General features: G+C 43.6%; 1 long non-coding RNA gene and 1 other non-coding gene across 3 annotated transcripts; one reads left to right on the top strand and one right to left on the bottom strand.

Moving 5' to 3' along the window:
- Positions 1–20,807: 20,807 nt before the first annotated feature.
- Positions 20,808–20,881, top strand: trnai-aau (transfer RNA isoleucine (anticodon AAU)). Its single transcript has one exon. It is a non-coding gene; the product is annotated as a tRNA-Ile (tRNA).
- Positions 20,882–32,644: 11,763 nt separating this feature from the next.
- On the bottom strand, positions 32,645–57,124 carry LOC140472041 (uncharacterized). Of its 2 annotated transcripts, XR_011957351.1 has the most exons (5): positions 57,066–57,124; positions 56,138–56,353; positions 55,920–56,026; positions 35,214–35,775; positions 32,645–33,033 (listed from the first exon to the last, which is right to left on the bottom strand). It is a non-coding gene; the product is annotated as an uncharacterized lncRNA (long non-coding RNA). The 2 variants fall into 2 exon arrangements; XR_011957350.1 differs by lacking the exon at positions 32,645–33,033 and having other exon boundaries at positions 35,010–35,775.
- Positions 57,125–72,089: the final 14,965 nt, after the last annotated feature.

The following is a 72,089-nucleotide window of genomic DNA, read 5'->3' as shown; positions in this document are numbered from 1 at the left end:
TCAATAAGGGAACACCTTTTGCCACCCTCCAATCATCTGGTATGACTCCAGTGGACAGTGAGGATGCAAAGATCATTGCCAAAACACAGTAATATCTTGCCTCCCTTCTCATAACAACCTAAGTTACATCATTTCTGGCCCAGGGGACTTATCTATCCCCATGAATTTTCAATATTTTCAGCACATTCTCTGTCTTAACATCGACCTGTTCGACCATATCAGCCTTTTTCACGTTGTCCTCACAAGGAACAAGGTCTCACTCACTCGTGAACACTGAAGCAAAGTACTCAGTAAAAACCTCCCCAACCGCTCAGACTCCTGGCACAAGTTTGCTTCACTATAAGGGGTATAAATGTGGAATTACGTCTCAGCACTGAATTAATGTAAAGAGATTGCAGTGTACAATCACTCGACTACTTTGAATATTGAACGCTATTTTAACTGAGAAAACACAATTGAATTGATTTGATTATATTTCACTTCATGTTAATGTCTATTTTATTTAGAACCACAATAAGAGTTTCCTTTTTACATATAAGAAACTTACTTAAATTAATCACACGTTTATGTGAAGGAAGTAGAATTAACATCTGCTTGTTCCTTTCTTTATCAATGACTGTTCATTTTGAAATTGTGGAAGTTGGACATTGTTGAAAGGAAGGGAACTTGTCTTCGGCTGAATATTCACATGGAATGAATGATGCATTTTTAAAATTAAAGTACAATGATCACGCAGTTTTGTCAATTTGTCTTTCAAAGAATTATCATGAGATTCCTGTTTATTTAAATCCACCATTCCATCATTCTATTGTTATTGTAAAATATTGTTTAATTTCCAGTCCAATACACACAGAAACGACCTAATTAATTCCCATTTGAATTACTACAATAAACAGCTGATTAGTTTTCATTTGTGTAGCCACTTTAAACATAATATTGCAGTCCTACCGTCCTGATTGGGAACATTATGAAAGGAGCCTGTGGAGCTGTGGCAGTGTCTCTATTACAAGACCAGAGGGAAGGCTTCAAATCACGCCTTCACCAGAAATATATCAAGAGCTGTCTGAATGTTGATTAGAGAGCACCTAAGCACAGACTGAACTGCTTTTCAATCCAACATTAGACCTGCTTTTATCTATTATATCAATAATCACAAAATCTGATACTTACTTGTGTCAGGTTACCAATAAATATGTGTTGGAAAATTCGCTTTAGCCACTTTGCTTTTACAAAAGACTTACATCTGTCCCTTTTTCCTCTAACTGAAAGAAATCTAAAGGGAATTTTCACTTTTACAAAAAAAGGGGAGGTGTTTCCCATATAAATTAATGCTTCTTCGATCTACGCCTTTTCAGTTTATGTAAGATTTCGTAATAACGCTCTACTTTCGGCTAGTGGGGATACCAGTATCTAATTCTGTTGCTTATAAATTCCTGGAGAATATTTGAAAATGTTGCAGAATTAAAGATTACGATGTCTAAGTAATGAGAATGATCTTTTTTTGTTGTAAAGGGGCAAGTCCAAAAAATTGAAACACATTAAACATTAAGCTCTCGTGCTATAACTTTGAAATAAAGTTGATATCTTCTTCAGTAAACTAACAAATGCTACCACCTATTACTTGTCAGTCAGCTGATTGCCGACTTTGTAACTAAATGTTGTGATTCATCTAAATATTACTCTGTCCTTTGGTCAAAGTGAATTTGCAATTGTTGTTTAGTTTATGAATTGTCAGAAACTTGTTTTTATTTTTCCATTCACCTGTTATTTTCAACAGTAAGATTGAAATGCTTTGAAAATATTGGAGTTTGTTCATTTAAAAATAAGGTTTGCACATCTCTCACATATCTCACTTCTTATTGTAAGATTCAAGAATGTTTCCTGGTGGAATTCAAGTAAATTCCAAACATTTGTTCACTTCAAATAAGGTCTTTAACACCCAGTTATCAATCTGTTGTTAATGTTTCAGCTGTTACATTGACATTGATTAGGTACTCATTCAGTGAGATCAACTGGCAATTATAAACTACTTGCAGGATTATTGAATTGAGCAAAAGATACAGACGTGGAAACATTTTTTAGAAGGAATTGCTTTTTCATTTAAATGTGTAGGCTGTTCAAGAATTCTATATCGCCTTCCATTGGTTTTCTTGTCGAGAATGCAAATTTATAATTCACGTGAATTTTAATGTGTTCTGTATTTTGAAATTTGTATCAGATTTAAGAAGAAAATGAGGAGCAAATAACACGAAAACTTCATTGAACAGAAAGCACAGTAAATTAAATAGACAGAGGTAACTTTTAGTATTGTCTCTGAATACTTAGTCAAATATTTCTAATGGCAAGAGCGTTGTGCCGGTAAAGCATAGCAGGTCAGTCAGCATTCAAGGAGAAGCAGAATCGACGTTTTGGGCAAAAGCCCTTCCTCAGGAATCTTTTCGATACTCCTGCTCTTTGAATGTGCCTGCACTTTTGCAACACCACAGCTTTCCTCACTTTCTCCAAATATGCTTAATGAACATGAACTGAAAATGTTAGCATCAGCAGTTGAACAAGACCAAATAAACACATTTTTTGCAATATTTATATTGAAAACTTGTTTGAGAACATGCAACAAATCAAATGGAACAACATCTCTTGCCGTTAGAACCCTAGGCCATTCATAATACAGAATAACCATGCTTTGAACAACCAGTATGGTTATAACGACTGAGCTGAAATACCAGATGACAACGATTGCATTTATTGAAGGGAATGACAACCAGATCCTTACTGTGATAGTGGGGATTGATCTCAGAAACAGTAAACTTTTACTGTGATTATTCCACTGAACAGTAATTAGATGGTCATGAAGATCTTTGTGCGGCTTTATGTGCAGTGTTTTGTTTGAACATTGATTTCAGAAACATTGAGATATTTTACAAGATTGACAATTGACAGTTAAAGATAAGTTTTAAATGCAACATTTAAAAAAATGTCAGTTGTGTTTAGCGAAACACAATTCTAAATTTATGGAATCCCTACTATGTGGAAACAGGTCATTTAGCCCAACAAGTCAACACTGACGTTCCAAAGAATAATCCACTCAGCACCATTCTGCTCTCAGATTACTGGACATTTACTCCTGACTAATGCATACACCCTACACATCCCTGAACAGAACAAGCAGCTAAGCATGTCCAATTTACCTCACCTGCATATCTTTGCATTGTGGGAGAAAACCAGAACATGGAAACTTCACACAAACATGTGACTGAGGATGGACTCAAACCCAAGTGCATAACACTGTAAGACACGAGTGCTAACCACTGATCCTCTGTTCTCAATACCCAGCCCCCATCTTCAAGAGGTCTATGTAGCTGTTCATTGGTTCTTTTGTCCAGATACTAATTTATAATTCATATCGCATTTATTGTGCCCGGAATTTTGAGACTTGAGAGAATAGAAAGTACAGTAAATTCAAATTACAGACTGTGAGAATCAAAGCTCACTCACTTCAATAATTTCAGCCCAAGACAAGATCTGAAGCAATCAGTTTGTTTATTAGACGCTTGCAAGCGTGGTGCCTGGAATAAGGCACACAGAGTTTAGCAAATACATATCTTATATTGGACTCACTACTCCAAACCCGGTGCCCATTAGTATTGTTTCTCGCTTGCCTTATCCGGCCTTGTGCTTAACAAATGACAAGCTTTACTTGGCCATTTCACCACATCCTGCTGTGGTCCATTGTTAGGTATATCCTCCATCACTTCTATCTAAATCCCCGACTTGTGACATTTCCTCCCTTGCCCCAACCATATTGATCCTTATGACTTTTTAATAGTGGTTTGTTTTTGTGTTTTTGCAAAAGTAGGAAACAGATGCTTATAACTACTGTTTGTACAAGCAAATCTCGCTTAACCTACATCCTCACAGCACCTTCTCTTGTTGTCTGTAACATCTACCATTGTTTGCAGGCACGTTTCGTTCTTGTATGCACATTTTAGTTAATACAAAAACAATTATATATTTCCTTCGCATAGTTTTCATTCTCGTTGACTCAGCTCTTGGTTGAAACAATTATGCACTGGTGTGAGTGCATTAACCTTACATAAATAATGACGATTGCAGAAGTGACACTACTATACCTATATCCCAAATTTCCCCCTTTTTCTTTAATTACCATTTGTTATCTTCTGCATTTTTCTTTTAAGTATTGCTCCCAAGATTCGCAAGCATCATTCTGGATATTTCATCCATCTGGGTCTCACTCATCCCCTCATTATTTAATCGACAAAGTTCCTCTGCCTGATTCCATTTTAGGGGTATCTGTTTTATTAAGGCTGATTGAATCAGCCTTTGGTTGAGTCCTCGTATACAGGGCATGATACAACAGCCAATGGCTACCAATACCCCGGCTACTACTATCAGGGAAGTAAGGATCAAAACCACCACCCCCTTCCATTTTCCAAACCATGATTCACGCCATCCCGTGAGAGATGTGTCTACTCTTGAATTCTCAGCTAGTTCCTCTGCTAAGGTCGTCAATCCGCTTAATGCCCGAGTAATAGAACCATCAGGTGCAGTGTTATTAGGAATAAAGGTGCAACAGCTTCCTCCTAACATCACACACACACACACACACACACACACACACTTTTTCCGTTAAAACCATATCAAGGGCCATTCTGTTTTCCCATGCCATCCTACTTGTCACATCAAGCTGTTCTGATATTCTTTTAACCGCATCTCTTGTGTAATTTATAAATCGCTGTTGATTATAGAAAATGTAATTTATCCAATCTATATTTTTATTAATTGTTACCCATCAATAGAAAGCTGACTCAAAGCCTTCTGTAATCTGATTACGAGGCTTGAACTCATCATGTACCCTCCGAGGGACTCATTCAGAATCAAGATAAATCCTGCCATTGAAAGAAGTATCTAACAGTGATCTCTTACTCCTTCCCTCTTCCCCCACTATCTTTCCCTTCTCAAATGCCAGGGTAAATGGAATTACCAATTGTACAATTGCACATATCCCTCTCCAATCCGATGGTAGTGTGGGTCTCAATATTTTGCCTCCACAGTTCCACCACAGATCCGCTCAGGGAGGCTTTGGTGCTGAGTAGTTCCCTGCCTTGTCCATTTCGGTGATATTCTTAATCTCTGTGCATACTTTCAGCTCCCCCAAATCTCTAGAGCGATTTGCACCTTATCTACGCACACACGTCGTGTGATTTCCGACTGCAGCTGAAAACGTGTGCGGTGTGGGGGCTTTTGAATCTTTCTTCTCCAAGGGAGCGAACGTCAGAGATAGGGAGGTACAATTCCTATCATTCCATGCAGTCTTATCCTGTGACAGGGCTATTATACATTTCATGCCCTTCCTGTCTCGCTTACACCCGAGTGGAAAGGGAACCTTGGTCACTGGTCTCCTGGAGACACATGCATAGCAATTGCTCTTGTTCAGACTTTTTACAGTACACTTTACCCATTCAACCCAGGCATTTGCATCCCAATATCCAGTTTCTATTTTGATGATCTGTTTCAAGTCCTTTATCACTATAATTTTTACTACTGTAGGATCATCGGGAGGGGTGAAAGGATGTACCTTATTATCCAATAGTTCTGCCCGTTTTCCCTGTCCTACACTAATTTGAAAACAACAGCCCGAGAAATCCTTCCTGTTTGCTTACATTTCTATCCCAAATGTTTCATCTAATTGTATCTCATAGGTGCCCCCCCCCCACCCCGAGAATTGCTTTGTGCCATGTGGTTTTCTTTATCATTAGGTATATTGGGTTACGCTCTTTATCAGGACAATTGAGAGGTGATCGGAAGGTGGCCCAGTGTATTGTGACAAGACCATTATACCAAGTACCATCCCCAAAGGACTTAAGATGTATCTCTGAGCTGTGGTACTGTCTCTGATTATCTATATCACCACAATTTACTAAACTGCATGCATCAGGTCTATTACGTATGGATTATCAGACTCAGGGATTGTTAATAATACATATGAAATTATATTTGACAAAATCCCAATACTTACAGAGCTAGCATCATAACTCTAAGCATCCCCAGCATTCTAAAAATTCTGCTGAAGCACAAAAAAACTTAATACACAATCCTACAGAAATAATCCCGCACTCGAGTCCCCACTGTATAATCAGTTACTCTAAGTCTCTTCAGCCTGAGTTTCAGCGGGTCTTCCGTTGATTCGGCTGTCCAGACTTCTTCCTCAACTGGAGATTTCACTGGCCCTTTGATCCGAGTGTAGTGAGTCCAGCCTTTCTCCGCTGTCCTTATTGTCGTTTCGGTAATCAAAGGATCCTGATACGGCCTTCCCAGTCCGGCTGCAATTTAGTTTCTGTCCATGATTTTACTAAGGCCCAATCTCCTGGCTGGATGGGATGAACGGTGAATTCAAGGGGTGGAGTCTGTGCCAATAAACCCTGTTTCCTGAGGAGAGACAAAGAGGCGGACAAGCCCAGTATATATTTCTTTAGAACAAGTCTTTAGTTTCGGGAATTGCCAATTCTCCGTTCGTTCCCAGATAAGGTAATCCAAGTATAATTTCATAGGGGATAGTCCCAAATCTTTCCTTGGGGCTGTTCGTACTCGTAAGAGAGCGATAGGTAATCATTTGGTCCAAGGGAGTCTGGTTTCTATTATCAATTTAGAGACCTGTCGTTTGAGTGTTTGGTTCATTCTCTCAACCTTTGCTGATGTTGGCGGGTGCCATGGAGCATGGAACTCCCAGGAAATTTCCAACCCTTTCATTATCTCCTGTCACACTTCAGAGGTAAAATGAGTTTTTGGTCGGAATCTATACGGTTCACTGGCCCATATCGGGGAATTATGTGCTCGAATATTGTTTTAGACACCGCAATCGCAGTGGCGGTGGCTCGGGGGTATGCCTCAACCCAACCAGATAGATGATCTACTATGACCAGCATATACTTTAGTCTTCCTACTCTGGGTAGTTCAGTATAATCTACTTGTATACTCTGGAAGGGTCTCAATCCCGGGTCTCTTCCTCCCGGGGTCTGTTTTCTCAAGACTTTATTATTTACCTTTGTGCATATTATACATCCCTCACATATGTGTTTAGCAATTGTATATATTCCTTTACATCCATATTCCCTAAGAACTAAATCACACATTGCTTGTACTCCCCAATGGTTGCTTTGGTGTAGGACAGCCATAATCTCTCACATCATCATTTTGTTTAACATTTCTCTTCCATCGGGTAACATCCAATCTGCTGTGTTTGAACCCCCTAAATCTTTAAATTCTTTTTTTTCTCTTTCAGTAAATATAGGAGCTTCTGGGGATCAGGGACAGTAGGTATTAGGGAATGAATCAGCACGCCCTGTGGGTCCAGGCCTGCTTCCTTAGCCACTTCATTGTCTAATCTATTCCCCCTAACTTCTGGTTCATTTCCTTTCTGATGACCATTTACATGCAGCACCACTATTTCTCAGGGGAGTAATAGGGACTCCAAGACACGTTTAACCAACTCCTCATGTCCTAATTCCTAATTCCTTCCCCCGGCTATTGATCAGTGCTCTTTCCAACAGTGTGCACAACACCAAATACATATTTAGAGTCACTGTATGCTGCTCCCTCTTTATTTTCTAACGCCCTAAGAGCTCTTTCCAATGCGTAGAGTTCGCAGGTCTGAGGTGACCACCCATTTGGCAACCTTCCTGCCTCTACCACACTACCTTTCGTCCTGTCTACAACTGCATACTCATTATGTCTTTTCCCTTCAGTCACCCGGGATGATCCGTCTATAAAAAGTTAGGCTCCTGCATGAAGTGGAACATCTCTCAGGTCCATGCAGACCTTAGTTTGGTATTCTATAATGTCAAGGCAGTTGTGCTCTGGATTCTGAGGAGATTCTCCTTCCTCTTTCCAAAGAAAGTCAGCTGGATTTAAACAATTGTCCGTGACCAACACTCGATCATCATTTTCTATTAATATTTCCTCAAAGTTCAGAACCCGTGAGTCTGTCAACCATCGCCCAGCTTTTTGGTTTATGATCGTTCTCACTTGGTGTGGGGTGCTTACTATTAGGGCTCCCCCAAGTGTAAGCTTCCTGCTTTCCCCCACCAACAGTGCAGTGGCAGCCACGGCCTGCACACACTCAGGCCACCCCCGGGATACTGGATCCAATAGCTTCGAAAGATATGCTACTGGCTGTCTCATTCCTCCCCATCTCTGGGTTAATACTCCTAAAGCCGCTCCCTTATCTCCAGTAGCAAAGAGGTGGTAAGGTTTATCTAGAGAAGGTAAAGCTAACATGGGGGCATGGATCAAATCTCTTTTGAATTCTTAAATAGTTATTTTTCCTCTTCTTCCCAACTCAGACACTTTGGTTCCTCCTCCAATAGTTTGAGATATAAGTTATTCATCTTTTCAGCATAAGAATCAATCCACAATCTGCAATATCCCGTTAAACCCAAAAAAATACCTAATTCCCGTTTAGTCCTGGGCAGCGGAATACCCACTATACCCTCTTACCATTCCGGTCTGATCTTTCAATTTCCCTCACTAACTAAATGTCCCAAGTATTTCGATTCTCGCTCCACATATTGTATTTTGCTTTTAGATACTCACAGTCCTTACTGACCCAGGAAATTCAATTTTTTTTTAGTGGCTCCTACTGCTCTTTCCCTTTTCTTTCCTGTTACTAAGATGTCGTCGACATACTGCAAAAGTGTAGTTCCCTTGGGGCTGCTAAATTGCTCCAATATTTGTTCGAACACTTGTCCAAATAAATTCGGGGATTCTGTAAACCCCTGGGGGAGCGCGGCACACTGGTATTGCTGTTTCCGTCCTGTCTTGGGATCGTCCCAATTAAAGGCGAAAAAAATCCTACTTTCCTCCGCCAAGGGACAAGCCCAAAAGGCATCCTTTAAATCTATCACACACAACCATTTGTGGTCATGAGGGATCTTACTTAATAACGTATAGGGGTTTGGCACCACTGGGTGCCTCATTTGTACTATTCGATTCAATATTCTCAAATCCTGCACCAATCGATAAGTTCCATCGGATTTTCGCACTGGTAGAATTAGGATATTATAAGGAGACATACATGGCTCCAACAGTCCATCTCTAGCCCCTCAATTACTGGCTGTAGTCTTCGTTTACCTTCTATGGAAATGGGATATTGTCGCTCATAAACAACGTCCCCTTTCCTTTTTAAACTTATTTCGAGGGGACAGATCTGTTTTTTTTCCACGATTCCCTTCTCTAGCCCATTTAATAGGGTCTATCTCTCTCTCTCTCCACATCTTCTGTCAACATTGCCATTTGTACAACTAATTCTTTTTCCTGAGTTCAAATCTTCAGTCCTAAAAGGATAATTAAATCTCTCCCTAGTTAGTTACTTCCTATATCAGGGATATGCAACAGTTCCCCTGTGACTGTATACTTAGGACCTTCTGTCATCATAGGTTCAAATACTGGAACAGTAAATCCTTCCCCTTTTACCCTGGAAACAGTAATTGACCGTGTTGACATTCCTACTTCTTTGGTATAAAATTCAGTGATGACCGTGCTGCCCCCGTATTTACGAGGAAGACTACCTCTTCCCCACAGGGTCCCACCTTCAAGTTTATCAAGAGTTCCTAGTGGCTCCCCGGGGGCAGGAACCACTGACATCCCTATTCTTCATCAAAATTCATAAGCGGAATTGTCCTTTCTTCCCTTTGTAGATGAGGACACTCCCGCTTAAAATGCCCGAGTTTGTGCAATAACAATATCCTGCCTGTGGAGACTTCCATCTCTGCTCCTGTCGCCCGAACCTTCTATCAAATGCTCCCCCTTTTCCTCTCCCTCTCCCTCTTCCTCTATGTCCTAAATGCTGCCACCCACCGCTCCAGTTGCTCACTATTGGTTCCATTCTTTTCTTAACTACATCATCAATCGTAGCTACCATCATTTTTGCCTTCTGTTTGTATCTTATCCTCTCTCTTTGCAAACACTTTCTGTGCCTCTCTTAACAATTCATCTAATGGTGTTTCACTCCTCCCTTCTATCTTCAGTATCTTTCTCTGTGTCTAGCCTTGCCTTTGTCACAAAATATACTTTCAAAAGACCCTGTGCCACTGGGTCCTCAGGGTTCATTCCAGAGTATTTCCGCATTGAGTCTCTTAATCATTGCAAGAAAGCTGAGGGTATCTCATCTTTCTCCTCTGTAATTTCAAAGGCTTTAGTCAAATTCTGCGACTTCGGAACTGCCTGTCTTATTCATTTTACTATCAGGTCTTTCAATTCCATCATCTCTTCCCTATTTATCCGGGTTTTGATTTTCCCACTGGGTGTCTCTGAGGGGAAACTCCGTCTCTCCCTGTCCAGTATCCCCATCGCCAATGGGAAGTTCCCTGTCCCATATTTTAATGGCTGCTCCTGGTATAAGTCCCCTTTCTTCCCCAGTAAATAGTATATTCAAAATAGACATTAACTCAGTCCACGTATACAGACTGGGCCCCAAAAATTCATCAATTTGTTCAGACAGTCCTACCGGATCCTCTACCAGGACGTTCATCTCATTTTTAAATGTTCTGCCCTCCCCACTGGTGAGGGGGGCACTTACAAACCCAATCTCTTTGTCCCCTATTGGTACTTCCCGAAGGGGATAAGTCTTTATATTCTTCCCCTTTTTTTGTTTTTGTTTTCACCCCTTTGGCTTTCGTTCAGATACTCCAGAGGCCTCCTCTACATCTACTTTATCTTTCCTTTCTTTAGGTGCGGATTGATGGTGGGGAACAACACCATCCCCGTCCACCGCCCCTTCGTCCTCCTCTTGTGGGTCATCCGTTCTCTGTCCCTGTCTGTCTGTCTCTCCTCCTACCCCATTTTCACCTAATCTGATTTTATGGTACGGGGGTGGGAGTGCAAACAGGCAAAAGGATCCCAGGGACTGGGTGGGGTAGAGGGGGAATCCTTTGTCTTTACTACCATCATTCCCAAACTGCCTTTCCAACAGGACGCATACTCCGCCTATTCTTGACTAAAAGGTTGTTTTTTATTCACATACAAATTTCAGTACTGACAGACCCAATCCTCGGCCGAAGCATACTTTGGCCAGAAGACAGCTGGACGAAGGATTGGTTCTTTGGTCCATAATAAACAACAATATTTAATCATTTTCTTTTTATCTTTTTCCCTTGTACAAGTGTTACTTGTCCATTCCCTCAACATCCTCCCCAAAGGACTTTTAGAAGGAATGTTACCAGGGACTTTTTCTTCCTTTACTCCATGACAGTTCGACTTACTCTGCCTACCCGCCATTTCTTGGGGCCCTCACCAGTCCCTCAGCGATTAAATACCCCTTTACCCGGCCACCAAGTTAATACTTAAAAGTGAATTTTCTGACGTTCGTCTGTGCACAGAGTTGCCTGGCCGCTTTTTTTCCCTTTTTTTTATTGACCTCCTTTCACTGTCTGACTCAGATGTCTCTCTTGTGGGATTCATACCAGTCTCCCAAGGGAGTGGGCAAAACAGGGTCAAGAAACCGCTCCTCAATTGAGAATGGGAGGCATCTTCCCAGTGTCCAGGGCAGGCCACTCCCCCCGGCGATGGAAGAATATTACGGATGATCCCCCAATTGTGAGACACTAAGGCCACTCACATCAATAATTTCAGTGCAAGACAAGATCTGAAGCAATCAGTATCTTTATTATACGCTTGCAAGCGTGGTGCCTGAAATAGACTCGGAGAGTTTAGCAAGTACATAGGATTCGCTACTCCAAACCCAGTGCCCATTACTATTGTTTCTCTCTTGCCTTATCCAGCCTTGTGCATAACAAAGTGCAGGTTTTGCTTGGAATTTTCACCACATCCTGGCTGTGGTCAACTGTTAGGTATATCCTCCTTCACTGCGATTTATTTCCCCCACTTGTGACATTTCCTCCCTTTCCCCAACCATATTGAACCTTACTCCCTATTAATTGGGGTTTGTTTTTTTTTGTTTTTGCAGAAATGGTAAACAAATGTTTGTAACCACTGCTTGTACAAGCATATCTGACTTAACCTACATCCTCACAGCACCTTATCTATTTGTCTGTACCATATACCTTTGTTTGCAGACACCTTTCATTCTTGTATGCACATTTTAGCTAATATGAAAGCAATTTATATATTTCCTTCATGTAGGTTTCATTCTTGTTGACTCAGCTCTTAGTTGAAAGAATTGTACACTGGTGTGAGTTTATTTACCTTGCATAAGTAATTATGATTGCAGAAGTAGCACTACTTCACCTGTAACGCACAGTTGGTAGTGTAGTGAACAAAGAAGAACAAAGAATACAGAAAATGTGCAGCCCAGGAACAGGCCCTTTGGACGGCCAAGCCTGAGCCTGTCCAAATCAACTATCTAAACATGTCACCCAATTTCTAAGCATCCGTATCCCTCTGCTTCTCACTTGCACATGCATCTGTCCAGGCGCACCTGAAATGAAACTACCATGCCTGCCTCTACTACCTCTGCTGGCAACGCATTCCAGCACCTACCAGCCTCCGTGTAAAATACTTTCCATGTCTGTCTCCCTTAAACGTTTCACCTCTCTCATTGAATGCGTGACCTCTCATTATTGAATCCCTCATCTTGGGGAAAAGCTTATCTCTATCCACCTTGTCTGCACCGTTCATGATATTGTAGACCTCAATCAGGTCCTCTCTATCTCGTTTTTTCTAATGAAAGCAGAAGTAACCTATTCAACCTCTCTTCAGAGCTTGCATCTTCCATACCAGGCAACATCTGCGTAAACCTTCTCCGCATTCTCTCCTAAACGTCCACATAATTTTGGTAATTTGGCGACCAGAATTGTACAGAGTATTCTAAACGCGGCCGAAACAAACTCTTGTACAATTTTAGCAGGACTTGCCTGCTCTTATACTCAATGCTCTATCCTGTGAAGGCAAGCATGCCATATGCCTTCTTGACCACTCTATCCACCTGTGCAGTCACCTTCAGGGTACAAAGGACCTGAACACCTAGATCTCTCTTCTCATCAAGTTTACCAAAGGCTCTTCCGTTTACTGTATACTTGGCTCTGGAATTCGACTTTCCCGAATCATCACCTCACATTTGCTTGGATGGAACACCATTTGCCACTTCTCTACTCAACTCTTCTGTCTATCTATATTCCCCTTCATTCTTTGACAGTCCCCTCTGTTTTCTGGCTACTCTGCCAATCTTTGTGTCATCTGCAAATGTAGTGGCGAGTTACTGGGCTAGCAACCCTTGGAGATTGGAACATGGCAGTTATTCATCCCATGCAGCAAGGAACCATGTTTGGACGCTTGTTCCCAGTGAGGTACCACTGTCTCCTGATGTAGATCAATAATTCACACTTTTTTATTCGGAGTCAAGATGTAGAAATTTACTGACGATACATAGTCGTGTCGTTGACTATGATGAATAATGTCAGGGACCACAGGGATGTATCCAGCAGGTGGAAAGGAAAAATGGCGAATGGATGTGAATCCAGACCAATGAGTGGTAGTGAATTTGGGAAGTTGTAACAATAAAAGTGAGGATTCTGAGTGGTGCACAGGAACAAAGAGATCTTGGAGTGGACATTCACAGATCCCTGAAGATTGTTAGGCAGGGAGATCAGTCGTTCCAGAGGATTTTGGATATTTTCTATTGTTGACAACAGAAAGTGGATGATATTCGATCTTTAGCAACCGCCGGTTTAGGAAACAACGAAAGGAACGAGCACAAGTCTGGTCCATGCAATAATCTACATTTTTAAAAATTGAAAGATGAAAGATAGACGGCTGAAGTGTAACTCTTTGCCCATCAAACTACTTCACCGCTCAATGAATTTACCACTGATTCCTCTCCAGGTCATGCTGGTATGTGCCTTAGAGGGTAATTTGCAAATGGTGAAGATTCAGTGCATCTTCAAACTTGTCCTTATAGTCGTTACAATTTTTGAGCTTTGAAGATTCTGCAAACAAAGCCTGGATGACTTACTCCAGTGAATCTTCTCTGTGGTGCACTCTGCTGCAATTGCGCCTTAGCAGTTAAGGGAATAAATATTCAGGTGTTGAACAATATACAGTTTAGTGACTGCATTGTAGTGGAGGGTGCCCAGTTCCTACAGTGGCATTGAAGCTGCACCCACCGAGGCAAATGGAGAGAGTTCTGTTTAACATCTAATTTGTGCGTTGCGGATGATGTAGGCTTCAAGGAGACAAGAGTTGAGTTAATAATCAAACAAAGTCCACCCAAGGACAGGTTTTTGTCGTCAACTTCTTTATATGGGCGGTCAGGTTCCATTTTTCCTAAATACTAGCTCCCAGGACGATTACACGGAGGAATTCAGTTACATTGAAGCCATTGAATGTCAATCGAATATGAGTAGATTCTCATTTGTCAGAGTTATCTTCGCTGTAATTGGTCCTTCTGTGGGTCAATCCGATTCTAATTGCTTTCTGATTTCAAGTTTCAATTCCCATCTGCGCCTGATATTTCAACCCGTTTCCTTGCCGAAATTTCTCCACCTGTCTTAATAATATGTAAGGACGCTGTAAGGGACAGCACAGACTTACAAACATGTTGCTAACTCTGTATACAGTAGAACTTCGTGAAATGATTGGTTAGACTGGGATTATTCTCCTTAAACAAAGGAGGAGGAGGGGAAATCTATATTCACATAATAACAATTATAAACTTCCAATATTCGTGGGATCTTGACAGGGTAGATACGGGCAGGTGGCTTGGCCTATGCTCTGAGAAGAGCACTAGAGGACATAATCTCAGAATTAGATATTGCTCATTTAATTCATAAATGAGGAGTAATTTCTTTGCTCAGGAGTCAAAGAATCTGTGGCATTTTCCAGTAACCGCTGTTGAGACAGTGTGGTTGGGTATTTTCAAACTGTGCCAGATAGTTAATAAGAAAGATGATGAAGCTTTGTTGATCTAAGTGAGCAGAAAGAAATTAAAGATTATCAGATCAACTATGTTAAAAATCACACAACACCAGGTTATAGTCCAACAGGTTTAATTGGAAGCACACTAGCTTTCGGAGTGACTATCACCTGATGAAGGAGCATCGCTCCGAAATCTAGTGTGCTTCCAATTAAACCTGTTGGACTATAAACTGGTGTTGTGTGATTTTTAACTGTGTACACCCCAGTCCAACACCGGCATCTCCAAATCAGATCAACCATGAGTTTGTTGATTGGTTGAGCAGACTCCTTGGGCTGAATAGCATACTTCCACTTGGTTTAACATTTCGTCTGACGCCTTATTTTATTCATAAGTTCAGAAATGTGAGGGGATGGGAAGAAGTTACAGAAAAGGTTCATTAAACAGATAAGACAGATCAGGAACAAGCCTCGAATACTCAGGAAGAAGAAATGTGCTATGACCTGGGGGCGACAAATGACACTGGGCCCCAGCACAGGTGGCTGTCCAGAAGCTGTGATTGCTGAAGGAAGTTGTCAGATCTTATACAGTTGGCAAGTCAGTGATCACTCTGGATAATGGATCCTTGTATGATTCGCACACAGCAGAAATTTGTGAAAGAATGAAATGTTTGTTTCATTGGAGAAGTTTTCTGCCTTTCCAATTCCGAGTGACTGTTTGAAATGCTGATCAGATCTTTGTGTGAAGTGTTAGGTTAAAATACTCATGAACAACCCCACTGGATAAACTTGTGCTCCCGATCTCTTGTTAATTTTTTCTCTTTCTTTCGATGTAAATTCATAGAAAGACAAGATGGAATTTAGGGCAGAAAGAAACATGCGTTCCTTCTCATTACACCAATTTCATCTACAATTGAATAGAATGGCTGCTGTCACTCTTCATTTCGACTTTAATGTGGTGAAGATTATTTGTGAATCTTCCGTGCAGTGAAGGGCAAGATTCTCGATCCAGTGTATACCAGAGTGTGAGGTGCAAAGGAAAACTACTAGAGCGGTGTGTAAAGTTAGCAACCAGAGTGTGACTCGAACCCGTGAATGTGGAGCACAGCGGTATAATAACCCAGCACCGTAATCTCACAATCTCCTCTGCACATTTTGTAGTGGGGTGACATGTGACCTCATCAGGTTATATGCAGTGAAAGTCATGGATGAGAAAGTTCCAGAGCGGAATCGAATCCACACCATTGTGTTTCTGCTTTCACTAGAATTATAATAACAGCAAATTCCAATAAATAGCCATGCTGATCAGAATGAATAGCTGTCAGTAATACATTCTGAGTCAGAACTGAGTCAGAATGAAACAGGACAAGAATTTTCCGTCATATTTACATCTACATTTGACTCATAATTTCTTCAGTCACTTTTTCTCTCACGTGAAGAAGCAGCCATGGTGAGTGAAATAAAGGTGATGTTGTCGCTCAAAGGGCCTTTCTCATGTGGCTGAACCTGAATTGGATTTAATCGCAAGAAATGCTGATTTGTTCCTTTCATTTTAATTTGGCTGAAAACTCACAATTTTCATTGTAATGATCAGAAGTGAATTAGATATATCTCATTGGAACGATTAATGTTGTATTCAAATTTACTCTGACTTTATTTCAGCTTAAGGAAAATACTGCTTAGAAAAGCAGAGGGTTAAAGTGCTAAAGAAAACCCACCAGTTTTGTTGCTTGTTGCTTTATTAAATGTTGAGTATTAAATGGACCAAACATCATGGTGTTTGTTCTCACATCCTTAACGCATGTGATGAAAGCAGGAAGTCGATCTCCAAGCAACTGGTCACTTCCTATTCATTATGTAATATCTTCTGTTCACAATAAATAAAAATCCACTCAGTTCCATTTACAATGCTTCAGGTGGAATATTATGCCAAATCTTTCAAAATGCAGAGTTTTGGAAGCGAATTTATTCAGTTGCACACATTAAAGAAATTTCTTTACATTCAAAGTTAAGCAACTAAGACATTGTTTCCCGCAACTTCCGACCGACTACACCCCACCTCTGCACCTTTACCGAGCCACACGCTGTCTCTCTCCTTGTGAAATGTATTCCTTGTATGTCACCAAATGTGCCTTTCCAAATATTTTGAAAAACAGATTCTTGGAGTGACAGCGATTCTGTTCTCATCATTTCTTTGCCCTTCCAAGGTTTTATCAAAGCTATTGAATGCCTGGCATCTCGATGTTTACTTACTTGAAAGAGGGAATTTTCCACCGATTTAGTCTGTTCAAACATTTCATAACCTGAAAAAAACCATTAAGATTTCCTTGGTACAGCGATAACTCTTCTCAATTTTCCCAGAAGAGAAGTGAATAAAATCTCATCCTCAGTACACCCCCATCAGCATCTTCTCTAATGGCTTTACACCCCAGTAAACACCGTCATTATCAATTCATAGAATCACGGAATCCTACAGTGCAGAAAGAGCATTTCAGTCAATCGAACCGGTGTCGACTCTCTGAAGAGCATCTCACCCAGACCTCGCTCCCCTCCCTATTTCATTCCTGAAGAAGGGGAATCCCTCCCCCATATGATTTCAAATAAACCTGTTGGAGTATAACCTGACGTCCTGTGACTTCTGACCTTATCCCCACGTTACCCATGGCTAATTCACCTAATTTACTTAATTCACTCCCTGGACACAAGAGGGCAATTTAACTTTGCCAATCAACGTAACCCTCCCTCTGAACAGCAATGCGAATTACTGAGACAATGTTCCATCATACTGAGCATATGCTGTATCATTTCGTAATGGTTTTCTACCCTGGTAACAGCCTCATCAAAACAAATGAACCAAATTCAATGTATCGAAACGCTACTCTGTCCTTTACAATTTCATTCGTGCTGCGGGAAATGTTTCTGCACTCATATTTGAATGCGTTTATGTTGTTTCTTCCTTAGCTTCCTGCTTCTAGTAAACACTTCAATCCAGAACAAGTCTGTCAAATGCTTTTCATTCCAACACAGGCACAAGGTGTAGTTTGCAGAAGTCACGTGTTTGGCCGTTCACTGACACTCTGCGTCCCTGAGAGTTGCAGTCCTTCCCCAACTTTAAGGAGAAATTGAGGACTGCAGATGCTGGAGATCAGAGCTGAAAATGTGTTGCTGGAAAAGCGCAGCAGGTCAGGCAGCATCCAAGGAACAGGAGAATCGACGTTTCGGGCATATGCCCGTCTTCAGGAATCAGGATTCCTGAAGAAGGGCTTATACCCAAAACGGCGATTCTCCTGTTCCTTGGATGCTGCCTGACCTGCTGCGCTTTTCCAGCAACACATTTTCACCTTCCCCACATTTATTCAGGCAGCACTGTCCTTCCTGTGACATGCCCCATCGAGAATGGATGGACAGGTATCAATACCCACATGTGGGAATGGAGCGACAGTTTTTAAATATTTACATTGTCCCAGGGGAAAATTGAGCCCTGTGACAGGCGGGGACATTAATCATTATACTACCGAGGACAAGAATGTCAAAGAAGGCCCTTCAACTAAATGTGGCCACACTTGTCAATAACAACTGCCTAATGAACTGAATCCCATTTTACAATGCTAACCCCACAGCCTTATATGTCTTGGTATCAAAAGTTCGCATCTGAATATTTATTCAGGTTTATAAAGGTTTCTGCCGCTCTGAACAATGCAGACAGTGTATTCCAAATTCCAACAACCCCATGTCTGATAAAGCTTTTTCGCACATCTTCTCAAACCTTTCTGTCTTTCTCCTTAAGTCTCTGGCCCCTGCTGATCGATCCCTCCATCAATGGGAAACTCGTTCAGTCAACCCTATCCATACCCTAACTCAATCATGTCTTGTCTACATCTCCTTTACACTGCGACAAACACTCCACTCTGTCCTGTCTTTCTTCACAACTGAAACTCTTCAGCCCAAACAATATCCCGGTAAATATCTCCTGCAATTTTCTCAGTGTGATAACATCCCTGCTATAATGTGACTTGCAAAACTGCACAACGACACTCTTGTGTGAGTCTTATGAGCATTTGTTTTAAAATTTCTGGATTAGTATGAGGGCGATTCTGGCTAAGCAGAATTTATTACCCATTCCGAATTGCCCAGAGGTCAGTTGAGACTTAACCATATTGCTATGAGTCTGAAGTCACATGCAGCCCAGACCAAGTAAGGATAGCAGATTCCATTCTGAAATGACATCAGTGAAACAGATTTTCTTTCAACAACTGTCAATGGATCTATAGTAGTCATTAGATTCTTCCTTGCAGATATTTTTGGATCCAAATTTGACAATCATGGCATGGTGGGATTCAAGCCCGAGTACCCAGACTATTACCTCGGTCTCTAGATTATCAGTCCTATGAAATTACCGCTAGACCAACGCAGAAAGCCATAAAAGCGGATCTTCAACAATAAAATGTCTTTTCACCAGAACTGCCCTGGGTATTTTCCATGAGCCTGACACTACAATTGTCTCTGGTCAGTAAAAGCTGTGACAAAGTGATTGATTTCACAACCGCGGTATCCAAATGGATCGACTTGTTTGAAGGTCCCGATGGTGGGATTGGGGCACGTTCACCCAACAACAGTGACCGCAGCAGCAGCACAGACAGAACAGTATGAATGTGAAAGAGAGTGATAGATTGGGCATTGCCTCAGAGAAATGGGAGGAGGGACAGAAAGGAGGTTTAATGATCGTGGGAAAGACCGGAATCTCTGACAACGGGTGTGTTTGAACCCTGATATATGAAACGCAGAGATGTAAGAGAGCGGAATTTGAAGGTAAAACAATTAATTTCTTAGCATGTGTCACAAAAAGGACAACGGAGAGAAAACTTAGGGCTGTGATTTGGTTTCAAATCGAGATTGCTGTGGTCACTATGCAAAATACCGACAACCACGATCACAGTAACCACAGAACAGGATGCTTGCAAGCAGCAATAAGTATACTAGCAGAGGAAATGTTCGGAAGAATAGCACATGTACAATATCAGTACTCAGTGAACAGTGACAGACATGTGGGAACTGAGAATGAGCTGAATCTTTCAGATCCATGTCTTCAGAGGCTGTGGAGATGACTGGAATGAGAATGTTGAAAAATTAGATTGATCGATTCCGACAAAACATCAAAGACTCGGGGGACAGTACAGGATATTGTGGAAAGGTATGCTTCAATAGCATTTCAGCTTAACATCGGCACAGCCGCTCATCTCCAACCGGAAATGGAGATGGGAAAAACTGCGCAGTTACTCTCTGGCTCCAGTGATGCAATCGGTGAGCGTGCTGTCCTTCTATGATGGAATAGAGGCACAGAAAATTACGAGGTTGAGTGTGCTCCTGCTCAGGGGAATGATTGTCCCCTTTTATACGATCATAGCGATTTACACTGCATCTCTCTTTGACAGCTGAGTGGCACAAGTGGAGCGTGTTGAGCCCTTAACTTGCAGACACCGAAGAAACTGAGTCGTTCGGGAGCAGAAAGAACCCCACTGATAGATTACAATTCAAATGCATTTGGCATAAAGTTCGTAGCAGTTAATCAGCAGCACGTAACCCTGATTCCAAAGGTCTGTGAGTGTCCAGAAGAACAGTGAGCGATCGTTGAAGGTACGGTTCTCCCGACGAAATTTGTCAACGTGACAAGCTGCAGCTGAGCTGGTGGCGTTGCGATTGAAATTACATGCGTCCGGACATTGTGCTTAATTTTAGATATCAGAGCAAATGGTTAACTCGAGTATGCGCGCTCGGAAAAGTAAATGTTTTTTTGTTGAAAAGCTTTGCAACGAAAGGAAATACTTCAGACTATCGTGCGATCGATGAGAAGCAGAAAATGCAGAGCAGCCGTGATTGTGAGCACCGGCAATATAGGCATTTGCTTTGGCTGGGCCGCCAGTGTTGGTCGGTTAGCTCAGCTGGTTAGAGCGTGGTGCTAATAACGCCAAAGTCGTGGGTTCGATCCCCACACTGACCACATGCAGCGCTTGTGTGGTTGCTGTGTTTCCAAACAACGTGCTCCACCAAGCTGGAAGCGCCATTTGCGCAATAAAACATTTGACAGGGTTAGACGCACGACTTGATCGCCGTACCCTTGATGACTGGTGGCCGTTGTCTGCAGCAAGTCAACCTGTTTCAGTTGTTTTCACCAACAAATGCAAAACATGAAATAAGTGCAGTATTAGGCAGACCTGGCACCGTCTCGGAGGAGAACCAGAGTTCACGCTTCAATTCAATCAAAGATTCGTTCGTGTTATTTTCCTGGATCTCTGTTCATACTCGTCACACGACTTCCAGAGGCAATTCGTTCGCTTGCTCACCTCTCATGCATCGACGCTGGAGTTATCATATCACCAGCAATATCATAGAGCCATTAATAAAAGCAAATTACTGCGGATGCTGGAATCTGAAACCAAAAGAGAAAATTTTGGAAAATCTCAGCAGGTCTGGCACCATCTGCAAGGTGAGAAAAGAGCTGACGTTTCCAGTCTAACTGATTAAAGATAAAGATAAAAACAAAGGGGGAGTATTATGGAGCTATTTATAACACGCTGAGAGAAGGTGAGTCAAGGCTCCACATGCAAAGGTGATAATGACAGTGCATGGAGAGATTAAAGGGAGATTAAGAGGCGTGAATGACCCAGGCTGAAGCCAGCGCTACGTGACAAAATATGTGAGGGATGGGTGAAGCAGAGACAAAATGGAAAACAGGGGAGAAGGGTAGCAAAGCGGGAGGAGGAGAGCAAAAAGGTATTGAGAGAGTGGGGAGCGAGAGAAAGAGAGACAGTCAAGAAATAAGAGGTACAGAACAGTGAAAAAAAAACACAACTAAAAAAGTTAAATAAAATAATTGAAATAAAATTACCTGAAGTTGTTTGAATTCAACAACTTCAGACAATTTTACTTCTTTTTTTAAAATTTATCTTTTTTATCATTTCACCTGCACTACCATAGAGCAATAAGATATGGACAGCACTGAAAACACAGTCTTCGGTCACACTCGTCCATTCCGAACAGATATCCTCAACTGATCCAGCCGCGATTGCATGCACTTGACCCATTTCTCTCTAAACCTTTCCTATTCAAGTACACGCCCAGATTCTTTAACAGTATTGGAATTATACCATCCATCACCAGCTCGTCTGGTAACTTATTCCAGAAACACACCACCCTCTGCGTGCAGCCGTTCCCCTCACTGCCTTTCGAATTCTCACCCTCCCACACCAGATTTATACCGTCTAGTTCTGAACTGCCCCACCTGAGCGAAAGGAACTTGTCTATTTACCCGATTCATTCCCCTCATTATTGAAAAACCTCCGTCAGATCAGCTCCCAGCCTCTGACGCGCCAGGCGAAATAGTGAGCGAGTGTTCAGCCTGTAAACGTTTGCACCTTTTCCATTTACAAATGTAGGATGATGTAGCATGCTGTCTGAAGCAATCATTTTCGCAGCTGACCTGTCGCTGACAAACTCTGCAGGAAGGCCAGATAACTTGCTAAATATGCTGTCAAACGAAGATTTCATAAGCAACATGAGTCATTGAGCATTACGTGCAATTGACGAGCTGTTGCTGACACCAAAGCAACTGCGTCGTTCGGGAGCAGAAAGAGCCCCACTGATAGATTACAATTCAAATGCATTTGGCATAAGGTTCGTAGCAGTTAATCAGCAGCACATAACCCTGACTCCAAAGGTCTGTGAGTATCCAGAAGAACAGTGATCGATCGTTGAAAGGAACGTTTCGAGTCTAACTGATTAAAGATATAGATAAAAACAGAGGGGGAGTATTATGGCGCTATTCATAACACGCTGAGTCTGAGTTGGGAAGAAGAGGAAGAAGAACTATTTAAGAATTTAAAAGAGATCTGATCCATGCCCCTGGGTCAGCCTTACCTTCTCTAGATAAACCTTTCCATCTCTTTGCTACCATATATGAAGAGCGCGGTTTGGGAGTATTAACCCAGAGGTGGGGAGTAATGAAACAGCCAGTAGCATATCTTTCAATGCTGTTGGATCCAGTATCCCGGGGGTGGCCTGAGTGTGTGCAGGCCGTGGCTGCCACTGCACAGTTGGTGGAGGAAAGCAGGAAGCTTACACTTGGGTGCTTACACTAGTAAGCACTCCACACCAAGTGAGAACGATCCTAAACCAAAAAGCTGGGTGATGGTTGACAGATTCGCGGGTTCTGAAATATGAGGCAATATTAGTAGGAAAGGATGATCTAGTGTTGGTCACGCATTATTCTTTAAATCCAGCTGCCTTTCTTTGGAAAGGGGAAGGAGAATATCCTTAGAATCCAGGGCACGACTGCCTTGATGTTATAGAATACCAAACTAAGGTCTTCCTGTTCCTGAGAAATGTTCCGCTTCATGCAGGAGCCTGACTGTTTATAGATGGATCATCCCGGGTGACTGAAGGGAAAAGACATACTGGGTATGTACTTGTAGACGGGATGGAAGGTGGTGTGGTAGAGGCAGGAAGGTTGCCAAATGGGTGGTCAGCTCAGATCTGCGAACTCTATGCATTGGAAAGTGTCCTTAGGGCGTTAGAAAATAAAGAGGGAGCAGCATACAGAGACTCTAAATTGGAATTTGGTGTTGGCACTTTCGGAAAGATATGGCAGGAAAGAGGACTGATCAATAGCCAGGGGAAGGAATTTGCACACGAGGAGTTGATTAAACGGGTCTTGGAATCCCTATTACTTCCCTGAGAAATAGCGGTAGTGCATGTAAATGGTCATCGGAAAGGAAATGAACCAGAAGTTAGGGGGAAAAGATTAGGCGATAAAGTGGCTAAGGAAGCAGGCCTGGACACACAAGGAGTGGTAATTCATTCCCGAATATCTCCTGTTCCTGATCCCCGGAAGCTCTTATATTTACTGAAAGAATTGAAAAAGAATTGACAGATTTTGGGGCTGAAAAAAACAGCAGATGGGCATTGGATGTTACCTGATGGAAGGGAAATGTTAAACAAAATGATGATGGGAGAAATTATGGCTGTCCTACATCAAGTCAGCCATTGGGGAGTACAAGCAACGTATCTTTTAGTTCTTAGGGAATATGGATGTAAAGGAATATATATAATTGCTAAACACATATGTGAGGGATGTATCATAAGCAGAAAGATAAATAAGAAAGTCTTGAGAAAACAGACCTCGGGAGGAAGAGACCCGGGATTGAGACTCTTCCAGAGTATACAAGAAGATTATACTGAACTACCCAGAGCAGGAAGACTAAAATATATACTGGTCATAGTAGATCATCTATCTGGTTGGGTTGAGGCTACTGCCACTGCGAGTGTGGTGTGTAAAACAATATTGGAGCACATAATTCCCCGATATGGGCTAGTGAACCATATAGATTTCGACCAAGGAACTCATTTTACCTCTCAAGTGTTACAGGAGATAATGAAAGGGTTGGGAATTTCCTCAGGAAACAGAGTTTATTGGCACAGACTCCACCCCTTGAATTCACCGTTCATCCCATCCGGCCGGGAGATTGGGTCTTAGTAAAATCATGGACAGAGACTAAATTGCAGCCGGACTGGGAAGGGCCATATCAGGATCCTTTGATGACCGAAACGACAATAAGGACAGCAAGAAAGGCTGGACTCACTACACTCGGATCAAAGGGCCAGTGAAATCTCCAGTTGAGGAAGAAGTCTGGACAGCCGAATCAACGGAAGACCCGCTGAAACTCAGGCTGAAGAGACTTAGAGTAACTGATTATACAGTGGCGACGCGAGCGCAGGATTATTTCTGTAGGATTGTGTATTAAGTTTTATTGTACTTCAGCAGAATTTTTAGAATGCTGGGGATCTTAGAGTTATGATGCTAGCTCTCTTCGTATTGGGATTTTGTCAAATATAATTTCATATGTATTATTAACGGTCCCTGCATCTGATAATCCGCAAGAAATAGACGCTGATGCATGCAGTTTAGTAAATTGTGGGATGTCGATAATCAGAGACAGTACCGCAGCTCAGAGATACATCTTAAGTCCTTTGGGGATGGTACTTGGTATAATGGTCTTGGAACAATACACAGGGCCACCTGCTGGTTTTCTCCCACAATCCAAAGATATGCAGGTTAGGTAAATTGACCATGCTGAGCTGCACGTTCTGTTCAGGGATGTGTAGGTTATATGCATTAGTCAGGGGTAAGTGTCCAGTAATCTGAGAGCAGAATGGTGCTGAGTGGATTATTCTTTGGAACGTCAGTGTCGACTTGTTGGGCCAAATGGCCTGTTTCCACACAGTAGGGATTGTATAAACTTAGAATTGTGTTTCGTGAAACAAAACTGACCTTTTTTTTAACTGTTGCATTAAAAACTTACCTTTAGCTGTCAATTGTCAATATGTAAAATATCTCAATGTTACTGAAATCAATGTTCAAACAAAACACTGTACATAAAGCTGCACAAAGATCTTCATGACCATCTAATTACTGTTCAGTGGAATAATCACAGTAAAATTTTACTGTTTCTGAGATCAATCCCAACTATCACAGTAAGGATCAGGTTATTATTCCCTTCAATAAATGCAATCGTTGTCCTCTGGTATTTCAGTTCAGTCGTTATACACCATACTGGTTGTTCAAAGCATGGTTATTCTTTATTATGAAGGGCCAAGTGTTCTTACGGCAAGAGATGTTGTTCGATCTGATTTGATGCATGTTCTCAAACAGGTTTTCACTATAAATATTGCAAAAAATGTGTTTATTTGGTATTGTTCAGCTGCTGATTCTAACATTTTCAGTTCATGTTCATTAAGCATATTTGGAGAAAGTGAGGAAAGCTGTGGTGTTGCAAAAGTGCAGGCACATTCAAAGAGCAGGAGTATCGAAAAGATTCCTGATGAAGGGCTTATGCCCAAAACAGCGATTCTGCTTCTCCTTGAATGCTGCCTGACCTGCTGTGCTTTACCGGTACAACGCTCTTGCCATTAGAAATATTTGACTAAATATTCAGAGACAATACTAAAAGTTACCTCTGTCAATTTAATTGACTGTGCTTTCTATTCACGGAACGTTTGATGTTAATTGGTCCTCTTTTTCTTCTTAAATCTGATACAAATTTCAAAATACAGAACACATTAAAATTCACATGAATTATAAATTTACGTTCTCGACAAGAAAACCAATGGAAGGCGATATAGAATTCTTGAACAGCCTACACATTTGAATGAAAAAGCAATTCCTTCTAAAAAATGTTTCCACGTCTGTATCTTTTTCTCAATTCAATAATCCTGCAAGTTTATAATTGTCAGTTGATCTCTCTGAATGAGTACCTAATCAATGTCAATGTAACAGCTGAAACATTAACAACAGATTGGTAACTGGGTGTTAAAGACCTTATTTGAAGCCAACAAATGTTTGATATTTCCTAGAATTCCACCAGAAAACATACTTGAATCATAATACAAGAAGTGAGATGTGCAAACCTTATTTTTAAATGAACAAACTCCAATATTTCCAAAGCATTTCAATCTTACGGTCAAAATGAACAGGTGAATGGAAAAATAAAAACAAATTTCTGACAATTCATAAACTGAACAACAATTACAAATTCACTTTGATCAAAGGACAGAGTAATATATAGATGAATCACAACATTTAGTAACAAAGTAGGTAATCAGCTGACTGACAAGTAATACGTGGTAGCATTTGTTAGTTTACTGAAGAAGATATCAACTTTATTTTCAACTTATACAACGACAGAATAATGTTTAATGTGTTTCAATTTTTTTGGACTTGCCCCTTTGCAGCAATAAAAGATCAATCTCATTACTTAGACATGGTAATCTTTAATTCTGCAACATTTTCAAATATTCTCCAGGAATTTATAAGCGACAGAATTAGATACAGATCTCCCCACTGTCCAAAAGTAAAGCGTTATTATGAAACCTTACATAAACTGAAAAGGCGTTCGTCGAAGAAGCATTAATTTATATGGGAAACACCTCCCCTTTTCTTCGTAAAAGTGAAAATCCTCTTCAGATTTCTTCCAGTCAGAGAAAACAGGGACAGATGTAAGTCTTTTGTAAAAGCAAAGTGGCTAGAGCGAATTTTCCAACACATATTTCTTGGTAACCTGACACAAATAAGTATCAGATTTTGTGATTATTGATATAATAGATAAAAGCAGATCTAATGTTGGATTGAAAAGCAGTTCAATCTGTGCTTAGGTACTCTCCAATCAACATTCAGAGCAGCTCTTGATATATTTGTGGTGAAGGTTTGATTTGAAACCTTCCCTCGGGTTTAGTAATAGAGACACTGCCACAGCTCCACAGTCTCCTTTCGTAATGTTCCCACTCAGGACGGCAGGACTACAATATTATGTTTAATATGGTTACGCAAAATGAAAACTAATCAGCTGTTTATTGTAGTAATTTGAATGGGAATTAATTAGGTAGTTTCTGTGTGCAATGGACTGGAAATTAAACAATATTTTACACTAACAATAGAATAAATGAATGATAGTCTTAAATAAAGAGAATCTCGTGACAATTCTTTGAAAGACAAATTGACAAAACTGCATGATCATTGTACTTTAATTTTAAAAATGCATCAGTCATTCAAAATGAAAATTCAGCCGAAGACAAGTTCCCTTCCTGTCAACAACGTACAACTTCCACAATTTCAAAATGAACAGTCATTGATAAAGGAAGGAACAAACAGATGCTAATTCTATTTTCTTCACATAAACGTGCGATGAATTTTAAGTAAGTTTCATATATGTAAAAAGGAAACTCTTATTGTGGTTCTAAATACAATAAATGTTAGCATGAAGTGAAACATAATCAAATCAATTTAACTGTGTTTTCTCAGTTAAAATACCGTTCAATATTCAAAGTAGTCGAGTGATTGTACACTGCAATATCTTTACATTAATTCAGTGCTGAGACATAATTCCACATTTATACCCCTTATAGTGAAGCACACTTGTGCCAGGAGTCTGAGCAGGTAGGGGAGGTCTTTACTGAGTACTTTGCTTCAGTATTCACAAGTGAGTGGGACCTTGTTCCTTGTTAGGACAACGTGAAACAGGTTGATATGGTGGAACAGGTCGATGTTCAGACAGAGAATGTGCTGAAAATATTTAAAAATCATGGGGATAGATAAGTGCCCTGGGCCAGAAAGGATATAACCTATGTTGTTATGGGAAGGGAGGCAATTGATTACTGTGTTTTGTCAATGATCTTTGCATCCTCACTGTCCACTCGAGTCATAAAAGATGATTGAAGGTTGGCAAAAGTTATTCCCTTATTGAAGAAAGGCAATTGAGATGATCCTGGGAATCATCGATGAGTCAGTCTTACATCAGTTGTGGGCAAATTCTTGGAGAGAATTCTGAGAGACAGGATTTATGATTATTTGGAAAAGCATAGATTAATTAGAGATGGTCAACATGGCTTTGTGAGCGGCAGATTATGCCTCACAAGCCTCATTGAATTATTTGAGGTTGTGGCAAACACATTGGTGAGGACAGAATAGTGGATGTGGTGTATAAGGATGTTAGCAAGATGTTTGATAAGGTTCTCCACTGTAGGCTCATTCAGAAAGTAATGAGACATGGGATATAGGGAAACCTGCCTGGTTAGATAATAAATTGGTTGACCCATAGAGGACAGGGTGAGATTAAATGGATAGTTTTCAGCTTGGAGCACGGTGACCAATGGTGTTCTGAAGGGATCAGTTGTGGGACCTCTGCTCTTTGTGATTTTTACAAATGACTTGGATGAGGAAGTGGAAGGGTGGGTTAGGAAGTTTGCCAATGACACGAGGGTTGGTGGAGTTGTGGATAGTGTGGAGGGCTTTTGTAGGTTGCTCGAGGACATTGACAGGATGCAGAGGTGGGCTGAGAAGTGGCAGGTGGAGTTCAACCTCGGAAAATGTGAAATTATTCATTTTGGAATTTCAAATTTGAATGCACATTTTTCAGATTAAATACAGGATTCTTGACAATGTGAAGAAACAGAGGGATCGTGGGGTGCATGTCCATACATCCCTCATAGCTGACATCTAAGGTGATAGGGCTATTAAGACAGTGCATAGCGTGTTGGCTTTCATTAATGGGGAGGTTGAGTTTAAGAGCCACGAGGTTATGCTGCAGCTCTATGGATCCCTGATGAGACTATACTTGGAATATTGTGTTCTGTTCTGATCACCTCATAAGACATAGGATGTGGAAGCTTTAGAAAAAGTGCAGATGAGATTTATCAAAATGTTGTCTGGACTGGAAGGCATGTCTTATGACTAAAGGTTGACAGAGCTGGGGCTTTGGTCATTGCAATGAATGAGGATGATAGTTTACTTGATAGCTTTGGGTAAGTTGATGAGAGGCATAGATAGAGTGGATAATGAAAGACTTTTCCCTACAAAGTGGCATAATTTTAAGATGAATGGGGGAAGTTGTGCGGAGATGTCAGAGATAGTTTCTTTATAGATAGTAGTGAGTGTGTGGAATGCACTGCCAGTGGTGGGAGAAGATTCAGTTTCATCAGGGACATCTACGCGACTCTTGGATAGGCACATGGATGATAGTAAATGAAGGGCATGTTGGTTAGTTTGATCTTAGAGTTGGATAAAAGGTCGGAACAACATCGTGACCAAAGGGCCTGTACTGTGCTGTACAGTTCTATATTCTATGGATTGAAATTAACAATTATTTTATATTAACAACACATAGATTTTCAAAATTCTATTACCATACTTAAGAATAATGATAAATTTCATCTTGTTATTTGACTGTGCTATCTGCAGAAATGAACGGAATTATTGCAGGGAAAAGTAATCAGGATTTTCTAAATTTATAAAGCTGGAATTACACAGATCATTCAAATGAGCAAAAGTCATATTTTTGACAGTGCGCATTGCATCAGAAATAATGGATTCTTTTGTAGGTGTGTTGATTGGAAATAAAATGGATTTTTATATTACTGTATAGGTACTAGGGAAGATTGGATTAAGTTCAAATATAAACTTCAATGTAGTTGTTAGCAAGACTAAACTAAAGCATACTATAATTATTGTCATTCAAATGCATTAACAGTTACTGTTAAAATCCTGAAAAAAGGATATATTGCACCATTTTTCAAAAAGTCAATAAATTAAGTCGTGAACCTCCGTACACTTGTTACCCAGGCCAATTATTATGCAATTATTGTAATGGTAATGACTTGATAACTAATGCTAAAACCTAAACAGATAAATTGGTTCAATACTTTATCAGCATGTTCCTCTGAAATTGATTGGATATTTATGAAGATCGGTAAACTGAGGGACAAAATATTGATTGATTGAATTGAAGGAAAAAAATGAGACAGTGTCTATTGAGCAGGATTGTTTTTGTTTAAAAATGCAGTTGATGCAAGAATAGTATATTTTCCTCCATTGGTTTTCTTGTAGATACATTTTTTAAAAAATTGTCATGATTCAAGGTTGAGACACTGGTGTCAGAGTCTGCAAAGGGGAGAGTGAGAGAGTAAGAAATTCTGAAAAAGCAGAAAGGAAAGGAACTGGCGAGCAGAGGAGCTCCAACTGTAGAATCTCAACCTGCTAACATCTTATTGGGTGATTTGGAATGCAGTCTAGTCAAGTAACAAGCTGACACAGTCATACGCACAGAATCATAGCTTACAATGCCCTAGACACCATCGTCACCATCCCTGTGTGTCCTGTCCCACCGGCAGGACATGGATGTAACTGAAATGCTGGAACATGCAGGGTAATAGACTAAGATCTGCAGAATATGATCAATGTGATTTATTTGACATTTCTCCAGAATATTAAACTCCAGTACAAATTGAAAAGTTACTAGCGCCATCAGACTTGAACTACAAATGTCAGAAAAAAGAAATATCAGATATTTACAGCACACTTGGCCAATCCTGGGTATGTGTTAGCTGTAATAGAACTCCCCAGGCTTTACAGCTTTTTGTACTCACCATTGAGAGCAACAATTTCAGACTGAACTGTGCCCTCTATGCTTTTATAATCTGTTTTTAACATGTTACTCTGGCAGCTGGACACCTTGTTTCCTTGTTTCTTTCCCAGCTCGAACTCCATTCCCCGTGGCCTTGAGGGACGACCATTTCTGCCATTTAATCTCTCCTGCCTTCCCCCATGTGACAGACTGTCTTTATATCCTTGTCTCACCCCCACCTTGCTCACAACCTGTTTCATTTCTGATGGTTCCCAGACCTCTGTAACTTTCACTGCACCCCCTGGGTGAATGGCGTGAGTTTTGAATTCTCTTCCTCCTGAGATAATCAGAATTTTTTCCGGTTGCAGTGTCCCCCAGATTTTATTTTGAAAAACAGAGCATTTGTGTCAGAGTCAAGTATTTGTGAGCCTTCATCCACAATTCCTAGCATTTGGATGTAATTTGTGACCCTCCCACATATGTGTAACGTTACTGGATTAGGCATGCTAACATGGTCGCAGTGTGCAATTTAGGTGGGTTGGGCTAGCCATGGTTAATGTGTGGTTATTGTGGTAGCGTGGGTAAGCAGGTCACTGGAGACTCGATGGGACGAATAGAGTCTTTCTGCACCCACGGGATTCTGTGATTCTAACTAGTTGTGATTGTTGTCATGTTTTCCTCATGCCAGGTCATTTAACTCAGATACATATGCTTCCTTTATGATTCTGTGGGTGCTCATTCAATCATTTCCTTCAGTTTTACATCAATTTCACACTGTATGATAGGGTGGGAATGGATTTGTAAATGTAAATACTCCAACCAAAACCCCTCACAGGTCAGGAACTGTTTCTGCTACTTTCATCACTCACAAGGAAGAGGAAAATAAAGGTTCTGTCACGGATCTTACAGGACCATAGCGGTTATACTCACCAGGAAAGGCTGACCAGCTCAAAGCGCTTTTCTCAAGGAAAGCGGAGGCTCAGAGACAAGCTGTTACAAGTAGAAAGCTTTGTGTCTGTGTTTTCAGAGATTTGTGGTTGAAATCATTGGTTTGGAAGCGTGTCTCATTGCCCCAGATCATCAAAGGTGCTGTCTAAATGTGCATATTTCTTTCTATCTGTCTGAGTTAACAATCAGATGGACAGGTCAATGTCTGAGTGTCTTACCAAATCCCTGATTGAATCTGTCTCCGCCCACAAACTCAGGTGCCTCACCACTCACTGGGTCATGGAGAACCTCTGCCGTTACAATGAGAACTGTCTTTGCTGTCAACGCTCCTCGTACTTCCGCCTAATCCCCACTTCCCTTCATTATATCCCAGCTGCCTCTCGTCCACCCACATGGACACGTTGAAGAGCATGACAGGAGATTCGATTGAAACCGAGAGTTCAATAACCCGAATGAAATAGGAAGAAGGAAATAAACGGTGATTGTGGATCCCAGGGGATACAGACTCCAGGATTAGTCCTTGTGGGCATTCCTGCAGTAATACGAGACAGCATTCCATGATGAGAGTTGAACCCGGGTGGCAGGAGAGGGAGCCACTGAACATTAGCAGGTTAATTTCAAACACAGGAGGTTTGTTGAGTCAGTAACAGTGTGTTCGACATGGAGGTGAAGTGAGCAGTGAGGGGAAATGTTGCCACAAGCTGACGATATAACTTTCATTGGAACAGGAGGAGGCCATTCAGCACCTTGTCTTTGCTCTGCCATTCATGATGATCATAGCTGATGTGTGAGCTAACGGACAATTTTCAAAACCCTCCAATTTCATCAATAAACTCCTCTGTAACAGACAAGAAGAGTATTGGAAAACTAAACATCTGCAAATGCTGGGAAATCAGAAAAAAAAACACAGAAATCGCTGGAAAAATTCAGCAGATCAGGCAGCATCTGTGGAGAGTGAATCTTTCAGGACCAGTGACTGGTCAGGTGACCAGCTGCAGCTGACCATTCTGCATCTTCTGGAACACACTCTGGAACAGGTTCTGGTGTGAGATTGTCAATAATAACAGAGAAACAGGAGGACGGGCTCAATCAGAATAAGGAATTCACGAAACCCTTCCAGTGGAACACTCACCAACACAGTCACACTGCGGAGGCCGTTCACCTGCTCCACGTATGGGAAGGGATTTACTCGATCTTACAATCTGCTGAGGCACCAGAGATGGCACAGTTGGTTTAGATCCTTCACCTGCTCCATCTGTGATAAAGATTAGATTAGATTAGATTAGATTAGATTAGATTACTTACAGTGTGGAAACAGGCCCTTCGGCCCAACAAGTCCACACCGCCCCGCCGAAGCGTAACCCACCCATACCCCTACATCTACATCTACCCCTTACCTAACACCAAGGGCAATTTAGCATGGCCAATTCACCTGGCCTGCACATCTTTGGAGTGTGGGAGGAAACCGGAGCACCCGGAGGAAACCCACGCAGACACGGGGAGAACGTGCAAACTCCACACAGTCAGTCGCCTGAGGCGGGAATTGAACCCGGGTTTCTGGCGCTGTGAGGCAACAGTGCTAACAATTAAAACCTCTCACCTGAGGAGACATTGGTGCATTCCCACCGGGGAGAGGCCATTCACCTGCTCAGTGTGTGGGAAAGCATTCACTCAGTCCTCTGATCTGCTTAAACACCAGCGAGCTCACTCTGGGGAAAGGTCATTCACTTGTTCCCAATGTGGGGGGAGATACACTCAAATGCAGCACCTGTGGAGTCCCCAGTGAGCCCAAACAGGGGGAGAGGCCATTCCGATGGTCAGTGTGGGAGAAGGGATTCAGTGATTCATCCCATCCCCCGAGACCCCAGTGGGTTCACTCTGGGTAGGAGCTGTTCACCCCTCTGTGTGACAAGGGATTTGCTGCGTCTTCAACACTATTGAGAGCCCAGTGAGTGCTCACAGGGAAGTGGTCATCCCCCCTGCTCCATGTGGACTGCAGGACTCTGATTCTGATGTTACTGTCCATCAGAGTCAGGAGTGGACCTTGTACTTGATGACACTGCTGGAGTATTGATGTTGTTGTTAACCACATTAACTGGGCTGGACGTGACTGAACTTACGTTGCCACTTTCTAAACCTCAGGATGTCTCTCTGGGCAGTAAGTCTCCACAAACAGCACTGTGACAATGAGCAGGGATCATCAGTTTTGATTTAAATTGTGACTGTAGCACGGCTGCTTCACAGCATCAGGTACAAGGTTGGAGTCCAGCCTTGTCCAACGGCCTGTGTGGAGTTCCCACATTCTCTCCATGATAGTGTGAGTCTCCTCCAGGTGCTCTGGTTTCCTCCCATAGTCCAAAGATGTGCAGGTCAGGTGGATGAGTCATGCTAAAATGTCCACAGGATCCAGGATTGTGCAGACTAGGTGGATCAGCCATGGGAAATGCAGTGTTACAGTGATAGAGTGCTCTGGGCGTGATGTTCTTCGGATGGTTGGTGGCGTTTGATGGGCCAATGCTCTCCTCCCACACTGTAGGGATTTTATTCACTGACTGAGGATAAATGCAACAGAGCAGAGTGCCTGAGAGAAGGAGCATGTGGTGTGCATCAATGCTGTCTATGCCTTTAGATAGAGGTGGGCACCGCAGGCGATATAGTGCTTTATCTCCACCGCTGCCCTCTCCGCACAACTCTACTTAGATTTGGTCCCTTCTCACTCTGTCACTTGTAATGGTTTGCTTGGCCCGTAACGGGCTTTGTTTGGAAATATTCTATTAGTCACACGAATGGTTTACTGCTGGTGATGATATGAGTAGATTAGAGTGGTGCTGGAAAAGCACAGCAGGTGAAGCAGGATCCGAAGAGCTGGAAAATGAATGTTTTGGCAAAAGCCCTTTTCCAGCACCCCTCTAATCTAGGCTCTGGTTTCCACCATCTGCAGTCCTCACTTTTGCACTGCTGGAGATTATAGGTTAACCAAAAGCAAAATGGCATAATGGTGATTTTGATGGTGGGAAGTTTGCTGTGATAATATTTCTGGGTCGGAGAAAAGGGGAAAAAGAACACTTCACAGCTCACAGAACGAAAACTGAAAAGCAGTTAAATCAAACCAACGGTTCAGACAAGGAGGGAATATTTCCCTGGAGTTTGAGTAGCTTGAAAGTGATGGTGTCTGGGACAGGAATTTGCTTTACAGAGGTTGAAAGCTTTAAAACTGTTATATTCAAACAGTTCAATTTATTTTCTTTAATTTTACTTGCGGTGCAAAAAGCTCTTACAACATTTTAAAACCAACATTTACAAACCTTGTGTTAAAGATAAATGTTAAATAAAATCCATCAAACCATCGCTCACTGAAAACTGTTGTGGAAGTGCAATCTCCTGGAGAATCCCTGCCCCCTTCTTCTTACCCGGGCTCCATGACTATATACATACCTGGGAGATAGCAGCAGGAGGCCATTCAGCGTTTCAATCCTGCTCCACCATTCAATGGGAAACTGCTGATCATCCAGCTCAGTCTCCTGTTCCTGCTCTGTTCCAATCCCTTTTCATGACTTTACCTTGAAGAACTAGTCTAAGTCCTCATTTGGCTTCACTTCCTTTTGTTCCAGTGGCGTTGCTGTGTGGATGTAGGCAGGGGTAATGTGATGGTGCTGCCTCCTGGAGGATACACTCAGCATCCCTCATCATCCTGCAGTAACATCAACTGGGTTTCAGGAACTAGTGATAGAAACGGTTTCCAGGATATGGGCATCACTGGCTCAGCCAGCATTTATTCCCCATCTCTAATTACCCTTCAGAAGATGGTAGTGAGCTGCTGTCTTGTACCATTCACAGTCCATTTGGCGCAGAGAGACCGACAACGCTGGGAGAGAGAGTGTTGCAGGATTTTGGCCCAGTGATTCTCCATCTTTGGTTCATCAAATGTTGTGTAACTTAATCACGATCTGCACGTGATTTTGAGATTTCAGTCTGCAAATCTTCACCATCTAGCACCCTGGATAAAAGGAATATGTACAGATTAGAAATTCAGAAAAGACAATTCTAGTTTCTCTGGAATATCTTTCTCCCCTTTCTTCTCCCAAAGCTGTAACCCTCCAGCCCTCTTACTCTCTCCCATCATTCTGACTCTGCTACCCCCTAATGTACACCCTCTACATTCTCATGGTGTTACTGATAAACAGATCCATGCCACCACTTTTCGTCCCTGGTTAGACTCTGCACCCTTTCTGGGTTCACTTCTTTTCCCTTCAGTTGCTGCAAGTCAATATTGAAACAGCAGACTGAAACAAAAGGAAACAGAAAGGGAGGTGGCAGATCCTGGACAGAAGAGGAACCTTCAGACTGGGAGAATGGGTCAGATTCTTCCTTGTTTCCCATTGGTCAATTCCCAGTGTTATGACAAGTTGCGAATGGAACTTGGTCCCATCTAGGCGTAGTGACACTTTGATCCCCCCAAAACTGATCAATACTATAGGTAGATGCATCCCTTCTCCTGCCAATGACAGTGTGAAATGCTTCCGCGAGTTACCCAAAAGAACTTGCTCCAAAACCCGCCCACATTCTGTACATGTACAGTGGTGGGTTTCCTCACACACGTGTGGTCCCTGCCTCAGGGCTTGTGGGATTTGTAGTCCCCATGAAGCCTCTGGAGACCTGTCCCTGGAAAGTGAGAGAAAGTGTGGGCTGGAGGGTGTTGTCTATAGGATATCCATTCAGACACACAGGACATGTGGGCTGCCACTGGGATTTACCGAGACATCCGCTTAGACACCCGGACTTCTGACGTAAGGAATATACATTCAGCCAATTGCGGGGTGGGGAGGTTAATAATGGGCAGCAGATTTTAAGCAGAGGTGGCTCAGTGGCTAACACTGCTGCCTCATAGCGTCAGCGACCCGGGTTTGATTCCAGCGTTAGGCAACTGTGTGGAGTTTACACATTCTCCCCACGTCTGTATGGTTTTGTTCGGTGCTCCAGTTTCCTCCCACAGTCCAAAGACGTGCAGGTTAGGTGGACTGGTCATGCCAAACTGCTCACAGGGTCCATGCATGTACTGGTTAGGCAATTAGCCACGGGAAATGCAGGATTACAGGGAATGGGTGGGTCTGAGTGGGATGCTCATCATAGGGTTGGTGTGGAATCGATGGATGAATACCCTGTTTCTGCACTATAGGGATTCTATTCTATTCTCCTGAAGAAGAATGTACCTATCTCAATGTGTTGTGAATCTGTGGAATTCCCTATTCAAAATGCGGTGGATGCCAAGACAATGAGCCAATTTAATGAAGAGATACAGATGTTGAATTTGCAATGAGTTGAAGCGTGAGAGAGAGCAGGCAGGAAAATTCAGCTGTGACCGAGGTGAGCTCAATCATCACCGTATTAAATGGTAGAGATGATTCAAAGGGCTTCATTGCCTTCCCTGTGCCCAGTGCTTATCTTCTTACAGTAATAACTGGAAAGGTGAATCCAAAACTCACCACCTTCACCAAAGGAGATTTTCAGAAACAGCAGGATAGTCAGGTGGGTTAGCGCTCCAAACTTAGGTAGTGAGGAAGTGCGTAGGAGATAATGACTTTGCAATTTTAAATTGAGGGGAGACAGTGATTTATGGTTTTAGACTGTGTAGTACATTCACACCGTCCAGAGTACTCTGTGTGAATATCTATCCTGTACTTTATTACAAAGCCAAGGTCACTGACAATGAAACCAAAACACCCAGGAAACATCGCCTCCCCTCGTAATCTGATAAAAGACTTGTGATAAGACTGGTTGAATTTAGAACACAGATGGAAAGCGGGAAGATTAAATCCAATCCCAAGATCCTGTGCTTAAACAAAAGAGACTACAATAGGAGGAGGTAGGAGTTGGCGAATGTAGAATGGAAACAAAGACTTTACTGTGGGACAGTTCTCAGACAGTGGAGGAATATCAAAGTAATTTTTCAAATTTCTCAGCAAAAGTATATATCAGTGAAAAGGAAGGACTGTTGGAAAAGGAGTAATCTGCCATGTCTAAGGCAATAATGGAGTCTATGAAATTGAAGTAGAAGGCATACAAATTGGCAAAGACCAAGGATAAATTCGGAGATTGGAAAAACTTCAAAGATCAACAGAAAGCATGATGGAATTGGGGATAAAAAAAGTGATGAGTAGCTCTCCCCAGGGACAGAATAGCAGTTTACCCTGCTCGAGGGGAACCTATTGTGTGGGGAACATATGGCCTCTATAATTGTTGAAGCACGTAACTGTTACCAGAGAGATAATCCTGATCAAGTTAAAAATCACAGCACACCCCAAAAGCTTGTACTTCCAAATAAACCTGTCGGACTATAACCTGGTGATGTATGGTTTTTAACTCTGTCCACCCCCAGCTCCTCCACATCAGAATCCTGATAGAGACCCCACTGAAACTGAAGCGCCTGTCAGATACTTGAGGGAGCCACGGGGGTTTGCGGGGGAGGGGGGGGGGGGGGGGGGAAGAAAGGGGGTGTGTGTGGTTTAACCACAAAGTGATGAACTGAACTAGACTTTTGAACTGCCGTTGCCATGGAGATAATATTGAGAGACAGTCTGTATTCAAAGTCACAAACCACAAAAGGTATAAGAAGGGGAGCCATACATCGGACAGGCGGGGAGTTACCTGATGCTGCCTGAAGGCATTTTGTATGTACACTATCCAGAGAGCTGCCGTGTCTCATCAATAAAGACTCAAAGAAGATCTCTCAGAGTTCTGTGCCCAGTTATTCCTATCCAGCAGGGTTCAGGAATATGAGCACACAGCAGTCAGACTTCACAGTGGAGGATACGAAGAACATGCCAGTAATTGATAAGGAGACTGAGGAAGGTGAGGACCAAGAAACAACCATTATCACGAAAGAGTTAGAGCTGGGCAAGCTAATGGAGCTAAAGGTAGACAAGTCTCATTGCCCTGATGGAATACATCCCAGGATACCAACAGAGTTAGGGGGAGAAAGAGCAAATGCACTTAGAGTCATAGAATCCTACAGCAGAGACAGGCCCTTTGGCCCAAACTGGCCCATACCAATCAGAATGTCCATCCACACTAACCCCATTTCCCTGCACTTAGCCCATCTGCTTCTGAAACTTAGTAAAAACAATGATTGCAGATGCTGGAAAGCAAATACTGGATTAGTGGTCCTGGAAGAGCACAGCAGTTCAGGCAGCATTCAACGAGCAGCAAAATCGACGTTTCGGGCAAAAGCATTCTGAAACTTTCCTATCCATGTATTTGTCCAAATGTCTTTTACACGTTGTTAATATACCCACCTCAACCACTTCCACTGGCAGCTCATTCCATATACATACCACCTTTGTGTAGAACACTTGCCCCTCAGTTTCCCATGTATCCTTTCCCCTCTAACTTTAACCTGATGCCCTCCAATCCTCGAGACCCTGCGAAAAAGACCGAGTGCATTCACCTTACCCACGCCTCTCATGGTCTTAGACACTTCTATAAAATATTCCCCCGCAGTTTCCTCTGCTCTAAATAAAAAAGTCCTCACTTGTCCAACCTCTCCCTGTAACTCAGACCCCTGAGACCTGGCATCATCCTTGCAAATATCTTCTTCATCTTTCCAGTTGAATAACTGAAACCTACACTGCACTCATCACATTTCCTGTGTTTCCCTACGGCACTGGAACCGATGTGACAACGCCAATGGATTACAATCAATGATTGATAATTCACTCCATTACAACAATCCCATTTTCATAGCTTTTTCCATGATGCAGGAATCCTTTTGTCTTTCTGGTTTCATGGTTAATTGTCCTCATACAAAACCAATCTGTGGCTTACCTGTTCCAGGGAAATGTGCCATGATTGTTTAGACTTTCAAAAACCAATGAAATCTCTCTTCACAGTCCCCACACGAACATGGACTTCGCTGTCTCAGTACTTTTTCCAGTCACACTGACATTTGAAATATTCACCCACGGGCAGAATACACACCTTTCCATCCAGATGAAAAGGTCAATGATATTCAGATCGGCACGGATCAAGTAACTATCAAAACTGAACATGAAGTTCAATTTGAATTTCTCAACTGCAAATCCCCCCTTTCAATACTCTATAACAGAGAAAACAGAAAGTGCTGGAGATCCTCAGCAGGTCTGGCAGCATCTGAAATGGTGAGAGATGCAGGAAACATTGCAGCCTTGAAGAAGTGTTGAGATGATCACACCAGGCATGTGTGCTTGATGACCATTATGGATAAGATGGGGGCAGGGATCCCTTTCTGGAAGGGCCTTGGTGAGACCACACCTGGAGTACTGTGTATACCTTTGTTCCCCTTTTCCAAGGACGGCTCTCCTGGTTATTGAGAGAGTGTAAAGGAGGATCACCAGATGAGTCCTGGGATGGGAAGATAGTTAAGGACTGCAGATGCTGGAAGTCAGAGTCTGTACAATGTGGACCTGGGGAGGTGCAGCAGGTCAGGCAGCATCAGAGGAGCAGGAAGGTTGATGTTTTGGGTCGGGACCCTTTGTCAGTCTCGATAAATAGCCCTAACCCGAAACGTCAACTTTCCAGCCCCATCGTATTCATGCTGGTCATCAAGCACCTATTTATTCTAGTCCAACGCTCTGGCACTCAGCGTGTAATCGATATTGTCGTGCTTGGTGTGATCATCTAAACACTTCTTCAAGGCTGCAATGTTTCCTGCATCTGTCACCATTTCAGATGCGGACAGACTTGCTGAGGATCTCCAGCACTGTTTTTTTTTTGCCGATTTCCACCATTTTGCTGAAGCACAGAGTCATAGACATGTACACAGCTCCAGATTTTGTTGACTCACCTTCCTGGGATGTCAGGACTGATTGCTGAACAGGGACTCAATCTTCGTTTAATCCTCCTTCCCTTTGGCTTTCTGAGCCGCTAACTACATCACTAATGTTCTACCTCCCATTCCCTGTCCTGAATCTGACCCATATAAGCCTACACTTTAGTTCCCATCCCCCTGCCAGACTAGTTACAAACTCACCAATAGAACTGGCAAAAGCCCCCACCAGATTTGTCTCATCTCTGCCCAGGGGTAACCGGTCAGGCTGGTACAGGTCCCACCCAGAAACAGTCCCAGTGCCTGAAGAATCAAAACCCTTCTGTGGTACACCATTTCCCCAGCCACACATCCAGCTGATCTACCTTCTCATTCCTGCTCTCATTAGCGCATGGCACTGGGAGTAAGTCTGACATTATTACATTTCAGGAGCTACATTTTAATGTATCTCTGCTCTCCTATGTCGAGCTTTCAGGCCCTCATCCCTCTGTTTAGCGATGTCGTTGGTATCTGTGTATTGCACGACCATGGCCTGTTTACCATCCAGCTCCAGAATGTCCTGCAGCCACTCCATGATATCATGGATCTTGGCACCAGGGAGATTACATCCCATCCTGGATTCATGTCTGGGGGCACAGAAGTGCCTGGCTGTACCCCTGATTATTGAATCCCCTGTCACTATAGCCCTGCCACTCTCAGGCCTCTTGTTCTGATCAGCAGAGCTCTCTGTGGTGTCATTAACCTGGCTGATGCTGATTTCCCGAGAAGCCACCCCACCCATTCCTGCCCTGACAGAATCCCAAGTGATATACAGTATCTGTATGAGAAGGGGATAACAACAGGGGACTCCTCCATCCCTTCCTGAGCCTTTTACTAGATCTGATGTTCACCCATTCCCTTTCTGCCTGTGTAACCCTCACCTGCAGGGTGACTAACTCACTAAACGTGCTGTCCATAACATTCTCAGTATTGCAGATGCTCCACAGTGAGTCCACTCTCAGCTCCAGCTCTGAAAGGCAGTTTCCCAGTAGCTGCAAATGGGAACCCTTCCTGCACAAATAGCCGTCAGGGACACTGGAAGTGGCCCTTATTTCCCACATTGTGCAAGAGGAGCACACCACGGGTCTGAGGGCTCCTGTCACAACGTCTCTCTACATTCATCTAGTTACTCCCATTAAGAGAATTTAAATAAGTGAGTAACCTTCCTTCACTTCATACATGTCCATTATAATAACAAAAAAAATCTTTACTTAAGCTGATATAGACAATAGACAATAGATGCAGGAGTAGGCCATTCTGCCCTTCGAGCCTGCACCGCCATTCAATATGATCATGGCTGATCATTCCTAATTAGTATCCTGTTCCAGCCTTATCTCCATACCCCTTGACTCCACTATCTTTAAGAGCTCTATCCAATTCTTTCTTAAAAGAATCCAGAGACTGGGCCTCCACTGCCCTCTGGGGCAGAGCATTCCACACAGCCACCACTCTCTGTGTGAAGTAGTTTCTCCTCATCTCTGTCCTAAATGGTCTACCCCGTATTTTTAAGTTGTGTCCTCTGGTTCGGCACTCCCCCATCAACGGAAATATGTTCCCTCCTGCCAGAGTGTCCAATCCTTTCATAAGCCTATACGTTTCAATCAGATCCCCTCTCAGTCTTCTAAACTCAAGGGTATACAAGCCCAGTCGCTTCAGTCTTTCCGTGTAAGGCAATCCTGCCATTCCAGGAATTGACCTCGTGAACCTACGCTGCACTCCCTCAATAGCCAGAATGTCTTTCCTCAAATTTGGAGACCAGAACTGTACACAGTACTCCAGGTGTGGTCTCACCAGGGCCCTGTACAGCTGCAGAAGCACCTCTTTGCTTCTATACTCAATCCCTCTTGTTATGAAGGCCAGCATGCTATTAGCCTTCTTCACGACCTGCTGTACCTGCATGCTTGCCTTCATTGACTGGTGTACAAGAACACCCAGATCTCTCTGAACAGCCCCTTTACCTAATTTGATACCATTGAGGTAGTAATCTGCCTTCCTGTTCTTGCCACCAAAGTGGATAACCAGACATTTATCCACATTAAACTGCATCTGCCATGCATCTGCCCACTCACCTAACTTGTCCAGGTCACCCTGTAATCCCCTAACATCCTCATCACATTTCACCCTACCACCTAGCTTTGTGTCATCAGCAAATTTGCTAATGTTATTGCTGATACCATCTTCTATATCATTTACATATATTGTAAAAAGCTGCGGTCCCAGCACGGATCCCTGCGGTACCCCACTGGTCACTGCCTGCCATTTCGAAATGGAGCCGTTAATCACTACCCTTTGTTTCCTATTAGCCAACCAATTCTCTATCCAATCTAGTACTTTGCCCCCAATCCCGTGCGCCCTAATTTTACTCACTAACCTCTTGTGTGGGACTTTATCAAAAGCTTTCTGAAAGTCCAGGTACACTACATCCACTGGATCTCCCTCGTCCATCTTCCGAGTTACATCCTCAAAAAATTCAAGAAGATTAGTCAAGCATGATTTCCCCTTCATAAATCCATGCTGACTCTGTCCTATCCTGTTACTATTATCCAGATGTGCCGTAATTTCATCCTTTATAATAGACTTTATAATAGATATGTCATACTTTAAAAACTTAAATACTCCACAGGTATCACTGACAAACTGGCTGTTCCGATTGGGACTGTGAATTTCTGAAAGGCCTGAAGTAAAACGGAGTTTCAGCTTCACCTTCTCCCTGTCTCACCTCACTATTTACACCCAACTCCAAAACACTCTCATTGAGCCAAGCAGCCCTCACAGTGCAGCCCTGTCATTTTCATTGTCTGCTCATACCTACACTCCCCTCAGCCTCCTGTACTGTTCCAATGTATCTCAATGGGAGGTCAGACCAGCACTGCATCTTTCAATTCAGCGTCAAAATGGACTTTAGCAGTTTCTGAATGAACAGACAGTTGTCAGAATCTGGAACGTTCCACCTGAAATGGTGCTGGAATTTGACTCCACGAGAAATTTGCGGAGAATTGGAATTAGGGAGTTTACAGATTAACATTTTAAAGTGTATGATTGAGACTAAATCTGACAGTTCCTGCAAAAAGGCGAGGTGGAATTTGGATAAATCTGTGCTCTCTCTCAGGCCAATACCTCCTTCCACAGCTGCAGGGCCAAGAATTGAACACATACCCAAAGGGTGATCCAACCATGAACTTGAACATCTTTCTGCTTTTGGCTTGACAAAAATATTGAAGATATTTTCCCACAGACAGAACAGACAAACCTTTCTCATTCCACAGTTAAATACCAATGATATTCAGATCCTGAGATTGAGATCCCTGTCTCAATTATTCTCAATTAATATTCTATAAAATGACTTCACAAAACAAAGCTCACAGTCAGTGCAAGATGAATAGTGAAGACAAACACTTCTCTTGGTATGTGTTTGATGTGTAAATGCTCCTCTTCAAATCACCCCCCCCCCCCCCCACCCAGGAAGAGGACACGTGCATGTTCCTTGCTGTACCTTGGACCAAGATAAAGAGGACGACCATAACCCAGGACCTCTCACTGCCTGAGGCCCAAGCCATCTTCCCCTTTGCTCCAAACATGGGACCAAGAGTTTCTAATTCAGACTAACGACCTGCACAGAGTGTACCTAAACCCTCCCAGTCTACACTGATACATTTCATCCGGTTTCTGCTGCCACTCTCCCCTTTCCCCCTCCTGCACACACCATGGGTTATCGCGGGTCCAGTGACCCTACCTCAGAACTGATGACAGCTGGGAAAATTAGAATCCCTTCAGGAAACAGGCCCTTTGGCCCAACAATTCCACACCCACACTCCGAAGTTTATCCCACCCAGACCCATTCTCCTATTCTATTACTCTCTATTTCCCCCGAACTAATGCACATCCCTGAACCCTACAGGAACCTTAGCTGGGCCAATTCACCGAACCTACAGATCTTTGGACTACAGGAGATAGGGATTAAAGAGTAACTAATAGGTGGGGACAGAGCCCAAAGAGACACAGGAACATTTGGGAAGATAAAGGAGTGGGAAGTTGGAAAGCTGTTAATGGAGGAGACAGGAACCTTCTAGCATCTCAGTGGCGGTGGTGGAAATGGTGGCTGATGATCTACATTATGCCTGCAAAAAAGACCCTGAGCTTCCAGTTGCCTGCTCTTTAACACACAAGACTGTTCCCTGTCCAACATCTCTGTCTCATGCTTACTGCAGTGCTCCAGTGAAGTTTGATGCAAGCTGGAAGAACACTTCAGAACATACCAAATGACTTCCTATTTCAAGGACTGCAATTTCCCCTCACATGAGGTCAACAATGCCCTCCAGTTATCTCCTCCACTTCCCACACCACTGCCCTTGAACCCCACCCCGTCAAATGCAACAAAGATGGAATCCCACCATCCTCACCTTCCACCCATATACAACCCATCATCCTCTGCTCTTTCCACCATCAGATCCAACCCCCTGAGATATATTTCCCTCCCCACCCCTTTCAGCATTCCACAGAGACCATACCTTCTGTGACTTCCACTTTAGATCCACACTCTCCACCAACCCACCCTCCACCTCTAAGCACCTTCACTTGCCACTGCAAGAGGTGGAAAATCTTTGCCCAAACCTTCCCTTTAATTCCACCACTGGATCCTCCCACATCCAGCAGAGATCTCCCTGCCCACCCAAACACCTCACCTAGTGTGTCCCTTGCTCTCGGGATGCCAAATTGTGGAATATTTCATGGAACATTTCTGGGACACATCCACCAACCAACCCCACCGCCCTGTGGCCGACCACTTCGGCTACCCCCCAGCCCCTCCGCCACCACGCTGCCAAGGACATGCAAGCCCTCCATCCCAAATCCGAGCCACCTGACACCTGGAGGAAGAACACCTCATCTTCCACACGGCATCAAGGTTTCCTCATCTCCCACTCCCCAACTTATCTCAGATTCAACCCTCCAATTCGGCATTGGCCTCTTGAACATTCCCACCTGTCCATCTTCCTTCCCAATTGTCCATTCCACCCTCTCACCACGACCCTCCATCTACATCCACCTATTGCCTCCCTAGCTCCCTTCCCCCCAACCCCAAACACCCCTCCCTATTTATCTCTCAGCCATATTCCAGCACCCACATTTCTGATGAAGTGCTGACATTCCCAATACGTCAATTCTCCTGCTCCTTGGATGCTGCCTGACCTGCTGTGCTTTTCCAGCATCACACTTTAACACAAGCTGGAAGAACAACACCTCATCTTCCACTCGGGGACTCTGCAACCCTCTGGCTTCAACATCAAATTCAATAATTTTAGGTCCTGAACCCTCCCACGTCCTAGTGTCTTTGTCCCCTACCCCACATACCAGGCCTTGTTGTTACATAGCCTGCCATTACACACTACCTATGGTTAGCCACTAACAGTCCCCATTAACAGCTATTCACCCTCCCCCCATCCGATCGTTATTCACTCCTTTGTCCAACTGCTCTTATCTCTCTCTTTGGACTCTATCCCCACCTATCATTTACTCCTCAACCCCTGCCTTCTGCATAAAAACAGACTTTTTTTTCTCAGTAACATCAGTTCCTGAGGAAGCATCACTGGATCGAAAATGCGAACTGATTTCTTTTCACAGATGCTGCCAGATCTGCTGAGCTTTTCCAGTACCTTCTGGTTGTTGTGTGTGATTTACAGCATCCACAGTTCTTTTGGTTCTCATTTACCCGGAGTATCTAGTTCAGGTCCAGCAGACTGAAACAGTGTTTATCAACCTTCCCAGTCCACACTAACTCCATCTCTCTCCCAGGATCTGCTGTCTCTCCCACTCCTTCACATTCAGTCCCCCCTCACAGTGACACTGCGCCTGCAAAGCTGATGGTCATGTGTTGGCCTGCTGGACCCACCCCTCATTCACTCCCATTGGCTGGAGGATCACGCCAACTCTCCTATTGGTCTGAAGCTGTGTCAATCAGCCAGGCCCCATTGTGACCTGAGTGGTGGGATCCTCCCAGGTGCATCAGAGGCTGAGGGGTGACCTCATACAGGTTTATAAAACCATGAGGGGCAATGGGTAGGATAAATAGACAAGGTCATTTCCCTGGGGTCGGGGAGTCGAGAATGAGAGGGTGTAGGTTTAAGGTGAGAGGGGAAGGATTTAAAATGGATCTGAGGGGCATTTTTTCCCCCCACTGAGGTTGGTGCATGTATGGAGTCTTCTGTCAGGAAGTGGAGGATGTTGGTACAATTATACCATTTGGCATCTGGATGGGTATATGTATAGGAAGGGTGTAGAGTGATATGTGCCAAGTGTTTGCAAAAGGGACAAGATTAGATTGGGATATCTGGTCAGAATGGCCCAGTTTAACCAAAGGGTTTTGTTTTCATGCTGTACATCTCTACGGCTCTGCCCTGTGATGAGCTTCATCATTCACAGTGAATGGGTCAGTGTCACAGAGGACAGGGGCTGAGGGCTATTCAGCCCATTGGGGCTGTACACTCTCCCTCTGGAGATGGTACCAGTCAGTCCCAACTCACCTCCCATTTGGACAGAGCCCTCCAAATCCTTCCTTAAAAATGTTAAATTTCAAATTTGTTTAGACAATAATTACTGAATCTGCATCCAGCTGTTGGTCAAACTGTTCCAGATGCTCAGAACTTAGTGAGTAAAATAATCTTCACATTTTTCTTTGCATTATTTGCCAGTTACCTGAAAATAGTTACTAAAAATTGTGACGTTAAAAATTTCTCACTCTGTCTCTCTGTAAATGAAATACCCTGGAAACAAATCAACTCCTGGTCGAAATCACTGCTTAACCTTCTCAGCTCCAAGGAGAATTGTCAGACCTTCTGCTAACTCTCCATAAAAGAGAAACCTATCTTAATTTTAATTTATTAGTGCCATAGAGATGTACAGCACAGAAACAGACCCTTCAGTCCAACTTGTCCATGCTGACCAGATATCCTAAATTAATCTCGGCCCATATGCCAACAGTTGGCCCATATCCTTCGAAACCTTTCCCAATCACATATCCAATGAGATGCCTTTTAAATATTGTAACTGTACCAGCCTCCACACTTTCTCTGGCAGCTCATTCCATACACGTACCATGTTCAGCTTGAAACTTTGCCCCTAATATCCCTTTTCAATCTTTTCCCTCATGCCTGTGCTTTCTAGTTTTGGACTCACCTAAACAGGAATAAGACCCTGGCTGTTTACCCTATCCATGTCCCTCACGATTTTATCAAACTCTACGGTCACCTCTCAGCATCCGATTCTCCAGTGAAAACAGCCTCAGTCTATTCAGCCTCTCCCTGTAGCTCAATCCCTCAACCCTGGCAATATCTTTGCATTATTTCTGAATCCTTTCAAGTTTAACAATATCATTTCGATAGCAGGGAGAGAAGGACTGAAAGCAGAATTCCAGAAGTGGCTGAATGAATGTCCTGTACAGCCGCAAAATGACATCACAACTCCTGTACTCAATGCACTGACCAATAAAGGCAAGTACACCAAACACTTTCTTCACTACCCTGCCTATCTATGGTTCCACTTTCAAGGAACTATGAACCTGCACTCCAAGATCTCTTTGTTCAGCAACAATCACCAGGACCTTCCCATTAAGTGTAGAAATCCTGCCCTGATTTGCTTTTCCAAAATGCAGAACCTCATATTTATCTAAATTAAACTTCATCTGCCACTCCTCAGCCCATTTGATCGGAGTCTCATTGTACTTTCAGGTAACTTTGCTGTCCACTGCACCTCCAATTTTGGTGTCTATTGTAAACCTACTAACCATAGCTCCTATATTCACATAGAAATCATTTATATAAATGGCAAAAAGCAGTGGACCCAGTACACAGCCTGACAGCATATTGCTCATCACAGGCTTCCAGTCCAAAAAGTACCCTCCACTCTGACACTGACTTCTCAGCAAGGTTAGTGCTCATGGCATACAGGGAGATCTAACCATTTGGATTCAGAACTGGCTCTTCAGACTGGAGGCCTGTGACTAGTGGACTGTTACAAGGATCACTCCTAGATCCACTACCTTTCATCATTTATATCAATGACTTGGATGTGAACATCGGAGGTATAGTTAGTGAGATGACACCAAATCTGGAGGTGTAGTGGACAGTGATAAACAGTACCTCAGAGTACAATGGGATCTTGATCAGATGGGTGAATGGGCTGAGGATTGGCATTTTGGAAACTCAAATCTTAGCAGGTCTTATACACTTAATGGTAAGGTCCTGGTGAGTGTTACTGAACAAAGAGTCCTTGGAGTGCAGGTAGATAGGATAGTGAAGGCGGCATTTGGTATGCTTTCCTTTATCGGACAAAGTATTGAGTACAGGAGTTGTGAGGTCATGTTGTGGCTGTACAGGACATTGGTTAGGCCACTTTTGGAACGTTGTGTACAAATCTGGTCTCCCTCCTATTGGAAGGATGTTGTGAAACTTGAAAGGGTTCAGAAAAGATTTACAAGACCTTTGCCAGGGTTGGAGGATTTGAGTTAGGCTGGGGGGTTGAATAGAGGTTGAATAGATTGGGGCTGTTTTCCCTGCAGCGTCGGAGGCTGAGAGGTGATCTTATCTATGTATATAAAAACCTGAGATGGATTGATATGATAAATAGACAAAGTCTTTTCCCTGGCGTGGAGGATCCCAGCACTAGAGGGCATAGGTTTATGGTATGAGGGGAAAGACTTTAAAGAGACTTGAGAGGCAACGTTTTCACACAGAGGGTGGTACGTGTATGGAATGAGCTGCCAGAGGAAGTGATGGAGGCCATTACGATTGCAACATTTAAAAGGCATCTTCATGTGTATATGAATAGGAAGGATATGGGCCGGGTGCTGACAGGGGGGAATAGATTGCATTGGGATATCTGATCAGCATGTACTGGTTGGACCGACGGGTCTCTGTTTCTGTGCTGTCCATCTATGACTGTTTGACCTTCCAGCCAATTCCGTATCCAAACAGCTAGTTCTGACAGAATTCTATGGTATTGAACCTGCTAACCAGTGTGTTATGTGAAACCTTGTGTCTTTCTCAAGTCCAAGGTACTGATTTCAATGCACAAAGCTATGCTGACTCTCCCTAATATTTTCTTGCTTTTCCAATGACATGTAAATCCTGTCCCTAAGAATCCCTTCCAACAACTTCTTTGCCACTGACTTCAGGCTCACCGGTCTATAGTTCCCTGGCTTTTCCTTACCACCTTTCTCAAATAATGGGACAAATCTTCCAGCACCTCACATGTGGCGATCAATGATACAAATATCACAGTGAGGGGCCCAGCAAAAGCTTCTCTAATTACCTACAAAGTTCTGGGATATACCTGATTAAATTCCAGGGATTTATCCACTTTTATGCATTTTAAGACATCCAGTACCTCCTCCTCTGTAATATGTACACTTGCCAAGTTATTATTATTTATTTCTCCAACATCTCTAACTTCCATATCCCCTTTCAGTAAAAACTGACATGAAATACTTACAGAATCTCTCCCACCTCCTGCTGTTCCATAGACAGTCTTGTTGATCATTGAGGGTCACTATTCTCTGCCTAGTTATTCTTTTGTCTTTAGTGTATTTGTAGAATCTCTTTGGATTCTCCTTAAACCTTTTTCCCAAAGCTATCTCATGTCCCCTTTTTCGCCTCCTGGTTTCCCGCGAGTATACTCCTACTGTCCTTATAGTCCTCTAGGGATTCACACAAACACAGTGGGGTCTGTACCTGTCATATCCTTCCTTCATTTTCTTGACCAGAGCCTCAATTTCTCAGGTCATGCAGCATTCTCGATGCCTCCCAGCCTTGGCCTTAACAGGAACATACTGTCTGCGTACTCTCATTGTCACAGGCCTATGGAGGATGTGGCAGATGAGGACAGAGAAACAATCATTATCAGTAAAGAGGTAGTGTTGGGAAAGCTAACAACTTATCCTTATTTCTATCATTCCTCTCTAGCCTCAGAACTATCACTATCTCTGCATCAAAGACATCTCAATCTCTGCAACATCCTTCAATCTCTAATCTCTAATCTCCTCCAGTCTCAACACACTCTCTATCTTTAATCTTGTCCACCCTCTCAAATCTCTGTGATTTCTTTAATTCCAGCCTTCAAGATAACCCATTTTTATTTCAGATTCATGCACCCAGAGATCCACAATGTCCCGCTTAACCTCTGTCACATTTTTCCTCCAAAAAACATTATTTAATCACGTATCATCTATTCTAATATCACCTTCTCTGACCTGGTTTCTATTGTGGCATGTCATATTCCTATATTACGCGTTTGTGGTCTACATGACAGAAAACGGTTTTGTGGTCCATTGGATTTATGCTGTAAAGAAATCTCCCAGCTAACTATTTTAATCCCATTTTCCAGCACAGAGCCCATAGACCTGTCAGCCTTGGCCTTGCAAGTGTGTTCCGAAATAGATTTTAAATGCCTTCAGGATTTCTGTCTCTCACTCTCTTCCAGACAGTGAGGTTTAATGCAACTGTTGCTCTATGCTATCACCCACAGGAACACAGAGCAGCTGGGTCTGTGTGAACCACAGATCGCCCACACATTGTGAAGGATGGCAGGGTCCCTGACAGGGGGCACAGGAGATTTACCATGATGGTTCAAGGAATGGGGGATTTTAGTTGCAGAATTTGTGGGCCTTTTTTAACATTAATTGTTCACGTGACATGTGTGTTGCTAATACACATCAAGAGTAACCATCCGCAATTAATGGACTCTCCTTTTCAACCTCTCCCCTTGCCTGCGCTGTGGTAATATTCAGGTTAACCACTACCAGACATCTCTCTCTAATGAGAGAGCAGTCCTATGGTCGGGTAGGACAATGCTGACTTGATCTTTTACACAGTGATGCCACTGTGCCTCGAGGGTGGGGAAAGGGAATGCTGAAGGTGGTGGATGGGAAATCACTCGGGTACAGTACTTTACCCTGGAGGATGTTCACTTTCTTTAGTATTGTTGGGGGGGAGGGTGCACTGATGCAGGCAAGTGGAGAATGTTCCAACACAACCCTGATATGTACCTTATAGAGAGCAAACAGACATTGGGGAATCAGGAGTTTGGGGAAACTGAGGTGTTCTCCTTGTAGCAAAAGAAATTTGGGGAGCTGTGACAAAGTGGTTTACAAAAGTTACGCATTATTATAATAAACCTTAGACCCTTCAGCTCATTATACAAGAATTCCAGGACACATGTTGAAGATTTGGGAAGATCTATTGAAAGGATGGTTTGTTTCAAAGGAGAACTTTTATTCAGCAAATGGTATTGATCTGGAACACAATACGAATATCCAGGCCCTGATGTATTGAGTAATTCTGTCAGTTTGGCGTTACAGTGACTGAGATTACCATCTGAATATCTGCCTATAATACAAGTTTATAAAATCCGTCACTGTCAGTTCAAGTTTGAAACTCATACAATCCCTTCCTCCTGGCCCAGGATGACTGTACACATTACCCCTGGTGGAGGTCAGCAGGCACTTCAAGGGCAAATCTATGTGGGTTTCTATGAGTTTCCACCTTGGGACTTCATGTGACTGAACATGGGACAGAATATCCCAAGATTCAGTGAGATATGGAGAGCAGGATTTCCTTCCTTTTCTTTCCTTCCATTCTGCCGCTGTGCCTCCTCAATAAGACATGGGGTGTGAAAGGCTCATGCACCTTGATGGGCAAGATGTCTCCATTCTCACCAAGGGGCAACACGATCCTCCCAGTCATGAAACAGAGTATCCCTGAAAGATAGCAACTGCGCATGCTTCCCACTGCCCAGTGCTCACAGTACATGTTTCGAATAATGAGGGGGAAATCTCCTAGAAAAGGCATAACAGGAAAGTTCCAAAAGGATTATAAACAGTTTACAGAGAGATATTCACAGGAAACTTGGGCAACAAGTTGGCAAATAGAGTATAACTTGGGATAAACTGTAGAAAGCTGCATCACAAAGGGACTGGGGGAAAATGAGCAGGAAACAGAAAGCGAGCACACAGTTACAACAGGGAATCAGGAAAGGGAATGGAATACTGTCCCTTATTTCAAAGAGTTTACAATATAAGAGTTTGGAGTATATACCTTCGGGCAACTAAACAAATGGCGAGTGAGACCACATCTGGAGTAACGTGAACAGATTTGGTCACTTTAGTTAACGAAATAGAGCAGTTTATTGGAGGCATTTCAGAGAAGATCCATTGGGATGATCCCTGTTTTGAAGGGATTATCCTGTAAGCAAAGGGTGAATAAGTTGGGAATCTACTCACTGGACTTTGGAAGAATGAGAGGAGATCGCTTTGAAACATACAGGATTCTGTCAAGGTTTGACAGGGTAAATATGGAGAGGATGTGTCCCATTACGGGTTGGTCTTGAACCAGATTCTGGGTCAGTCGCGGAATCAAGGGCTCTGTTTCAGATTTCTCAAGTTAAAGGCAACACCGACACAGGTTAGGGTTTCAGCAGCAATGGAGCTGGGGTGAGAAGGAGATAAGCAACGTTTTAGAGATTGGAATTCCTGGTGTTTGTGATTGTGTGGATGTCTAATCAGAAGGTCACCTTGGGGTCAGATATGACAGCAATATTGTGAAGAGTGTAGTTCTGCCTCAGACACTTCCCAGTGAGAGGGAGGGACACAGCAGTAAGAGAAATGAATTTGGAATAGCAACTGAAGGCAATGGGTTTAACAATGACAGTGTATCATTGGAGTGAATTGCAGCTAATCGAAGCGTGGTAAGCAGTTTGATAACTGAGTAATGGTGGAGTAATGGAGAGGGATGATGGGGAGGGAGAGCTGGACATTGTCAGTGTACATGTGAAACCTAACACTGTGCTTCTGGGCGATGTTACCTCCTGGCAGTATGTAGGTGAGAAACAGGACGGACCAAGGATAGATCTTGGAGGGACACCAAATACAAGGAATTCAGAAAGGAAAGGGAGAGTGGAGACGGAGCAGGATTTTCCAATAATGGTGAGGTCAAATATTAGGTTTTAGCCGAATGGGAGAGAAGGACATAACCAGAAAAGACAGACAGACAGATCATGGAACAATATCTGTGAATTGCAAGGTGGAGGGAGGGGGGGCGGTGACAAGCAGGAGGATGAGACAGATTTGGAATGTCCATGATTTAGCTACACTAGGGTAAATGGTCAAGATGACCTCTAATAAGGCTTGACAAGGGACTCGAGGAAATGCAAGTTTAGGACTAAAATGAGGAGCACCCTTGTGAGGCGGTTTGGCTCGGTGGGCTAGTGGAGAGGGAGGAAAGAAGCAGGGGCAGCTGATCGGATTGTCTCAATGTTATTGACAGAGAAACTCCATGTGCTCCTCACTCTTGTTGTTGGAGGGGAGCATGGAGGAGACAGGATAATGGACAGTGTTTTTATTTCTAAAACAATAAACAAAACCTGTGATAGTGATTCTAAAAATAAGTGAACAAACCTGTCGTATTTATCATTTATCAAGAATATTAAAATATACAACTGAAGTTCATGTTTGAATCCCAAATCGGTAGAGGGTGGCTCTGAAGTCAAGAAAAAAAATAACTGGAATGAAGAATCTACTGTTTGCCATGGAACCATTGGGGATGTTTTTCTGCCATTGACAATGTCCTTGAGGGAAAGAAACCCGACAGTGGCCCATCAAGTCACTCATTGTATTAATCACTGCACAGTTTCAACAAAGGAATGAAACTGGATGGACCACATTACATCTACCAATGCACTGGAAAATACAACCACACAATCAGCCCTCTTGACCCTGCAACTTCTGCCTCACTGTGGGCCAACAACAGCAGCAGAACTGTACTCCAGCCCGATCTGAAATCTCATGGCCTGATATCCCCCACTTAACCATTAACATCAAGCCAGGGGAATCAACCCTGGTTCAATGGTGAATGCAGGAGGGCATGTCAGGAACAGTACCAGTCATACCTAAAAATAAAGGGCCAACCTGGTGAGGCTACCAAACCTGCATGCCAAACACCACAAGCAACACTAAATAGAACTAAGTGATCCCATAACCAACAGATTAGATCTGAGCTCTGCAGTTCTGCCACACCTAGTCAAGAATAGTGATGGACAATTAAACAACTCACTGGTGGAAGCATCACAGATATCCCCACCCTTACTGATGGAGGGGTCTCACACATTCATGCAACAGATAAGAGGACAGCATTAGCAGCGATTTTCAGCCAGCAGTGCCAAGTGGATGAGCCTTCTCCATTGGTCCCTGACATCACAGATATGAATCGACTTGGTTGAAAACTCATTTCAAATCAGATCAAGAAATGGATAAGCAGTGTAAAGGTATGGGCCCTGCCAATATTCTGGCAATAATAATGTTGTCTGTGCTCCAGAACTTGCTGCCCACCAAGGCAAGTACTGCTCCAACACTGGCACCTACCGACTTTGTGGAACATTGCTCAGGGATGTTCCAACACAAAAAAACAGGGCAGATCCAACTCAGCCAATTCCCCTCCATCAGTCCACACTCGCTCAGCAGTGACGTGATGGAAGGTGTCATCAACAGTGCTGTCACGCAGCTGCTCAGTGATGCCCATTTTGGGTTCTGCCAGGGCCACTCAGTTCCTGAGCTTGTTACACACTTGATTCACAAACTGACAAACAGCTGAATGAGGTGAGGATGACAGGCCAGACCCCCTCCAAGACCACTATTTCGACTTCAGTGATATCACCTGACCTCACCACAGTCTCAGCTCATTTGCTGAAACTCTCATTCATTCCTTTTGTTAACACTCGATTTCATTGTCTAAACCCACTCCTGGCCAGCATCCCACAGTCACCCTCCCGATAATCTCAAGAATATTGAAAACTCGACTGCCGAAGTGCTCACTTGTACCAAAACTTGCTGATCAATCAAAAGACTCCCATTTATAAGTGACAACAATTTACTTTCGCACCTTTGAATTAATTGCTGGCTGTAATTATTCCTATCTCCCTGCACCACACACCTTTTCATATCTCAATAACTCATTTTAGTTCAGACTCTCAATGATGTGTTTAGTTTTGAGTTCACCTGTGTGACTGTTTCTATAGACTCCAAGGGAACATGGTCTGGAATCCCCACTCTAACTCTCTAAGATCTACTTTCTTCCTTTAAGGCATTCTTGAAAAACTGCTTATTTGGCAATGGTTTTGGTCACTGGACACAATATTCTCCATCTGTAGCCTTATGTCAAAAGTTCTCAATAATATTTTTGTGAAATTAAAACCATGATGATTTGTACAGATATCTTCTACTCTTCAATATCGCTGAGTGAATAATCTGTAATGTCTCTTACCCAACCACGTTGTGGGAGCACCTTCACCACACAAACTGCAGCAGTACAAGGAAGTCAAACATCACCCTCTCCACAGGCAACAAGGCTTTGGCATTGATCACTGGTTTCTGTGGAAGGAGAAATACACAGTTGATGTTTCAGGGAGTGCAATATGAATTACAGGGAATGAAAATGGTGCAGTATTTGACTGTCAGAAAATTGAAGGAAAATGCACTCACTTATTGGAAAAAAGAATTCTTGACCGTCAAAGATATTGTGGAAAAGATAAACTGATAATGGAACATCATACGGTCAGGAGCCGGGCAGCAGTGGACAATTCATTTGCATTCCTGAAGAAGGGCTTATGCCGAATCGTTGATACTCCTGCTCCTCGGATGCTGCCTGCGCTGCTGTGTTTTTCCAGCTCTACATTTTTCAATTCATTTACAAAGCAGCTGTGAAAGTAATAGTAAAATACTATACAGAGCAAAAATATACCTACGAGAGACTGAAGAAGCTAGATAATCAGAGAACCCAGAGGTGAACCAGAGCAGAGTTCACTTTTATGATCCCACAGTCAAAGATGTCTAACACAGAAACAGACTTCTTCGGTCCAACCTATGCCAACCAGATAGCCTAACCTAATCTACCTAAATGAAACCCTTTTTGGCACTCCTCAGCCCATTGGCCCATCTGATCAATATCCCACTGTACTCTGAGATAACCTTCTTCATTGTCCACAATACCTCCAATTTTGGTGTCACCTGCAAACTTACTAACTATACGGCCTCTATTCACATCCAAATCATTTAAATGAATGACGAAACAAATCCAGAAAAAAGTCCATTTCTCTGGGTTTGAATGTGCTCTGTGTAAATCCTGCCCTCTGACTCTTTTTACCAGGGAAGGCTGTACATACATCCCTCTGAACTTTGCCCCCTACAAAGCTGGCGGCCGCGCACGTGTCCAGTGAATCATTGCCCCGAATAAAGATGGCGGCGCTCACTCGGGCCGATTACTCAACGAGACATATTCCCGTTTGCTGCAAAAACGGAACTGTAAGTTTCAAATTTATATTTTCCGATGTGCAGCAAATGATTGTAAAACCTCTCAGCCCATACCAACACCATTTCCCTCCCGCTTCCTGCTGTTTATTTCTTTCCTTACCGACTGCTCTCCGCACACACACATTCCGAATATCCGCGCCGACCGCGAGGATGATCACGTGGTATAGTCTAGTCCCGTCCTTATTCCCTGATTGGCCGGAGGACCAACTGCCCCGCCAGGTCCTCCAGCTCCGCCCCTGCCTTTCCATTGGTCCGCCGCTGACATCAATCACACCTGTCGATGCCAACCAGATATCCTAACCTAATCTATCTATATTAATTCCTATCTGCCTGTCCTCAGCCCATTGGCCCATCTGATCAATATCCCATTGTACTCTGAGATAACCTTCTTCATTGTCCACAATACCAACTGTTGGCTGAAGCTTGTGCACTGCTTCGTGGCTTTTGTTGCTGTTTCTCAATTACAAGAGTGAGGGACAAAGTTAAAATCCCACAACCATCTGATGAAGGACCGGCAAAGTAGTGTTTCCAAATAAACCGGTTGGACTATAACCTGGTGTTCTGTGAATTTTAATTTTGTCCATCCTAATCCAACACCAGCACCTCCAAGTCACGAGTGATGGAGGCATGCATAATATAAGAACAAAAGATCAAGGAAAAAGAGAAGGCCGTCCTGCCCTTCGAGCCTGCTCTTCCATTCAATAAGATCATGGCTGATCATTTTGTGGATGCAGAACCATTTACCCACGTTCGCACCATATTCCTTAATTAATTATTTCTTTTTAAAAAAATTAACTTAGCTTTAAAACCGTTCATTGAACTAGCATCAACTACTTCCCTGGGTAATGCACTCCTATCGAGGTCAAGACGTTCCTTCTCAATTCACTCCTAAATTTGCTGCCTCTAACCTTGTGGTGATGCCCTCTTGTCCGAGCTTCGTCTGCCAGTGGATACATCCTCTCTACTTCTATTTTATTTCTTCCATTCATTATTTTATATCTATCCATTCTTCTGAATTCCAATGAATATAATCCCAATCTACTCAGTCTCTGTTAAGTCAAACCCTTCACCTCCGGAATCAACATAGTTAACCTCCTCTGCACCCCCTCCAGGGCCAGTGCATCCTTGAGCACGCACGGAGGTAAAAACTGCATGCAGTACTCCAGGTATGGCCTCACCAGCACCCACTGTAGCGAGAACATAACCTCTGCTTTTAAACACAATCCCTTCAGCAATGAAGGATAAAATTCCATTTGCCTTCTGAATTGATTGTTATACCTGGTGACTAACCCTCCTGCAGAAGGATGTTCAGGTGCCTCTGCATAGCAAATTATGTAACTTTTTAAAAATTCAAGTAATAATCTTTTTATTAATGTTACTCCAACCAAAGAGTATGACTTTACATTTATGAACATAATATTCCACTTGCCAAACCATTGCCCACTCACTCAATGTATCTATGTTCCCCTGCAAAGTTTCCCAGTCCTCCACACACTTTGTCCTGCTACTCATCTTAGTCTAATATGCAAACTTTGACACCCTACATGTGGTCCCCAACTCCAAATCATCTGTATCAATTCTAAATAATTGCAGTCCCAACACTGATCCTCGAGGCACGCTACTAGTTACTGATTGCCAGCCAGAATAAACCAGCTTATTTATCCCCACTCTTTGCTTCCTGTTAGTCAACCAATCTTCTACCCATGCTAATACTCTATCCCATGCACCCTTATATAATGCAACAGCCATTTGCGTGGCACCTTGTTGAAGGCCTTTTGGAAATCCAGGTACATCGCATCCACTGGGTCCCCGTTGTCCACCTTGTTCGAAATGTCTTCATAGAATACAAAATGATTTGTCAAGCATGACCTGCCCTTTGTGAATCCATGCTCTCTCTGCCCAATGGGACAATTTGTATCGGGATTCCCTGTTATTTCTTCCTTGATAATAGACCCAAACATCTTTCCAACTACAGAGAATAAACTAACTGGTGTAAAATTCCGTATCTTTTGTCCACCGCCTTTTGTTACAGTCCTTCCTTTTCACTGGAATATGCCTTTGCTGAGCACTTCCTAAAATGTCTTTGAAAATCTTTCACTGCTCATCAACTGTTCCACCATAAAATGTTTGTTTCCAGTCTACCTTATCCAGGTTCTGCCTCATTCTATTTTAGTTCCCCGTGTTCAAGCACAGGACCAAGGTATTAGATTTTATCTTCGCACTGGAGGAGAAAGTGAGGACTGCAGATGCTGGAGATCAGAGCTGAAAATGTGTTGCTCGAAAAGCGCAGCAGGACAGGCAGCATCCAAGGAACAGGAGAATCGACGTTTCGGGCATAAGCCCTTCTTCAGGAATGAGGAAAGTGTGTCCAGCAGGCTAAGATAAAAGGTAGGGAGGAGGGATTTGGGGGAGGGGCGTTGGAAATGCGATAGGTGGAAGGAGGTCAAAGTAAGGGTGATAGGCCGGAGTGGGGGTGGGGGCGGAGAGGTCAGGAAAAAGTTTGCAGGTTAGGAAGGCGGAGCTGAGTTCGAGGGATTTGACTGAGACAAGGTGGGGGTAGGGGAAATGAGGAAACTGGAGAAATCTGAATTCATCCCTTGTGGTTGGAGGGTTCCTAGGCGCAAGATGGGGCGCTCTTCCTCCAACTGTCGCGTTGCTATGGTCTGACGATGGAGGAGTCCAAGGACCTGCATGTCCTTGGTGGAGTGGGAGGGGGAGTTGAAGTTTTGAGCCACGGGGTGGTTGGGTTGGTTGGTCCAGGTGTCCCAGAAGTGTTTTCTGAAACGTTCCACAAGTAGGCGGCCTGTCTCCCCAATATAGAGGAGGCCACATCGGGTGCAGCGGATGCAATAAATGATGTGTGTGGAGATGCAGGTGAATTTGTGGTGGATATGGAAGTATCCCTTGGGGCCTTGGAGGGAAGTAAGGGGGAAGGTGTGGGCGCAAGTTTTGCATTTCTTGCGGTTGCAGGGGAAGGTGCCGGGAATGGAGGTTGGGTTGGTGGGGGATGTGGATCTGACGAGGGAGTCACGGAGGGAGTGGTCTTTTCGGAACACTGATAGGGGAGGGGAGGGAAATATATCCCTTGTGGTGGGGTCCATTTGGAGGTGGCTGAAATGATGATGGATGATACCCTGTATATGGTGTTTAGTGGGGTGGTAGGTGAGGACCAGTGGGGTTCTGTCCTCGTGGCGGTTGGAGGGGCGGGGCTCAAGGGTGGAGGAGCGGGAAGTGGAGGAGATGCGGTGGAGGGCATCGTCGACCACGTCTGGGGGAAATTGCGGTCTTTGAAGAACGAGGCAATCTGGGTTGTACGGTATTGGAACTGGTCCTCCTGGGAGCAGATGCGGCGGAGACGAAGGAATTTGGAATATGGGATGGCGTTTTTTACAGGGGGCAGGGTGGGAGGAGGTGTAGTCTAGGTAGCTGTGGGAGCCGGTAGGTTTATAGTAAATGTCCGTGTTGATTCGGTCGCCCGAGATAGAAATGGAAAGATCTAGGAAGAGGGGGGGAGGAGTCTGAGACGGTCCAGATGAATTTGAGGTCGGGGTGGAAGGTGTTGGTGAAGTGGATAAACTGTTCAACCTCCTCGTGATAGCATGAGGCAGCGCCAATACATTCATCGATGTAGCGGAGGAAAAGGTGGGGGGTGGTGCCAGTGTAGTTGCGGAAGATGTTCCACATATCCTACAAAGAAGCAGGCATAGCTGGGGCCCATGCGGGTGCCCCTGGCTACTCCTTTGGTTTGGAGGAAGTGGGAGGATTGGAAAGAAGTTGTTCAGGGTGAGGACCAGTTCAGTCAGTCGAAGGAGGGTGTCAGTGGAAGGGTACTGGTTGGTACGGCGGGAAAGGAAGAAGCGGAGGGCTTTGAGTTCTTCGTGATGGGGGATGGAGGTGTATAGGGACTGGTGAAGGTAAGGCGTTGGGGGCCGGGGAAACGAAAATCATGGAGAAGGTGGAGGGCGTGGGTGGTGTCCCGAATGTAGGTGGGAAGTTTTTGGACTAAGGGGGACAGGACTGTGTCGAGGTATGCAGAGATGAGTTTGGTGGGGCAGGATCAGGCTGAGACAATCAGTCGGCCGTGACAGTCACGTTTGTGGATTTTGGGTAGGAGGTAGAAACTGGCGGTGTGGGGTTGAGGGACTATGAGGTTGGAGGCGGTGCTTGGGAGCTCCCCTGAGGTGATGAGGTTATGGATGGTCTGGGAGATGATGGTTTGGTGGTGGGAGGTGGGGTCATGGTCAAGGGGGCAGTAGGAGGAGGTGTCCACGAGCTGGTGTTTCGCCTCAGCGGTGTAAAGGTCGGTGCGCCAAACTACTACCGCGCCTCCCTTGTCTGCCCATTTGATAGTGAGGTTGGGGTTGAAACGGATGGAGTGGAGGGATGCACGACCCGAGGGTGAGAGGTTGAAGTGGGTGAGAGGGGTGGAGAAGTTGAGGTGGTTAATGTCACAGTGGCAGTTGGCTATGAAGAGATCAAGGGCAGGTAATTTATCTTCACACTCTCCATATGTATTGTAACTTCAACCATACAGTGATCACTTCTTCCAAGAGGATCCCTAACTCTGAGGTCATTAACTATTCCTGTCTCATTGCACGGGGGCCAGATGTTGGATAGCTGGCTCCTTGTCGGTTACATTTCATACTGTTCAAAAAAACTATCATGTATACACTTAATGAACTCCTCAAGGCTACCCTGACTGAGCTGGTTCGACCAATCTACATGTAGATTAAAATCACCCAAGGTAATAGACATGCCATTTTTACAGGCATTAGTTATTTCTTTGTTTATTGTCCATCCCAATGTGATGTTATTATTTAGCCTGCACACTGCGCCTATCAGTGACTTTCTTGTTAGAATTTTGAAAGCATCATTTCTGTTTCCCCTAATGTACAGCAATAACAACAACTACTTGCTTTGTATGGACTCTTTCATAATGGCAAATCTCCGAAGGTGTTTCATGGATGATCAAAACATTGATTAAGGAGAATGATTTTAAAATACATCTTAAAAGAGGATAGAGAAGTTTCTGGAGGGTTTTCTACACACTTCTGCCCTTGACAGCTCCAATTGTGGAGTGATGCAGGTGGGGTGGGATGGGGTGGGTTGAAAAGGGAACGTGCAAAGGGGAAATGGAGGAGCGTAGGCAGTGCGTAAGGTCTTAAGGATAGAGGAGGTTCCAGACTGAGTCTGTCTGTCATAGACAGTATGGCTGCCTCATGGAATTTGAAGCACCGCAATGGGCCCATGGATGTCATGTTAGTCAAGGATAGTATAACGGTGGCTGAGGGAACTTTTGATGAGGACTTGTCTACTGACGTAGTGTGGGCTGAGGTTAGAAACAGGAGAGGGGAGGTCACACTGCTTGGATTTTTTATAGGCCGCCGCAGAGTTCCAGGGAGGGGGAAGAGAGGATTAGAAAAATTACTCTGGGTAGGAGTGAAAGTAACATGGTGGTCATTATGGGGGATTTCAACTTCCCCAGCATTGACTGGAAATGCTATAACTCTAGTATGTCGGATAGATCAGTTTTTGTCCAATGTGTACAGGAGGGTTTCCTGACACAGGATGTCGAAGGGCTGACAAGAGGGGAGGCCACATTGGATCTGGTGCTTGGTCATGAACCAGACTCGGTGTTTGATTTACGTGTAGGTGAGCACTTTGGAGAGAGTGATCATAATTCAGTTATGTTTAGTTTAGCGATGAAAAGGGATAGGTACATGCCACAGGTGAAGACTTATCGATGGGGCAGTGGCAATTATAATGCGATTATGCAAGAATTAGGATGCATAGGATGGAGTAGCGAAATGCAGTGGATGCAGACAATGGAAATGTGGAGCTGGTTTAAGGAACAGATATTGCATGTCCTTGATAGGTATGTCCCTGTCAGGCAGGGAGGAAGTGATAAGGTAAGGGAACCATGGTTTACAGAAATTGCATCTCTTGTTAAGAAGAAGTAGGAGGCTTATGTGTTGATGAGACAAATGGTACAGATGAGGCGATGGAGACTTACAGATCAGCTAGGAAGGATTTAAAGAGAGTTAAGAAGAGCAAAGAGAGGACATGAGCAGTCTTTAGCAAATAGAATAAAGGAGAACCCTAAAGCTTTCTATAGGTATGTGAGGAATAAACGATAGAGTAGGAATATGGCCAATCAAAGACAGAAGTGGGAAGTTGAGTGTGGACACTGTGGAAATCGGAGAGGTGCTAAACAAACATTTCTCATTGGTTTTCACTCAGGAAAATTAGAATATTGTAGATAATAATGAGGTAGAAGATGTTAGACTAGAAAGGATCGAGGTTAGTTACGAACAGATGTTATCAATTCTAGAAGGATTGAAAGTAGACAAGTCCTCTGGGCTAGATGGGATTTATCTGTAGATTGTCTGGGAAGCTCGGGAGGAGATAGCAAAGACTTCAGCTTTGATATTGAGTTGTCATTGCCTACAAGTTCAGTACCAGAGGACTGGATGATTGCAAATGTTATGCCCTTGATCAAGAAGGGCGGTAGAGATGACCCAGGTAATTATATACCAGTGAGCCTTACTTCTGTTGTAGGAATGGTTTTGGAAAGGATTATAAGAGACACCATTTGTAATCATCTGGCAAACAACAATATGAGTTCAGATCGTCAATATGGTTTCGTCAAGGACAGGTCGTGTCTCGCAAACCTCATTGAGTATTTTTGAGATGGTGACCAAACATATAGATGAGGGTAGGGCAGTTGACGTGGTATACATGGACTTCAGTAAAGCCTTTGATAAGGTTCCACATGGTAGGCTGTTAGATAAAATGCAGCGACATGGAATTGAGTGTGATTTAGCAGTTTGGATTAGAAACTGGCTTTCTGAAAAAGGCAGCGAGTGGTGGATGATGGAAAATAATCAGCCTCCAGTGCAGTTATTAGTGGTGTGCCACAAGGATCTGTTTTGGGATCACTGCTGTTTGTCATTTTTATAAAAGTCTTAGATGCAGGCATAGATGGATGGATTAGTAAATTTGCAGACGACACGAAAGTCAGTGGAGTAGTGGACAGTGTGGAAGAATGTTGCAGGTTGCAGGGGGACTTGGATAAACTGCAGAATTGGGCTGAATGGTGGCAAATGGAGTTCAATGCAGCTAAACCTCTATATCCCACCACTTTGCCCTACAATCGTGGTATCTGGCTGTGCACTAAGAGCAGTGCAACAGTCTGTACTGGGACCCTGAAACGCTTGGTAAAGAGTCAAATCATCTGAGCATTGAGAGCCCCACCACATTGCATGCATTTTCTCTTGTTTTCACTCTGCTCCTGACTTGCCTTGGTTTTCCTGATGAACCTGCTAAAAGTTGTTATTGCATACATCTGCACAAGCTGTGAATTGAACCCAGGCCTCTCGGTCCAAGATTCGGGATATTTTCACCGCGTCACAAAACATCAACTCGAACTTCCTTTGTCCCTTGCCTGGTCAGTCACACCTGAATCAACTCTGCAATTGGGAGGAAGGGGCGGAACAGGAGGACCGAGGAGTGGCCGGTCCTTTAACCATAGTGAATGAGGAAGAGGAGCCAAAGTATTCTCGGGAGTGAACGCTTCATTGGTCAGAGAGCAAACTATTTACAGGATTGATCATTCTCACGACATAGTGGAGCATTAAACGTCTCTCATAAATCAATGTGAGGTTTTAAAAAATACTGTAGTTTAAATGTAAATCTGATAACGTACATATTTCCGATCGATTTCCACGACTCGAGTAAGAAACTTATTTTCAAACTCCCAGTACGATTGGTAATTTACATACCTGGCCGGTATGGTTGATTTGGACCAGACGGTTTGCATGTTATACATCTCCATGATTATAACTCGACAAAGCAATTGTTAATGACTAATATTTTACCCATCAGTCTGTGCAGATATGAATATTCTCTATGAACTCACTGATAACCTCAGACGCACGCGCAGTTTTGTTTCTATGCAGAGCATGCGCAGTGTCACATTGGTCAGGGCACAGAGAGAGAGAGAGACATGGAGCTGCTTTCTCCGGCAGCGGCTGCGATCAGCTTCAGAAAGCGGCGCACAGAGCCCGTGTGTGGGAGCCTCGCTGGGAGAAAGGAGCGGAGAGAATTCACAAGTCCTGGATAAAGGTTAAAAAAAACTCGTAGAAGACCCTCCAGGCCCGTGTAAGGAGGTGGCGGTCTCTGATCAGGGAAGCGGCCCAGGGTCACGGCCGCCATTTGTTTGAGGGAAGAGTGAGCGCTAATGGCCGCCATCTTGAGAAGGTCAAGGTGCAGGAGGGCAGGGCTCTCGGGATCTGTAGAACAATCAGAGAAAGGGAAGCCCCATTGTTATTGATTAATTCCACGAACACAGCTTCACTGGGCGATCCTGCAGGAATATCCTCTCTCAGTCCTGCTGGGATGTTTCACCCCATCAGAACCAGCAGCTCTCCTCCTCTCTCAGCTCCCCTTCTGTCCTTCCTGCAGCATCTCCCCTGGAACATTGAGCTGCCTGTCCTGTCCCTCCCTCAGCTGTTGTTTCTGTAATACCTGTGATATCCCAGTCCCATCTTAGATTACTTCACTAAAGACAGGAATTCACCCGATGACTTTTTCTTAACATCAGCAATTGTTTAATACTCACTTACAGGTTTTTAATTGCATCGTTTTTGAAGCATTTACTTCACATTCTATCATTTGCAATGGTGGGATTTGAACCTGTGTCCAGAGAACCCTTGCTGAGTTTCTGGATAAATTGTCACACAATAATGCCACTAGGCCATCACCTCACCTGCTCACAGTTTGTATATCCCAGAGCAACATGAATCAAAACCCTTTCTTTCTGCACAATTGTTTGACCCGGCACTCTGGTGATGTGACTCAGTACCTCTCCATGTGGTATCCCTCACTGTGTGGGTCTAATTGCTGCCTCTGTCAGCGTCTCTCACTTTTGAAGCTACTCCACATCCTGAGCCAACAGAATTCTCCACTCCAGAGAGATGAGGCAGCACAGGTCAGGAATGGAGAATGGGATTTTCCAGATCTCTGTGGGGTCAGTGCCATTCTATATGTGTAACCCTCAAAGCATTCGTCTAATTGCCCATACTGCCTATTTCTGTGTCTTCTACAGGTACTCGTGGAGTTCCTGACTCAATAGACTTGCCCACTGCTGATTGGGACGATGGTTGGTCAGTCAGAAAGACAAAGTCAGGGAGGTCGGGAGTCTTCAATAAATCCTGCTGCCAGGTAAGATCATTCCAGTGCACAGAGCAGACAGTAATAAGGGGGATCCAAACATCAGCTAACAAGACATGACATCGAGAAAGTGCTGGAGGGGGAGCACAGTACAGACACACCCCAGGCTCAATCACCACGCCTGCTGCAAGTTTTGTTGTAATGAGACAGCATCGGGATTTGCCAGTTATCAGTCCAGGCCTGTGCTTTCTTAGTGAGCATCAGAACAACTGGGGAGAAAGCAGGCCTCCCACGAGAGGGTGGTAATGCTGCCTGTGATCTTTCTGTTCCCTATTCCCTCTCCAACACTGTATCAATGGCTTGTATTGAGGACCAGTGTCTTCAATCATTCTAACTCCTATAACAGTTCCTATCTCTGTCATCTCCTCCCCCTCACCAATTATTTCACATATTTGAAGCCTCCAGTCCAGATGACCATCCGTATCGCTGTAACTTGCTTCAGTCTCTACAACATGCCTTGTCTCGATATCTCCTCCTCCAATAACTGGAGACACATGGTCTTTTTCTGTGCGGCATGACTCTTCGGCCAAGGTTTCCGAAATGGAATGAGTCACGTTTGCCTGTGTTTGGCCCATATCCCTTCAAACTTTCTCCTCTGGCAGTTCATTCTGTCTATGCACCATCCTCTGTGGATAATGTTGCCCCTCAGCTCCCTCTTTAAATCCTTGCTCTCTCACCTCACGTTTATGCCTCTAGCTTTGGATTCACCTACCCTTGGCAATTCACCTTACATCGACCCGACATGGTCAAAGGTCACCCCGTGGCCTCCTCTGCCCAGGAGAAATATTGACGACAGAGTTACCAATATCACCAACTCATGTCTTCATTGATCAGAGCATTGAGTACAAGTGTGCCAACTGCCGCTTTCAACACCCTGTTGCCCTGTGATGCCAGTCCAAGGAACAATGTAATTACACCCCTTGGTCTCTCTCTTTTCTACAACACTGTCCAGAGCCCAACCATTACCCGTGTTCGTCCTCCCTGGTTTGTCTTAACTAAATCCAATACCTGAATTAAATTCCATCTTTCATTCCTTGGCCCAGTTGATTACCATCCCCTTCGATAACTATATTCCCTGCCCACTCTTCCACTAATCTTGGTATCCACAAACATACTAACAGGGACTCCTATATTTTCAGAAAATTGTTTATGTAAGTAGTGCACAACAGTGGTCCCAGCACCAATCCTTCCAGCACACTGCTGGTCAGAGGCCCCAGTCTGGACAACAACCCTCTCCCCCCACCCTCTGTCTCCCACTGTCATCCCATTTTGTATCCAGTTGGCTAGCTCTCCCTGATCCCTTGTGATCTACCCTTACTAACCAATGTATCATGCTACACCCTGACCAAGGGTTTGCAGAAGCCAGAAACAACGTCTGTTGCTCTACCTTCGTCTATCTTTTTGGTCACATCTTGAGCAAACTCCAGTCAAGATTGTGGGACATGTTTTCCCACGCACAAAGCCATGCTGGCTGTTCGTAATCAGGCCTTATCTTTCCAAATGCATGGACAGCCTACCTCTCAGAATGACCCCAACAACTGACCCACACTGATGTCTCGCTCATCAGTCTGTAGTTCCCTGGCTTAAATCTCCTCCCAACCCTTTCCAGCTGAATAATATCCTTCCTATAACTGGGCGACCAGAACTGGACACAGTATTCCAGAAGAGGACTCACCAATGGCCTGTATAATCTCAATGTGACTTCCCAACTCCTATATCCAAAGGACTGAGCAATGAAAGCAAGTGAGGCAAGCACCTTTTTTTAAACTATCCTGTCTCTCCATGTTGCAAACTTCAAAGAATTATGTAGCTGAACCCTGAGGTCCCTCTGTTCTACAACACTACTGAAGGTCTTGCCATTAATTGTATAAGCCCTGCCTGTGTTTGTTGTACCAAATGCATTACCTCGCATTTATTCAGATTGAAATCCATCTACAGTTTTTCAGCCATTCACACATTTCATCAGGATCCCTTAGTAATCTCAGAAAACCTTCTTCACTGTCCACAATGCCACCCTCCAGTCTAACAGCCTATCACACATAGCTCTCTATGGTACAAATATCTCTGCTAGGGGCCCTACAATTTCTTCACCAGCTTCCCACAATGTCTTGAGATACATTTGATCAGGTCCTGGGGATTTATCTACCTTTGTGTTTTAAAACCTCCAGCACCTCCTTTTCTATAATGTGGACTTCATTTCAAGACATTGAGTCATAGAGATGTACAGCACAGAAACAGGCCCTTCGGACCAACTCCTGCATGACGTTTCTAGTCACATTTGCCAAAATTTTGCCAATATCCCCATAAACCTTTGCTATTCATACACCCATCCACATGCCTTTTAAATGTATTTCTATCAGCCTCCACTATTTGCTCTGGCAGCTTATTCCATCCACTCTGCGGGAGCCAGTTGTCCTTTAGACCCCTTTGAAAAGTTTCCCTCGCCTGGGGAAATGACCTTGTCTATTGACCCTGTCGATGCCCACCATGATTTTAAACACATTTTATCGGTTCACTCCTCAGCCTCCCATGTTCAAGTGAAAACAGCCCCAGCCTATTCAGGCTTTTCCCTGAAGCACAAACCCTCCAACCCTGGCAACATCTTTGGTCATGTCTTCTGAACCCTTTCATGTTCCACGACATCCTTCCGATGGCATTGAGACCAGAATTACACACAGTATTCCAATAGTAGTCAGGCCAAACACTGTTTAGTTCCCTGAGCGCCCCAGTCTTTATCCACAGTAAGTTCCAAAGTGAAATATTTGTTTTGGATCTTGTAGTTTCACACTTTGTTGCCTTCATTGATCATTAAGGAGACCGGGTTTGTCCCGAGCTCTTCTTTTGCTCTTAATACACTTGTAGAGTCTCTTTGGATTCTCCTTAACTTTCTCTGCCAAAGCTATCTCGTGTTCCCTTTTTACATTCCTGATTTCCACCCTAAGTGTATTCCTACAGCCCCGATGCTCCTGAAGGGATTCCCTTGAGTCAGCCAGTTATATCTGACATGTGACCCCTTTTTTCTTGACCACAGCCTCGAAACTCAGCCAGTGTTTCCTAATTCAGTCAGCATTGAGCTGCACACTAACAGGAACATGCTGGCGCTGAATGCTCCTTTTATCTCGGTTTTAAGATATTCCTACTTGCCAGACTTCCCTTTATCTGCAAATAGCCTCCCCAGATCTACTTTAAAAATTCATGTCTAATACTATCTTGCTCCATTGAATAACTTTAACTTGTGGTCCAGGCCTGTCCTTTTCCATCGCTATTTTCAATCTAATACAATTGTGGTAACTTTCCAAAGTGCTCCCCCACTAACACCTCAGTCCCATTCCCGACCTTGTTTCCCAAGGGGAGGTCAGGTTTAGCCCCATTCTCCAGTTGGGCCATTTACGTAATGACTGGGAGTTTTCAGAACACACTTAACAAATTCCTTCCATCCAAATGCTTAACTTAGTAACAATCCCAGTCCAGGTTTGGAACGGTTAAGATCCCCTATCATTCCAAACCTATTATTCTAAGAGATATCTGAAATCTCCTGACATATTTGCTCCTCCATCTCCCATTGCCTATCGCTGTAGTCCGACCGCAGAAAACTAATGACCAATTTTTATTTCTCAGTTCCACTAATATCGTTTAACTGGGCGATCCTACATGAATCCTCCCTCGAGGTACTGCTGGGATGTTTCCCCCAATCGAACCCACCCGCTCTCCTCCTGTTTTGCCTCCTGTTCTATCCTTCCTGTCGTATCTGTCTCTGGAACATTGAGCTGCTGGTCCTGTTGCTCCCTCAGCTGTGTTTCTGTAATATCTATGGGATCCCAATCCCATGTTCCCATCCATGCTCTGGGTTCATCTACCTTATCTGTCTGGCCCTTTGTATTGAAATAACTGCAGTTTAATCCACTAAGTTTCCCTAATTGTCTGCTATGTTCTTGCCCTGCCTTGTCTACTTATATTGCTCTCTTGAACATTTGTACCAGCCTCAACTTTCTTTCTGGCCTTACGAATCTTTGTGGTCACACAACCCCGCCAGACGAGTTTAAATCCTCTCGAGCAGCTCCAGCAACGTTCCCCACCAGGATGTGGGTCCCCCTCCTGCTCCCAGTTCAGGTGTATTCCCCACCCTGTCTACCTGTGCTGACACCTTCAGACATCCAGGGACTTGCCCACCAAGGTCCCTGTGTCCCTCAGTTCTCCAGGAGGACCTACCATTCATGATGTATATCATTCATTTATTAGACTTCCCACAGTACATTACCTCACAGTGATCAGAAGTAAACTCTGTCTGCCATTACTCTGCTCAGTTTATCATCTGATCGATATCAGACTGCAGCCTGAGTCCATCCCCCTCACTGTGGACAACACCCTCACCTTTCAGGTTATCTGCAAACCTACTAATGTTACCTTCTGCTTTCACATCCGAGTGATTAATGTCCATAATGAACAGCAATGGCTCCTGCACAGATCCCTGTGGTACACCCGCTGGGCAAAAGCTTTCAATCACAAAACCAACCCTCCACCAATTGTGGAGCCAATTTACCAACTTACCTTGGATCCCATGGGATCTTCCCTTTTGGACCAGCCTTCCGTGTGGGACCTTGTCAAAGACCTTAATGAACTCCATATAAACCACATCATCTGCACTGTCCTCATCAATATCAGAGGACAGTCGTCGAGCAAATCCATACAGACAATACCTAATGAAATTGTGGGGGTATCCGTTTTTGGCGGATACATTGTATAGGTGTTCTTCTTCCTCTCTTTGCAGTTCTGGTGTACTGCAGTGTGTTGTGGCCCTTTTGAACAGTGTCTTGATGCAACTTCTTTTGTGTGTGTTGGGGTGGTTGCTAAAGTAGTTCAAGACTTGGTCTGTGTGTGTGGCTTTCCTGTATACCTTTATGGTGAATTCTCCGTTCGGTATTCTCTGTACCATCACGTCGAGGTTGGTTGTCCTTTTCTTTCTCTCTTGTGAATCAGATTCCTGTGAGTGTGGCGTTGATGATCCGGTGTGTGTTCTCTATTTCTGTGTTTTTCATGATTACAAAGGTGTCATCCACATATCTGACTCAGAGTTTGGGTTGAATTTGCGGTAAGACTGTTTGTTCTAATCTTTGCATTACCGCTTCTGCTATGAGTCCAGAGATGGGTGAGCCCATGGGTGTGCCGTTGATTTGTTCATATATTTCGTTGTTGAATGTGAAGTGTGTTGTGAGGCACAGGTCCAGTAGTTTGAGTATACCGTCTTTGTTGATAGGTTCACCGTCCTGTTGTCTGTTCTGTATGTGCAGCAGGTTGGCTATTGTTTCTCTGGCTAGGGTTTGGTCGATCGAGGTGAACAGTGCCATTACATCAAATGAGACCATAGTTTCTTCCTTGTCTATGTGTATATTTCTGATGATGTCCAAGAATTCCTGTGTTGACTGTACAGAGTGTCTGGATCCGCTGATCAGGTGTTTCAGTTTCTGCTGTAGTTCTTGAGCCAGTTTGTGTGATAGTGTCCCTGGTAGTGATACTATGGGTCTGAGTGCGATGTCTGGTTTGTGCACTTTGGGTCGTCCATAGAATCTAAGGGTGTTGTTGCTTTCAGTTTTCATTCTCCTAATTCAAACCTGGTTATCTGTCCGTTTGTTTGTAGGTTTCTCAGTGTGTTGTTTATCCTATTGGTGAGCTGTGGGGTGGGATCAAACTCAACGCAATTTCATCCACAGATGCCTCAGGGAAAGACAACGGAATGAGGACATGCCATGACCCAAAGGACTGGCCACACTACCACACATCAAGAACATTTTGGAACTGACAGCCAGACTACTGCGACCACTAGGACTCATAACAGCACACAAACCAACAGCCACTCTCAGACAACAACTCACCAGAACGAAGGACCGATACCCAG

The sequence above is a fragment of the Chiloscyllium punctatum genome, unplaced genomic scaffold (assembly GCF_047496795.1).
Source record: "Chiloscyllium punctatum isolate Juve2018m unplaced genomic scaffold, sChiPun1.3 scaffold_230, whole genome shotgun sequence".
Taxonomy (NCBI): domain Eukaryota; kingdom Metazoa; phylum Chordata; class Chondrichthyes; order Orectolobiformes; family Hemiscylliidae; genus Chiloscyllium; species Chiloscyllium punctatum.
The sequence above is the reverse complement of the archived record's forward strand: the minus strand, read 5'-3'. Positions and strand labels throughout refer to the sequence as shown.